Source organism: Mus musculus, chromosome 7 (genome assembly GCF_000001635.26).
Source record: "Mus musculus strain C57BL/6J chromosome 7, GRCm38.p6 C57BL/6J".
NCBI lineage: Eukaryota > Metazoa > Chordata > Mammalia > Rodentia > Muridae > Mus > Mus musculus.
Window position 1 is genome coordinate 10,954,987 of NC_000073.6, and position 72,089 is coordinate 11,027,075.

Below are 72,089 nucleotides of genomic sequence, written 5' to 3' on the forward strand. Positions count from 1 at the left end.
GTACCAATTGTATCCTTTGGAAAGTAATTATATTTTCACATGATGGGTTGGACACAATTTTTCAGTGCCTAGCAGTAAACATTTTCCAGTTTCTGTTAAAATCTTTTCAGGTCTCAATCCCAATTACAGCATCATGGTTAATTCCTCAATACCCAGGTGATTTTCACGTTTATAATTATCTATGACTTGACGGGAAAGTAATTATTACTTGTATATAGTGTCTTGCCACAAGAGCAAGTGCTGAGCTAACAAGCTGTATTTGTTCTGTGTTGATATGTCTTTGACGCCTTATGTGTAGTTTTATTATCCCCAGATCCCTTTTACTATTATAGGAGTGACTTTCAACTCAAATCTCGATCCACAAAACCATCTGCACAAGCACTGAGAAAACTTTTAATGACTTTCCAACAATTACATGTCAATTCAAAGGTTTCCATATCATAGGAGAAAATGCAATAAAACAATTAGGAACAATTAGGAAGATCCCACTGTGTTAAAAGGAGGAATTCAGAAGTCCCAAAGATCCCATGGTGAAAGCATAAAGTTCATGAATATAGAACAAGTTGAGACCAATTTTTAATGCCCAGACATACTTTGATTGTTGATGTTTTCTATGGCAATATCACTTTTTTTTTTCTTAAAAAATGACTTACTTGTATAAGTGGTTTTGCCTTCATCCGTGTACATCATGTGTGTACCTGGTACCTTCAAGGGCCAGAGAGGGCATTGGATGCCCTGGAATTGAAGCTCTACATGGTTGTGAACTGCCATGTTGCTGGGAATGGAACCCAGGACTTCGGAACAGCATCAAGTGCTCTTAACCACTATGGGTGCATCTTTCCAGCACCCACAATTTACCTTTTCGAAGTCAGATGACTAAGTCAAGGCCAAATGTTGAAAAGACTTTATGACTTGTGACATAGGATCAAAAACAAAATTTGGGTCATACCTTGCCAATAAAACACTAGCTTATAGATTTAAAATTTTTAGTGGCATTATTCATTTGAGTAATTTGAATTTGTGTCTTAAAAGTAAAATAACAACAAAAAAGTATATATGAGGTTTCAAAATATTCCAAATAAAATGGAATATGGAGCTGACATGAATGTTTCTACTACTCTGATGAAACACCATGACCAAAAGCAAATTGGGGAGGAAAGGGTGTATTTGGCTCTCATTTCCATATCCAAGAAGGTCAGGACAGGAACTCAAACAGGGCAGGAACCCGGAGGCAGGCCCTGATGCAGAGGCCATGGAGGGGTGCTGCTTACTGGCTTGCTACTAATTGGCTTGCTCCTCCTGGTTTGCTCAGCCTGCTTTCCTATAGAACCCAAGATCACTAGTCCAGGGATAGGACCACCCACAATGGGCTGGACTTTCTTCATCAAACTCTACTTTTAAAAATGCCTTATAGCCTGGTATTATGTCTTCTGCAGACATTTTTTGAATTGAGATTCACTCCTTTCAGATGACTTTAGCACATGTCAAGTTGACATAAAATAATCCTAGCCTGCACAAATTATTAATCAGGGAGTATTTGTCTCTGGAAATACATGGCCTATAAAAAAAATCTAGTAAAGAGACATGATCCAAATTCTCTACAAGTCAAATTGTAACTTACAAAGAATACATACACAGTATTCTCCTTGAAAATTGGCAAGTGATATTCATGTTAAGTGAAAATAGACACAAAGGTATCAACATATTCTTTTCCTGAGTTTTGTTTTCACAATCTTCTGTTAAATAAAGAAAGTAAGACCTCTCTCTCTCTCTCTTTCTCTCTCTCTCTCTGTGTGTGTGTGTGTGTGTGTGTGTGTGTGTGTGTGTGTGTGTGCGTGTGTGTGTGTGTGTGTTTGTGCATGTATGTGTGCGCATGTGTTTACAGGAGTGGGCTCAACAAATATGTCAAAGTGAATAAAGTTGTTTGCATTAATATGAGCTTGCCATGATTTTACTCTTCAGACCTGAGCATAATAAAGGGACAAGTCCCTGCCATATATCAATCTATGACATCAAAGACAAGTTGGATTCTTTTTTTTTTCCATTTTTTATTAGGTATTTAGCTCATTTACATTTCCAATGCTATACCAAAAGTCCCCCATATCCACCCACCCCCAATCCCCTGCCCACCCACTCCCCCATTTTGGCCCTGGTGTTCCCCTGTACTGGGGCATATAAAGTTTGCAAGTCCAATGGGCCTCTCTTTCCAGTGATGGCCGACTAGGCCATCTTTTGATATATATGCAGCTAGAGTCAAGAGCTCCGGGGTACTGGTTAGTTCATAATGTTGTTCCACCTATAGGGTTGCAGATCCCTTTAGCTCCTTGGCTACTTTCTCTAGCTCCTCCATTGGGAGCCCTATGATCCATCCATTAGCTGACTGTGAGCATCCACTTCTGTGTTTGCTAGGCCCCGGCATAGTCTCACAAGAGACAGCTACATCTGGGTCCTTTCAATAAAATCTTGCTAGTGTATGCAATGGTGTCAGCGTTTGGATGCTGATTATGGGGTGGATCCCTGGATATGGCAGTCTCTACATTGTCCATCCTTTCATCTCAGCTCCAAACTTTGTCTCTGTAACTCCTTCCATGGGTGTTTTGTTCCCAAATCTAAGGAGGGGCATAGTGTCCACACTGGGATTAAAGGAGTATATCAGCACTCCTGTCAAAAATTTTTAATTAAAAATAGATTGGTTGATTGCACATGGGTGTTTTCCTGCATTTTTGTATGTCTGTTCAGCACCTGCATGCCTGGCACATGTAGAGGATAGAAGAGAGCATGTGTCCCCTAAAACTGGAGTCAAAAATAATTGTGAGTTACTTTGAGTGCTGTAAGTTGAACAAAGGTCTTCTAGAAGAGCAGCCAATGCTTTAACTAATGAGTCATCTCTCCTGATCCAGATTTTATTTCATTTTTTATTATGCATATACTGTGGGAGCTTGTGTATGGATCTGTACACACAAATGCAGTGCTCTCATTAGCCAGAAGAGGGCACAAGAAACCCTAGAGCTCCAAGCTTAATGGCAGGATTGTAGAAAATATATAGATTAGTCTAATTTACACAATGAATTCCCATCCAGCCAGAGTTACATGGGTAGACCCTGTCTCAAACAAATAATTATGTATGCTGAACAACCTCCAAATTGACTAGAGTGAATACCTTAAATTGATTCAGTAGCTAAAAGGGTTTGTCAGGTCCATCTCTTTATTCTGCCCCAAAGGAAGAAACATAAGCAGTCCCGTTGACAATTTAGCTGGGCACTGGAGAGATGGATGGCTTTGTGGTTCAGAACATTGGCTGCTCTCTTCGAAGCACCTGGGTTCCATATCCTGTACTGACATCAGGTGGCTAAAACCATCTTTAACTCTACTTCAGAGAAACCAACATCCTCTTGATCATCTTGAAGCACCTGCATGCTGTAGTACACATACAAACACAAGCAAATACATACATGTATGCATAATATATACATGCAATATGCATACATGCACATGCACATGCACACATACATACATACATACATATTCTTTAAATTTAGCTCTAGGGCCTGGCATGGTGGGACATGCTGTTAATGCCACCTCTGTGAGACTGTGGCCAGGCAATTCTACATAGCAAGTTCCAGACTAGTCAGCTTCATAGTGATACCCTTTCTCAAAAACAAATCAATTAGCTTTTGCACATGCATGCACTTGAGAAATTGAAGTAGGAGGGTCAGGAGTTTGGGGTTCATCCAGGCCTACATGAGATCTCCACCAAAAAACAAAATCACTTTAGCCAAAATGATTAAATTGTGAGGTGTGCAACAGTATATATGACACACAAAGATGCATGAGCTTATGTACAGGAAGAGAGCAGAAAGGACACTGAGTGGCCTGCTCTATCATTCTCTGCTTTTTCCCCAGGCAGGATCTCTCACTGTACTTAGAATGGGGCCCCAGTGTTCTTCTGTTTCTGTTCAATAGCACTGGGGATATTGGGCAGCACATACTTTTTCATGTGGGTGTTGGGAAGCTGGACACAAGTCCCTAGCTTGTGCAACAAGTGCTCTTACCCACTGAGCCACCAGGAAATATGTAGTAGATTTTTTTTTAAATTTAATATCAAAGCGAAAAAGTCTGCATGATTAAAACTAAAGCCCTCGTAGCATGGTGGTATATATCTCAGCTGAAGACAGAAGAAAGACTGTAAAACTCGAGGCCAGCATGAGCTATCTAGTAAGTTCTAGACTACCCAGAACTACCTTGTAAAACTACATTGCAAAACACAAAGACAGTGAAATAATCCATTATCAAGTATTGCAGAGAAACCCAGCTTTCCAGCGTGGAAGTGGAAAGAGCCATCTGGGACAAAGTCTGCATAAAAAGACGACTGCACAAAACATGGGGAGCAGATTTTCTAGCTTGCTCTTGCTGCAGGGGGCCTTCCTAGAGGAAACCAATTGTTCCTTCTCCATGGAGAAACTCAGATCCATGAAAGTGGGGCAACGTGACTCTGTAATCTTATATTATCCATATTTCATGATACAGGAAGGACTATGTGCCTCATAGACCTAAATTAACACGAACAAAGAAGAGATTAGAAATTGCTTCTCCCTTGCTATGGAAAGAGACAGCATTTCACAGGGCCATTTATTGTCACAGTAACAAATGTTAACTTTGGAACTGGAGAGATAGCTCAGCGGTTAAGAGTACTGACTGCTCTTCCAGAGGTCCTGAGTTCAAATCCTAGCAACCAAATGGTGGCTCACAAACATCTGAAATGAGATCTGATGCACTTTTCTGGTGTGTCTGAAGACAGCTACAGATATGTATATTGTATATATATTGTGAGGTGTGCAACAGTATATATGACACACGCAGATGCATGAGCTTATGTACAGGAAGAGAGCAGAAAGGACACTGAGCGGCCTGCTCTATCATTCTCTGCTTTTTCCCCAGGCAGGATCTCTCACTGTACTTGGAACGGGGACCCAGTGTTATTCTGTTTCTGTTCAATAGCACTGGGGATATTGGGCAGCACATACTTTTTCATGTATGTAATACATGAAATACAGATATATTATTATACATAATAAATATATAAATCATTTACAAAACAAAAATATAAATAAATAAGCAAATGTTAACATTGAAAGTATTTGTAAGTTAAAACACTTGAATATTGCTGGGCATGGTGGTGCACACCGATAATCCCAGCACTCAGAAGGCAGAAGCAGGCAGATCTCTATGAGTTTGAGGCCAGCCTGATCTACAGAGTGAGTTCTAGGACAGCCAGGGCTGTTACACAGAGAAACACTGTCTTATAAACAAACAAACAAACAAAAAGCACTTGAAGATTTATCCATGTAGAGAAGGTATTGGGGCCAAGACAAGGTTCTTTCTCAAGTTTCTCTCTGTACTTTGTCATCACAAACCCTAGTTTATTTTAAATTGCTGTTTGACTTTCACTGTTTTTCTTTTTAACAAATACTATATAAATATACGGCTTCTCCTCAAAGCGGTGACATTTGTTGTAGGGGGTTGATGTATTAACAATCACTAGGGAAACTTGAGTCCCAGCTGAATGTGATGATGTGATCGGGCATACACATCCGTCTTCCCAACAATTACAAGATAGAAGCAGGATTATGAGTTTATGGTTAGCAATGGGTACATAGAGTTCATCCTGTAATATATGATGTCAGCCTAAGCTATGTGAGCTGTCAAACTATTATACTTAAAAATAAAATAAAACATGGGCTGGAGAGATGATTCAGTGGTCATGAGAATGGCTGTTCTTGCTGAAGACCTGAGTCTGTTTCTCAGCGCCCATATTACATGGCCCACAAACCCCACTCCAGCTCTGGGGGTGTTCAACATCCTCTTCCATGTACCCACACACACAATTAAAATGGAATTTAATAATAACCTTAAAAACAAACAAACAAATAAAAAAAAACAAAGCAACACCTCAGGCTTTTGTGAGAAAGAAACAACACAGCAAACTAGAGATTTCTTCTCCTTTCACCATCCAACTGTCACCCCTCTTTAAGAGTTTGACTTACATTTCAGGTGTCACACCAGCCTCAGAGGAAGTTGTGGGGTGGTGGGCTGTGCACTTGGTCCCCAGTCAAGCAGAGGTCTGGAAGCCTGGTGACCAGATGAGTGGTAACTTCTGCCTACATGGAATGGCAGATGTTCAGTCATGCCTCCTGGGTCCCTGGTTCCTGTCAGGTAGCTACAGCCTCCCACACCACCACCCCCTACCCTCAGCAGAGAGGGATGTGGCCATTAGTCACTAGGACCAGCACAAAGCCCTCCCACGTGCAAATAAGGTTTTCCCAAAGCTCAAAGACCAAACCAATGAGAAGTACCTGTTGTCAATCCCTAACCCACCCCAAAACTGTATTTAAGAATCCTATCCGGAAGGATCAGGGGTATGTAAAAACTACTCCATCATCTGAACCTTCTGTCTAAATAGCTGTAACACTTGGGAAGAGGTCTGCTCTGCCTGAAGCTCCAGCATACTTCAACAAAAGGTAGTAGACCAGAATGTGTTAGGGGATGAGTGCAGAGTTCACGAAAGGAAAAAGAGAGATGGCTCATGTGTCTATTAGCATTTATGAGGCAGAGGATTTTAAATTTCAGGCTGAAGAGTGAGTCTGGTTTCTCTCATTTGCTTGTGGTATGACCAGGACCAACTCTGAAATGGGAACAGAAGGTTTAAGGTAAATGAGCATTGTTTCCTCCATTGTAGCAGCATGACTGTGATTAGGAGAATAAAGGCCTGCCCTCTGGGAGCCAATAGAGTGCTTAAGGGCATAAACTGTGAAGGTAACCTATATGGCCGCCAGGTTCTAAACCCAAGTTTCAGAAATACACAACCTTGAGCAAATTCCTTAATTGCTTTGTAAAGTTGGGGAAATTAGCATTGTTTATGAAATAAAGATTATGTCATGCTTTTAAAAAGGTGATCACTGAAAAACATTCCAAGTACAGTAATACTACTTACTGGCTTACTCAGTCTCACTGTAACTCCAGTTCCAGCAGATTCAACATCCTGGTCACTCCTTGGCCACAGGGTGGCACCACACACCCTGCCACAGGATGTGTGAATACAAACAGACAAGGTAAAAGGAAGAGCAAGGAGCGGGCAAAATAAATACTGGCTGCAAAGAAACTTGACATTGACTTGGCACTGAAAGCAAACATCTTGAAAGAGAACAAACTCACCCCTGAGAAACAAGAAGGTACAAAACCCATGGCCTGAAAAACCCTGAGAATTATAACTGCTCCATTGGTGAAAGACATATTGCCTAAAGAAGAAAGACAGTCCTTGGCAAAAGTCAGAAAAAGACCTTTGAGTCTGAAAGGTTGTTGGCAAAATTTAAGTTTTGGGAGGTCAAAAGGAGTCTTTGTGAGATCTGCTTATGTCAGTGGTGGTGAGGTGCCTGTGGAATTAAAGGAATTTGTGAATGCACAGGGAATGTCAATACACACACCAGCTGCAAAGAGTGGATCTGTCAAAGAATAGGACAGGGAACAGCTAGAACTTGAGGGGCAAGCTGAATGGAAACAAACTGGAGATGAAACTAGAGATTTGGGCACAGCTAGAGATATCGGTGTTGTGTCTGGCCAGCAGACCACAACATGGGTTCTAGCCTGGAAAGGCATTTTGGAAACCTGTTAGAGAAGAGGGGCTAGGTGGCGAGAGAAAGAAATGTAGCCAAGACAGTTATTCTGATCAAAGCTCAAATTTTATTGTTGCGACACTAGTTATGAAGGAAGGGGGAGGGGACCCGATTCCAGCCGAATAATCTCTGGTCCAGTAGAAAGGTGCACGTGTGTGGCTCTGCAGGTTCCAGCAGTGGGCGTGGCAGAACAAATGAGCAGGAAGCTCCACCCCTGAGCAAGCAGGTTTCAGGCTGGGGGAGGGGAGACTACATTTCCTCCCTTTTATTAACAAAGCTTAAAAAAAGAAAAAGCTGGCCTGAGGGGGGAAAAATTATCTATGCGCAATAGTTCTGCCTGGAATCTAGGGCTAAAGAAAAAACTTGCTTTCGTGGGATTCCTTAACTATTCTTATGGTAAACTGTATCTGGCTAAGACTGTCCTTTCTTATCTTAGTAAACAACTAACTGAAAAGCCTGGAGCTGTAGGCTCTGACTTTATAATGCTAATTAGTACTTGGTAGGTAACTTTCTAGTTGAATTTTAAGTAGGGTGTTGGAACTCTGGCTAAGTTTGACTGAACAACTTTGAAATACACTATAATAAGAATAACACTAAGTTGATATTCCTTCGCATTTTTGGATGATAGGTGGGAAACAGGGAGAAGGGGTTTGACCGGCTCTGTAGTACAAGGCCAATTGGCTTTTTTATTTTGGGGTGGGAGGCAGTGAAGACAGTACGGTCTCCAATCTCTCTCCCCCCTATTAATTAAGTTAAATAAGGCAACGCTTAACTGAGGTGACCAAATGATTTTCTCATCCGTAGATGAGTGGGCTTTTAACCTTGGCTTGGGTGGACATTGACCCGATTCCTCCCGTGGGTACTGTTAAGACCCACACCTGTGGCTCTCGGTATCTTTTGAGGAGGGGAGGCAGAGCCGAAAAATATTTTTGATTTTTAGCCAAAATTTGATACCAACCTCTTTCAAACCGGGTTTATCTCACAGGAAACTCAGAAATGGTCAAGCTGGACCTTCCCCTGCAGTTGCTCTCTGCACCAAGCGATGCCCATACTGAATTTGTATGATCACAAACCAGTATGCACAGTTCTGAGTGCTGTGCAGCTCTTAAAGGAGAATTATCAACCTCAGATTTAGCAAGACCTAGGCAAGAATTATGTCATTAGTAACACCACGACTTGTGGCTAAAATAGGAGCTGGAAGTCGTTCCTCCTCATCCCTGTTTTTTCCACAGCCTAAGGAGCTAAGGACACCTTGCAGTAACAGCAAGGGTGAAAAGCCAGAGGTCAGCTAAGGGACTAAGCCTGTCTATCAAAATAAAAACCAATCTTTATTAATATAGAAATATCTACTTTTCTAGCCCTCTAGGAAAACCTAAATTTTAAATCAGACTGAAGGCCATGTGCTGGAATGTCCTGAGAATGGAGATAACAGCTGTCACATGTTATCTCAAGGGGGGCGGGGATGCACATCCACTGGTCCGGCTCAAGAATGTTGATTTACCTGCTTGAAAGACAAAATCTCGACAGTGAGAAAGTAGGAGAGCAGAACTTCTTTTGGGGAAGTCCAGGTACTTTATTAAAATGCAAATTGTAAAGCTGAGCCTAGTCTCTGGTCTCCTGTCGGGGAGCTGGCTCAGAGTAGCTTTTTCAGAGCCTGAGTCCTCAAGCTGACTTTTAAGCAAAAGAGGAATATTAGTCCTCAAGGTGATACTTTAGAAGATTTAGAATCTGTGTTCATCTGAGGAATTAATTTATCTAGCAGCCACCGTGCTCTATCTTCATCTCGTGAAAAAACACAAACTGAGCCCCTACCCCAAATTAGAACTGGATCTGGACCCTTCCATTTGTTAGTCAGGGGGTCCTTCTATTTTACAAATGTATTAAGTGACCAAATGCTCTTTAATAGCTTTTTCCACTAGCTGTAAGGCCAGCAATCCTTCTGAGGTTAGGGATCTAGGGGAAGTGGGGGATGTGCTCTGAATTAACTTTGCTAGGTAATTTAGAATATAGGAATCTCTAACATTGGACTGAATATTAGACCAGTGTAAGATTGAGTTAAAATGACTGGTCACACTGAAGAAAAGAGAAAAATCATTATGACTCTATTAAATGACTAATTTTACTAAGTCTGAATATACAGTCTCTGATGTACTATTGCCATAAAGTTAAAAGGATAGAAGCTAGTCTAAACTGGAAAAATGGCAAGTAAGGATGGATCTAAAATATAAATTTAATTTAGTTTTTTAGTCAATTCAATCAGGACATGAGTCAACTTACCTACCAGCTTGTCACACGAATTTACTAATATGCTTCTGCAGTGCTCTGTGGAGAAAACCTGTTTTTCCCTTTTCTAATAAGGTAGCTGTTTTAGGATCAATCTATAAGCCAATAAGTAGATCCCTTTAAGATACTATAAAGCATTTATTAAACTCTTTGACATTAAAATATTAAATTTTGAAAATAAAGGTAAGACTTAAATAGTGTGCATGGGAATGCACTAAATAGTATGCACAGGGATACAATTTCTCTCTTTTTTGTCTTTTAAGAAGTTAAAGTTTTAAAATTTTACAATACCTAAACTTTTGAATTAATAACTAGTTGACAAAACATTTTAAATACTTGGCTGTAAAGGGGCAGTGACTTATTGCACTTTCAATCAATTTTCTTAAGGAGTGGTTGTAACTAGAAGGCTTGCAAAGTTATTAAGAGTCACATGTGCATAATTTATTTATTAACTAGAAATATGCATAAGCAATTGTAAATTTGAGAATTAATAGTACCTGAGGGATGAACAATGTAAGCAATTGGGAGCTCAGAGATATGGCATTGACTATTTTTTTTCCATTTTTTATTAGGTATTTAGCTCATTTACATTTCCAATGCTATACTAAAAGTCCCCCATACCCACCCACCCCCACTCCCCTACCCACCCACTCCCCCTTTTTGGCCCTGGCGTTCCCCTGTACTGGGGCATACAAAGTTTACATGTCCAATGGGCCTCTCTTTCCAGTGATGGCCGATTAGGCCATCTTTTGTTACATATGCAGCTAGAGTCAAGAGCTCCGGGGTACTGGTTAGTTCATAATGTTGTTTCACCTATAGGGTTGCAGATCCCTTTAGCTCCTTGGGTTCTTTCTCTAGCTCCTCCATTGGGAGCCCTGTGATCCATCCATTAGCTGACTGTGAGCATCCACTTCTGTGTTTGCTAGGCCCCGGCATAGTCTCACAAGAGATAGCTACATCTGGGTCCTTTCAATAAAATCTTGCTAGGGTATGCAATGGTGTCAGCGTTTGGATGCTGATTATGGGGTGGATCCCTGGATATGGCAGTCTCTACATGGTCTATCCTTTCATCTCAGCTCCAAACTTTGTCTCTGTAACTCCTTCCATGAGTGTTTTGTTCCCAAATCTAAGGAGGGGCATAGTGTCCACACTTCAGTCTTCATTCTTCTTGAGTTTCATGTGTTTAGCAAATTGTACCTTATATCTTGGAAATCCTAGGTTTAGGGCTAATATCCACTTATCAGTGAGTACATATTGTGTGAGTTCCTTTGTGAATGTGTAACCTCACTCAGGATGATGCCCTCCAGGTCCATCCATTTGGCTAGGAATTTCATAAATTCATTCTTTTTAATAGCTGAGTAGTACTCCATTGTGTAGATGTACCACATTTTCTGTATCCATTCCTCTGTTGAGGGGCATCTGGGTTCCTTCCAGCTTCTGGCTATTATAAATAAGGCTGCTATGAACATAGTGGAGCATGTGTCCTTCTTACCAGTTGGGGCATCTTCTGGATAAATGCCCAGGAGAGGTATTGCTGGATCCTCCGGTAGTACTATGTCCAATTTTCTGAGGAACCACCAGACTGATTTCCAGAGTGGTTGTACAAGCCTGCAATCCCACCAACAATGGAGGAGTGTTCCTCTTTCTCCACATCCACGCCAGCATCTGCTGTCACCTGAATTTTTGATCTTAGCCATTCTGACTGGTGTGAGGTGGATTCTCAGGGTTGTTTTGATTTGCATTTCCCTGATGATTAAGGATGTTGAACATTTTTTCAGGTGCTTCTCTGCCATTCGGTATTCCTCAGGTGAGAATTCTTTGTTCAGTTCTGAGCCCCATTTTTTAATGGGGTTGTTCGATTTTCTGAAGTCCACCTTCTTGAGTTCTTTATATATGTTGGATATTAGCCCCCTATCTGATTTAGGATAGGTAAAGATCCTTTCCCAATCTGTTGGTGGTCTTTTTGTCTTATTGACGGTGTCTTTTGCCTTGCAGAAACTTTGGAGTTTCATTAGGTCCCATTTGTCAATTCTCGATCTTACAGCACATGCCATTGCTGTTCTGTTCAGGAATTTTTCCCCTGTGCCCATATCTTCAAGGCTTTTCCCCACTTTCTCCTCTATAAGTTTAGGTGTCTCTGGTTTTATGTGAAGTTCTTTGATCCACTTAGATTTGACCTTAGTACAAGGAGATAAGTATGGATCGATTCGCATTCTTCTACATGATAACAACCAGTTGTGCCAGCACCAATTGTTGAAAATGCTGTCTTTCTTCCACTGGATGGTTTTAGCTCCCTTGTCGAAGATCAAGTGACCATAGGTGTGTGGGTTCATTTCTGGGTCTTCAATTCTATTCCATTGGTCTACTTGTCTGTTTCTATACCAGTACCATGCAGTTTTTATCACAATTGCTCTGTAGTAAAGCTTTAGGTCAGGCATGGTGATTCCACCAGATGTTCTTTTATCCTTGAGAAGACTTTTTGCTATCCTAGGTTTTTTGTTATTCCAGATGAATTTGCAAATTGCTCCTTCTAATTCGTTGAAGAATTGAGTTGGAATTTTGATGGGGATTGCATTGAATCTGTAGATTGCTTTTGGCAGGATAGCCATTTTTACAACGTTGATCCTGCCAATCCATGAGCATGGGAGTTCTTTCCATCTTCTGAGATCTTCTTTAATTTCTTTCTTCAGAGATTTGAAGTTTTTATCATACAGATTTTTCACCTCCTTAGTTAGAGTTACGCCAAGATATTTTATACTATTTGTGACTATTGAGAAGGGTGTTGTTTCCCTAATTTCTTTCTCAGCCTGTTTATTCTTTGTATAGAGAAAGGCCATTGACTTGTTTGAGTTTATTTTATATCCAGCTACTTCACCGAAGCTGCTTATCAGGTTTAGGAGTTCTCTGGTAGAATTTTTAGGGTCACTTATATATACTATCATATCATCTGCAAAAAGTGATATTTTGACTTCCTCTTTCCCAATTTGTATCCTCTTGATCTCCTTTTGTTGTCGAATTGCTCTGGCTAATACTTCAAGTACTATGTTGAAAAGGTAGGGAGAAAGTGGGCAGCCTTGTCTAGTCCCTGATTTTAGTGGGATTGCTTCCAGCTTCTCTCCATTTACTTTGATGTTGGCTACTGGTTTGCTGTAGATTGCTTTTATCATGTTTAGGTATGGGCCTTGAATTCCTGATCTTTCCAAAACTTTTATCATGAATGGGTGTTGAATCTTGTCAAATGCTTTTTCTGCATCTAACGAGATGATCATGTGGTTTTTGTCTTTGAGTTTGCTTATATAATGGATTACATTGATGGATTTTCGTATATTAAACCATCCCTGCATTCCTGGAATAAAACCTACTTGGTCAGGATGGATGATTGCTTTAATATGTTCTTGGATTCGGTTAGCAAGAATTTTATTGAGGATTTTTGCATCGATATTCATAAGAGAAATTGGTCTGAAGTTCTCTATCTTTGTTGAATCTTTCTGTGGTTTAGGTATCAGAGTAATAGTGGCTTCATAAAATGAGTTGGGTAGAGTACCTTCTACTTCTATTTTGTGAAATAGTTTGTGCAGAACTGGAATTAGATCTTCTTTGAAGGTCTGATAGAACTCTGCACTAAACCCGTCTGGTCCTGGGATTTTTTTGGCTGGGAGACTATTAATAACTGCATCTATTTCTTTAGGTGATATGGGACTGTTTAGATGGTCAACTTGATCCTGATTCAACTTTGGTACCTGGTATCTGTCCAGAAATTTGTCCATTTCGTCCAGGTTTTCCAGTTTTGTTGAGTATAACCTTTTGTAGAAGGATCTGATGGTGTTTTGGATTTCTTCAGGATCTGTTGTTATGTCTCCCTTTTCATTTCTGATTTTGTTAATTAGGATTTTGTTCCTGTGCCCTTTAGTAAGTCTAGCTAAGGGTTTATCTATCTTGTTGATTTTCTCAAAGAACCAACTCCTCATTTGGTTAATTCTTTGAATAGTTCTTCTTGTTTCCACTTGGTTGATTTCACCCCTGAGTTTAATTATTTCCTGCCGTCTACTCCTCTTGGGTGAATTTGCTTCCTTTTTTTCCCAGAGCTTTTAGATGTGTTGTCAAGCTGGTAGTATGTGCTCTCTCCCTTTTCTTCTTGGAGGCACTCAGAGCTATGAGTTTCCCTCTTAGAAATGCTTTCATTGTGTCCCAAAGGTTTGGGTATGTTGTGGCTTCATTTTCATTAAACTCTAAAAAGTCTTTAATTTCTTTCTTTATTCCTTCCTTGATCAAGGTATCATTGAGAAGAGTGTTGTTCAGTTTCCACATGAATGTTGGCTTTCCATTATTTATATTGTTATTGAAGATCAGTCTTAGGCCATGGTGGTCTGATAGGATACATGGGACAATTTCAATATTTTTGTACCTGTTGAGGCCTGTTTTGTGACCAATTATATGATCAATTTTGGAGAAGGTCCCGTGAGGTGCTGAGAAGAAGGTATATCTTTTTGTTTTAGGATAAAATGTTCTGTAGATATCTGTTAGGTCCATTTGTTTCATAACTTCTGTTACTTTCACTGTGTCCCTGTTTAGTTTCTGTTTCCATGATCTGTCCCTTGATGAAAGTGGTGTGTTGAAGTCTCCCACTATTATTGTGTGAGGTGCAATGTGTGCTTAGAGCTTTACTAAAATGTCTTTAATGAATGTGGCTGCCCTTGCATTTGGAGCGTAGATATTCAGAATTGAGAGTTCCTCTTGGAGGATTTTACCTTTGATGAGTATGAAGTGTCCCTCCTTGTCTTTTTTGATAACTTTGGGTTGGAAGTCGATTTTATCCGATATTAGAATGGCTACTCCAGCTTGTTTCTTCAGACCATTTGCTTGGAAAATTGTTTTCCAGCCTTTCACTCTGAGGTAGTGTCTGTCTTTTTCCCTGAGATGGGTTTCCTGTAAGCAGCAGAATGTTGGGTCCTGTTTGTGTAACCAGTCTGTTAGTCTATGTCTTTTTATTGGGGAATTGAGTCCATTAATATTAAGAGATATTAAGAAAAAGTAATTGTTGCTTCCTTTTATTTTTGTTGTTAGAGTTGGCATTCTGTTCTTGTGGCTGTCTTCTTTTTGGTTTGTTGAGGGATTACTTTCTTGTTTGTTCTAGGGCGTGATTTCCGTCCTTGTATTGCTTCTTTTCTGTTATTATCCTTTGAAGGGCTGGATTCGTGGAAAGATATTGTGTGAATTTGGTTTTGTCGTGGAATACTTTGGTTTCTCCATCTATGGTAATTGAGAGTTTGGCCGGTTATAGTAGCCTGGGCTGGCATTTGTGTTCTCTTAGTGTCTGTATAACATCTGTCCAGGCTCTTCTGGCTTTCATAGTCTCTGGTGAAAAGTCTGGTGTAATTCTGATAGGCCTTCCTGTATATGTTACTTGACCTTTCTCCCTTACTGCTTTTAATATTCTATCTTTATTTAGTGCATTTGTTGTTCTGATTATTATGTGTCGGGAGGAATTTCTTTTCTGATCCAGTCTATTTGGAGTTCTGTAGGCTTCTTGTATGATCATGGGCATCTCTTTCTTTATGTTTGGGAAGTTTTCTTCAATTATTTTGTTGAAGATGTTTGCTGGTCCTTTGAGTTGAAAATCTTCATTCTCATCCACTCCTATTATACGTAGGTTTGGTCTTCTCATTGTGTCCTGGATTTCCTGGATGTTTTGAGTTAGGATCCTTTTGCATTTTGTATTTTCTTTGACTGTTGTGTCGATGTTCTCTATGGAATCTTCTGCACCTGAGATTCTCTCTTCCATTTCTTGTATTCTGTTGCTGATGCTCGCATCTATGGTTCCAGATCTCTTTCCTAGGGTTTCTATCTCCAGTGTTGCCTGGCTTTGGGTTTTCTTTACTGTGTCTACTTCCCTTTTTAGTTCTAGTATGGTTTTGTTCATTTCCATTACCTGTTTGGATGTGTTTTCCTGTTTTTCTTTAAGGACTTCTACCTGTTTGGCTGTGTTTTCCTGCTTTTCTTTAAGGGCCTGTAACTCTTTAGCAGTGCTCTCCTGTAATTCTTTAAGTGACTTATGAAAGTCCTTCTTGATGTCCTCTATCATCATCATGAAAAATGCTTTTAAATCTGGGTCTAGATTTTCGGTTGTGTTGGGGTGCCCAGGACCAGGTGGGGTGGGAGTGCTGCGTTCTGATGATGGTGAGTGGTCTTGATTTCTGTTAGTAGGATTCTTACGTTTGCCTTTCGCCATCTGGTAATCTCTGAAGCTAGCTCTTATAGTTGTCTCTGTTAAGAGCTTGTACTTCAGGTGACTCTGTTAGCCTCTATAAGCAGACCTGGGAGGGTAGCACTCTCCTTGGTTTCAGTGGGTAGAGTATTCTCTGCAGGAAAGCTCTCTTCTTGCAGGGAAGGTACCCAGATATCTGGTGTTCGAACCGGACTCCTGGCAGAAGTTGTGTTCCACTCACTAGAGGTCTTAGGATCACGTGTGGAATCCTGTGTGGGCCCTTGCGGGTGTCAGGCGACTCTGCTGGCAAGGAAACCCGGGGCTCGAGTGGAGCAGAAGGGGCTTTTGCCCCGGGTCAGGCACGGGTAGTCTGCTTCCCTATGTACCGCAGTCTCAGGTTCCACGCGATTGGATTGGGGCCGGCGCTGTGTTCCACTCACCAGAGGTCTTAGGATCCCGTGGGGAATCCTGTGTGGGCCCTTGCGGGTGTCAGGCAACTCCGATGGCCAGGAAGCCCTGGGCTGGAGTGGAGCGAAAGGGGCTTTTTTGGCATTGACTATTAATATACAAATTAAGGTTTGATTGTTCAGCATTTTAAAACACCATCTACAGCACACAACTAGATCATCTGTGCTGAAACAGGGGAAACTGTGTGTCTTAAGACTTCGCCCCACAGAAGCTAGTTGGGCCCACGTGGGCCAATGATCGGCTGGGAGGATGAGAAAAATGACTTTACAATAATGTTCTTCTTTTTGGCCAAAGAATTGTTTTGGGCACAACCAATTTTTAATTACCAATTAATAACAATTATAAAAGCTTTCTTTATTTTTTGTAAAATCTTTTGTAGTAAACTAAAACCCTAAGTAATAAAAGGATATTGTCTCTGAATCTTTTGGGTGAGAGCAAGGATTTAAGGTAAACTTTAAGAAGCATTAGTTAATAAAATACTTTTCACTTAGGAAACAATATACACTGAAAGATTAAAACTCTTGGCTTTTTGTATAGAAGCAGAAACAATAAAATTTTTTTTTTACATAATGTAAAGCTATATTAGCCATACCGAGAGGCAAAATTTTCTAGTGATTACAGTTCACTAGAAGCAAAACTCTGAATTTAAGCATTATTTTAAACATCTGAATAGATCTGCAACACTGTTAAAAAGAAATTCTCTTGAACACAGGAAAAAAACTTTCTCAGGCACTGTTTGCAAAACAAAAGAAAAGCCTCGAGCTGCTCTGGGGCTGCCCAGAGCCAAGTATTGACTCAAACGTAAAATACTTTTTAATCTAAGCATCTTGGCCCTCCTGTAATAAGGACCGATTCTAGAGAAACAATATAACTGTCTACGCCTCTAAATTTTGATACTCTTTTTTAAGATGACTTACAGTTAAAATGTTCTTCACAACTTTAGTGTTGTGAAAAAATTGCCCGTACTGCAGTTACCTGCCAGGCAGCAACTATAACCAAACTGTTTGTCTAATCTATTCACAAAGACAAACATAACTAGATAACTCTGTCACAGTTTTGTATGAAGTGAGCTGTATGAGCGCTCTCATGATTACTCTTGTAACTATCTTAATTACAGTATACAGGTGAATTAAAGATCTTAAATTTGAAATCAAACTGCAAGCTGCAGTCAATGGAACAATGGCAGTTTTAACCATAATTTTTAAGTTTTTTGTGCAAGATTAGGATAATACCTATAACCTTGGGAAAGCAAAACCCAAGTTTAAAACAATTTATTATTTTTAAAATCAATATTAGAAGCATTACTATCATATTACGAAGTTTGGCTGCCAAACAATACCTATGAATACCTATTAAAGCAAGCTTTAATGCTTTAATAAAGAGGCATTGCTTTAAATCTTATCTTAAGTTTTACTATTTAGGATACGAACCACATTAATTATTACCTAAACTAGAAATATCTTTAGAGACCCAGCCTCTTGGCCTGCTTTATGCCACGTGTCGGAAGGACTCTAAACTTGAATTATCAAATTTAACACTAACCATCTGTAGCAATGTAACAATTATTATTCTTAACCAACAACTTATGAGCTGTTTGTGAAAACACTCAGAGCACATTACCAATAAAAAGGAACCAAATGAAGCAGTTACATTTAGACCAATCAGAGAATAATAATTTTTGTAGCTACAATCATAGAATAAAAAGCACTTTACCATTGTCAAACACATTAATCATGAACCATTTATTAGCTTTTTTTTTACTCCGAAACTAAGAGGCTGTGCACTCGCCCTTATTTCTTAAAACGAACAGTTTTTCCAGCAGGGGCCCTCCTGCCATGTGTCTGATTCCTGGCTGAAACACGTGGCAGCTCTCGGCTTTGCAGATAAAGTTTTTTATACCATCTTTATTATCTAACATAAAACATAGAACATTCATTCATACAGACTGGACACGAACATACATGAATTGAACACGAGAACAGATTGGTGCACCAGACATTAGACAAGACACAAAAGGGAACAGAGTACTCCTGCTATAAGGCCCAGAGAGAAATTTCTCTCTGCTTTTTGGGACATTTTCCTCCCTTATGATGCATTTTTTATTAACTGGGGCAATCTGCCTATTCCTTTTAATAAACCCTTTCTTTTCTCATGCCTCATGTAGCTTCAGAGAGCTACGGCCTACCGCCTATTACCCAGCTCCTCACTGCTGAACCTAAGTGAACCAGCGCTCGGGTTTAACGCTGTCTCAGCTTAGCCCATACCTTCTCCGGTATGAATTTCCTTTATTCTTTATTTTATGGAGCTCCAAACCAGCAGTGTCTCTTCCAAAAATCCTTTGCCGTTTCTCAGTCCCGCGTTGGTTCGCCAATTGTTGTGTCTGGCCAGCAGACCACAACCTGGGTTCTAGCCTGGAAAGGCATTTTGGAAACCTGGAAGAGAAGAGGGGCTAGGTGGCGAGAGAAAGAAATGTAGCCAAGACAGTTATTCTGATCAAAGCTCAAATTTTATTGTTGCGACACTAGTTATGAAGGAAGGGGGAGGGGACCCGATTCCAGCCGAATAATCTCTGGTCCAGTAGAAAGGTGCACATGTGTGGCTCCGCAGGTTCCAGCAGTGGGCGTGGCAGAACGAATGAGCAGGAAGCTCCACCCCTGAGCAAGCAGGTTTCAGGCTGGGGAGGGGAGACTACATATCCGGAAGGGAGGGTGGTAAATTTACTAAGCAGTGACAATATGAAAGATGGAGAAGTGAGTCAAACAGGAGTGTGTGTTCAGGAACAGAGGGAGAGAGACCTGGGGAGATACCACTTTCCTTGAAAACACAACATTCAGGGACATAGGGAGATGAGAAGTTTTAGGTACAATCCTTCCCTAAAGAATACATCTGTTATAGTGCTTGGTGGCACACGCCTTTAATCCCAGCACTTGGGAGGCAGAGGCAGGCAGATTTCTGACTTTGAGGTCAGCCTGGTCTACAAAGTGAGTTCCAGGACAGCCAGGGCTATACAGAAAAACCCTGTCTCGATAAATAAATAAATAAATAAATAAATAAATAAATAAATAAATAAAACAAAACAAAAAACCGAATACAGCTGTGAACAATATGCTAATCTCTAGTTAGGTCAGTTCACTGCAGACTTCTATGCTTGCAGGTAACGTTCAATTCAAATATTGAGAAAAACAAAATACCAGAAAACCATCATGACTTTGAGTATACATCTATCACCCGCCCCTGCCCCCCACCCCAATCCTTCTTTGGTACTGTAAACTTAACATGGGAATGAACGGTGTAAAAATCAATCTGTGGGGCAAATAAGGAGTTCAAAGTCATCAGGAAAGGAAGACAGGATGGCATATGTAAGGCTGTCTCAAAACTAAACAGAAAGAAAAACCAGCCAAATGCAAAGTAAGACACTGATAACAGACTGGAGAGATGGCTCAGCGGTTCAGGGCACTTGCTGTTTTTCCAGAAGTTCCGGGTTCTTTTCCCAGCAACCACATGGTGGCTCACTACCATAGATAATGAGATCGGGTGCCCTTTCCTGGTATGTCCATCACACTGTACTCATGTACAAAAAGAAAAATAAATAAAGACACTAAAAAGTATAGAAACAGTGAGGTGGTTATCGCCTGTGGGGTGTGTGGGTGTGCACGCTCACTGCTCTGCTTGTTTGTTGTCAATGACTTCCTGCTTCCCTCCACACCTCCCCTCTCTGGCCACTGCTGCAGTGGCCACTCCCTGGGCCTTAGGAAGTCAGTGATTACGATGACATCAAGGTAGAGAGCAAAGCTGACAAGAAGGCTCATCATAATGCAATGGAACGAAAACTTTGGGACCACATCAAAGACAGCTTTAACCGTTTGCGGAGCTCAGTCACATTACTCCAAGGAGAGAATGGCATCCCGGGCTCAAATCCTAGGCAAAGCAACAGAGTATATCCAATATATGCAAAGGAAAAACCATATGCACCAGCAAGACATTGATGACATCAAGAGGCAGGATGCTCTTCTGGAGCAACAAGTCTGTGCACTGGAGAAAGCAAGATCAAGTGCCCAACTGCAGACCAACTACCCCTCCTCAGACAACATGGTGGCACCATCTCCGTCTTCGATGGGGGTTCAGACTCCAGCTCAGAGTCCAAGCCTGAAGAGCCCCAGCAGGAAGAAACTCCCTATGGAGGTCAGCTAAGCCATGCAGGGCAGGGCAGCAATAAAACTGCCCATCACTTCCTCCTTCATTTCATCATTAGAACCCTCAGCACCATTGAGAAGACTTTTTTTTTTTCTTTTTCTCTTTATTGTTATTTTTGCATAGAAGCTCTTAGACAACAGCTCTCATCCCCTTCCCTGTGTCCACTATTTTTAAATGTATTCCCTTCGAGGTTTCCTGTCCCCACCAGACATTTTAAACCAAAACACCCTAACTTGGAGTAATGAGAATTAACCCACTCTACTTTGTAAGGATTATTTTTTGGAAAATCTGTCTCTCCTGTTGAAAGACAGGATTCTTGAGGAAGGTTGTGTGGTAGAAAAGGAGAGCGGGGACAGATTTGCAGCACCCTTGGCAAGGTCATTCTTCAGCTGTTTCAGCCTGCAGACTCAGCCTTCCAGAAGGCCACAGGATGCTGGCATGTATGTATAGAAGGCAGCAGCAGTGAAACAAAGGCTCTCAGTGGAGTAGGGGTGGCTTCGTAGGTGGGGCAGGGAGGGAGTTTTAGGTGGGGTAGAGGTTTTGTATTAAGGGCCAGTAATGATGTTTTGATATTTATTTCCTGCTACTGAAATTTGAATCTGAATGGAATGCCCCTATTTCTGATGATGTTGATATTGTAAAGCGACAGATTCATAAAGTAATGATCAAATCTTCATTTCTTTCTGTGCGTATTTCTAAGAAATAGAGCCATCCATTTTGTTTGTATACTCTATGGCTAGTCCCAGAATGCAAGTCTGGCCCAGTATTCAAAGCTTAATGTGAAGCAGCACATCAACAGACTACAAATCACCATCACATTGATTAATGCAACTGATGGATTCCAACACTGAGTAAGAAAAATACCTCAGGGAGTAGCAGGAAGTCCCCTACTCTTAATACACATACATTCTCACATACCACCTACCTGCTACATTTAAGGACATGCCTCATCTCCTTAAAATATAAGAGGAGCTCGCAAGGCCAACAGCCCTGACCACTGTGCTTACCTGAACAGATGCTTGGGGAAAGGTGCTGCTTCCCTGGCCACAGCTCCTGCCCATGCTCCAGTTGATATATCAGCTCGAGTTTAGTAACAGGATACCCTTCAAGAAGAGCGTGTAGACACATGGACTTTTTTTTTTTTAAATAAAGACCCTCAATATCATCTGGGATTTCAAGACCAGAATTTGATCTTGGAATGAAGCTGCTCTAAGCAATACACACAAAATTAACATGTGAGACTTGGAAACTTTTCCTTAAGAGTATGTCAAAAACTGTAAAAGGTGTGCCTAGTGAGACAAGACTATAATCTAGCTACGAGAGGCTGAGCAAGGCCAAGGCTGTCTGAGAGATGTAGTAAGACCTTGGTTTGAATAAAAGAGAGGGACTGGGGTCTAGTGAGACGGCTCAGCAGGTAAGAGCACTGACTGCTCTTTTGAAGGTCCTGAGTTCGAATCCCAGCAACCACATGGTGATTCACAATATCCATAATGAGATCGGACATGCTCTTCTGGTGCTTCTGAGATCCGCTATAGTGTACTTATATATAATAATAAAGAAATCTTTAGGCTGGAGAGGGAGCAGGGCCCGTCGTAGGGAGCAGAGGTCCTAAAAATTCCATTTCCTACAACCACAAGAGGGCTCACAACCATCTGTACAGCTACAGTGTACTCAAATACATACATACATACATACATACATACATACATACATACATCTTAAAAAAAAAAAAAAGAGGGACTGGGACACACAGCTCAGGGCTGGAGTGTTTGCTTACCCTTGCACTGGAGTGGGGTGGGAAACAGTATTTTAATGCTTCTTAATTTTTGTCAACTTGACACGGACCTAGACATATTTTGGAAGAGGAACCTCAATAGAGGAAAGAAAAAACCCTAGCAAGTTGACTTGCAGTGAGTAAGCTTTATTTATGTTTTATTGAGACATAATTTCTCTGTGTGCCTGTCCAGGAACTAACTCTCTATAGACCAGGCTGACATTGAACTCAGAGATCCACCTGCCCCTGCCTCCCTGGGGTTAAAAGCATGCTTCACCTCCACCCCAGTGGGGTATTTTTTAACTAGTGATGAGGTTCCAGCCCACTCTGGGTGGTGCTGCCTCCACCTCTGAGCAGGTGGTTCTGTGTTGTATAAGCAGGTTGAGCAAGCCATAAGGAACAACAACTTTCCTTCATGGCCTCTGCTTCAGTTCCTGCTTCCAGATTCCTGTCTTGAGTTCCCACCTTGGCTTCCTCTGATGACAGTCAGTTACCTACCTAGAAGACGAATGCTTTCCTGCCCACATTGATTTTGGTCATGGTGTTTTATCACAGTAATAGAAACCCTAACTAAGACACTTTTATAACCTGTATTTATAGGACATCTAAGGGGGAAAAAAGTAATCTGTATTTTAGGTCACATTATGGCTGAAGAATGTTTAAGGAAGAATTTAGGAGTAAAACTTGCATATTTAAAACATCAAAGATTTCCATTCAAACAAGGAATGAGTATTACTTCATGTTCCTGTGCTATGAAGAAAGACTTAAGGCTGGGTAATATAGTAATAATAAAAATTCAGAGTGTGGCTTATTGACACACACTTTTGATCCCAGCACTCAGGAGGCAGAGACAGGTAGATATCTATCAGATCCAGGCCAGTCTGGTCTGCATAGTGAGTTCTAGGCTAGCCAAAGTTACATAGTGTCACAAAACCAAACATAGAAAAGAAACAGGACAGCTAGCCCCTATAACAGCAGTGTGCTGGCTAGTTTATATCAACTTGACACAAGCTAGAGCAGTGGCTCTCAACCTCTAATCTTGTCACCCTTTAATACAGTTCCTCATGTTTGGTGACCACACCCCAGCCATAAAATTATTTTTATTGCTACTTCCTAACTGTAATTTTGCTACTCTTATAAATCATAATTAAGTATCTGTGTTTTCTGATGGTCTTCGACAACCCTTGTCAAAGGGTTGTTCAACCCCCTGAAAGGGCCTGACCCACAGCTTGAGAACTCCTTTGAGCTAGAACCTTTGAACTGAAGGGAATCTTAACTGAGAAAATGCCTCCATAAGACTGGGCTGAAGGCAAACAAGCCTATAGGGCATTTTCCTAATTAGTGTCTAATGGATGATTAGTGATTATGGGTGGTGCCAACCCTGGTACTGATTCTATAAGAAATAGGCTGAGCAAGCCAAGAGGTGGAAACCAGTAAGCAGCGCCCTTCATGGCCTCGGCTCCTGCCTCTAGATTCCTGCCCTGTTTGGGTTCCTATCCTGACAGCTTTCGATGATGAACTATGATGTGGAAGTGTAAGCCAAATAAACCCTTTCTTCCCCATGTTGTTTTGGTCATGGTGTTCCATCATAGCAATAGAAACCATAACTAAGACACCTGGTATCTGGGAGGCTGAGGCAAATAGGCTGCATTGCCTCAAGTCTGAAGCCAAGGTGGGTTACATCATAAGTTCAAAGCCAGCCTGGGCTATAATGTTAGACCTTGTGTTAAATAAATAAATAAATAAATAAATAAATAAATAAATAAAAACAAAATGCACAATAACAAACTATACTTGGTGTAGTGGAACACTCCTTTATTTCCAGAACTCAGGAACATACGAAAGTGGATCTCTGAGTTCAAAGTCATTGTAGTCAATACTGTGGCTCTATTTCAAAACAAACAATAACATACCCCTCAAAAAAATAAAAAAAAATAAAAAAATAAAAGCAGGGCATGTATACAAGCCAGCCTTGCCTCCAAGCCAGCCCTTGATCCCCAGGATAAGTGGTAGGGAAAAGTGACTCTTGCAAGCTGTCCTCTGAGCTCTATGCATCCCAGCACAAATGGGCACACTCACACACAAACATAGCTATAGGACTGGCGAAATGGCTCAACTGGTAAGAGCACTGACTAAGTTCAAATCCCAGCAACCACATGGTGGCTCACAACTACCCATAATGAGATCTGATGCCCTCCCTCTTCTGGTGCATTTGAAGTCAGCTACAGTGTACTTATGTATAATAATAAAGAAATCTTTGCGCCAGAGCAGTCAGGGACTGAACAAGCAGGGCCAACCAGAGCAAGCAGTGTTGACCAGAGGGAGCAGAGGTCCTAAAAATTCAATTCCCAACAACCACATGAAGGCTCACAACCATCTGTACAGCTACAGTGTACTCACATACATAAAATAAATAAATATATATTTAAAAAAAAACCAGCCATACACTACAATCCTAGCACTTGGAAGATGGGAGCAAGATAATAAAGAACTGAAGGTCACCCTCAACTGTTCAAGGATAGCCATGAGATAGAAAATCAAGTCTTTGCAAAAAAATAGAAGTCAAGTCTATTTAGCTCACTTTCAAGGCAAGGCTTTCCTGCACTCACTCCCCTATACTGACCTCCCCAAGACACACACACACACACACACACACACACACACACACACACACACACACACACACTTTCCTATCCTCTGTTCCCACTCTCTTCCTTAATTTACTAGGATGGCCTCAAGGTTATAGACAGGTGTGAATCAGCACACTCAGTCAGTACTGATTTTCTGTAACCCACTGTAACTAAGGCTATGCTAGAACTATGCTGTTGAGTACTTTAACCCCTGGAAAGGACAGCACTTTGAATAACTTTTTCTTCTCTCCTTCCACATACACATGGGTCCAACCTAGAGTTAGCACTCAGGTTACTATTAGTTTGTAAGGCTCTATAAGTTTTAAAAAGATTTATTATTTTATTTTATGTATATGGCTGTTTTGCCTGCATGTATGTCTGTTCCCTTTTTGTGTGCCTGTTGCCCTCAGAGGCTACAAGAGGGCATCAGATCCCAGGGAACTAGAGCCACAGACGGTTGTTGGCTTCCATGTTGGTATTTGGATTTGGACCTGGGTCCTCTGAAAGAACAGCCAATGCTTTTAACAACTAAGCCATCTCTCCAAACTCCTAGGAAAATGGTAAGCAGGCCTGCCAGCCCTAAGCCTTCAGTACCACCCTGCTGTGCAATAAGTTTCCAACACACAACCACTATCCAAATCAGGGGACCATGCATTTTCATCAGCCCAAGTGTTTGTTTACATGCTCAGCAACGTTTAGTAGTGTCCTTGCAAGTCACAGTCTAAATGTGGATGCTATTCAGAATGTTCTCACACCATCCCCAGGTCACCTCCACACAAGCATAGAGCATAGAGTGCGAAAACATAGAGTTCGAAGTAAAAGGCCTTAGCACATAGACCCTACCTAACCCTGACTGTGGATTTCTCAGCATCTAGACCCGTGAGAAGTAGCTACCTGTTAAAAGAATTAGATAAACTAGGAAACAAACTTCAGAGAGACCAAGCTCATAGATGGAATTTGCTGCTCAAAAGTTCCCCAGAGGGCCAGCAAGATAGCTCAGCAAGTAAATAGACTGGCTCCACACAGTAGGCAGAGAAAACAGACTCATATACACATGCCATAGCACAAATGCCACCCTCCTTGGCATAAAATATAAATATAATCATGTTTATCCCAAAACAGTTTAAAAAGGAGAGAAAACCCCCACATAAGCCTCTTTAGAAAAACAAACTTGCAAAAAAGCAGAGACCACTGACAGTAAGGGCTGAACTCATTTTTACTACTACAAATGTGATAAAAACAGAAAACAAACAAAATAAGATCTCTCTTAACTGAAACTGGCCTTCCATTCACAATCCTCCTCCCTCGGCCTGTCAAGGACTAACACAAAAGTATCACTACATCTGGCAAAAAAATAAATGTGGGGGACGGAGCAAAGTGAGGGCTTAATAGGTAAAAGCGCTACTCACTACAGGAGAGATGGCTCTGTGGTGAAGAGTATGGACTGCTCTTCCAAAGGACCTGAGTTTGATCCTTAGCACCATGTCAGGAGGCTCACAATCTCCAGCAATTTCAACTGCAGGGGATGTGGCACATCTGGCCTTCTCAATCACCTGTACTCACACACATACTGATGCACAGACACACTCACAGATGTAAGAGATGGGAGATCCTCATGATACAGGTAAGCCTTCGGGGAAACCAGAAATGTTAAACAAGCAGGGTTAACTCTTCAGAGGAAGGGTTCCAGAACATATTTTCTACCCAGAAGCCTGGGAGTGCAGCTGGTTAAATGGCAGGTGCCATTTGTATGGTCACACCTGACTCCCCAGACTCTGAGCATTTATCTCCCTCTATAGTGCCACCCTCACTCAAACCCTTATAGTTAGTTGTTTGGGCTGAGCCTGCTGTCCCAATTAATCTATAGAACTTATCTTTAAGGAAGAGGTCACTTGTACTTTACAAAGAGTTTCAATGGAGTCATGCCTTAGGCTTTATTGTGCATACAGAATTAAGTATCACCAAAAATTTTTTTTCTGAACTCTTCGGGCCATGGAGTTTGCACATAATCCTGCACACATAGACATGACTAAAAGAATAAAAACATATTGGGGGCAGGGCTGGGCAAAGGGGAAGACTAGCTAAAGAATCTGGAAATCTTACCTCTGGGTTCTACAAAACACCCTTCTTCATCCATGGTCGTCTTCTCTACATTATCCTGGGAGCCTAAAAATAAATAACACAGGAAGAGATGGGTCTAGAAAGTGCTTGAAGCAGTGGGAAGAAAAGAAGATAAGCTCAGAGGACCTCTTAAGCATCAAGGCCTGGACAAGAGGGTGAAATGAGAGCAGCCAATGACCCATTCCCTGAACTGGGGAGCTAGCAAGACTATCCAGAGAGACCAGAAGCCCAAGGGTTTCCAGTATCACCTCCCAGTACAGGGTCCCCTGAGCTAGAGCCAGCTGCCTGGATTCCTTTTGGGTAAGAGCCACATCCTCAAAGGTGAAAGCCACCTGAAAAGTCACTAAACATATTAGCACTGGCCTCAGGTTTTGCCTAAAAATACAGAGATTAATGCCCAAACTACACAGCACATCCTGAAGGCTATGCTGTTTCATGGGCCACAAGGGAAGAGACAGGTTGTTTGGAGCATGTAATGGCTAGTTTTAATTGACAACTTGAAACAATCCAGAATCACCTAGGAAGATAGTCCCGGTAAGGGACTACCTAGAACAGGTTGACCTGTGGGCACATCAGTGAGATTATGTTGATAATCTTGGTTATGTTAAGGTGGAAGACCCAACCTAAAAGCAGTTGATACCATTCCTGGGTGTGAGTACCAGAATGTATAAAAAAGGAAAAGTGGAGTCATTGAGTTGGCTCAGAGGGCAAAGGCACTTGGGACCAAGCTTTACAACTTGAATTCTATTAGGGGACCTTACCAAGGAAAAGGCAAGAACTCAACTCCCAAAGTTGTCTTTGGGACTCCAAATGCAAACCCATACTTACAGTCACTAATTAGATGAATATGTGTAACCTTAGAATGAATGAAAGTCCTGGGTGTGGCAGCTTACACCTTTAACCCCTGCACTTCCAGAAGCAGAGCTAGATTGGTCTCTGTGAGTTTCAGGCCTGAGAGGGCTACTTGGTGAGACCCTGCCTCAAACCAAACAAGCAAACAGAAAACTAGGGAAGCATAAGCATGCATGCATGCAACTATTGTTCTTGGTGGTTCTGACCCCAAACATGCTGTAACCAGCTCTCATGGGCTCTGCTACAATGACTTCCCTGCTGTGATGAATCTGGATTTGTGAGACAAGCAAACCCCTTTTTCCCCTCAATGCTTCTGTCAGGGAATCTTATCACATAGGAAACAAAGCTAAGGCAGGGCATAATATATCAGTGTGAAGGGCAGATGCCTCCTAAACAGGAGCTCTTAGAAAGTAACTAACAGCAAAGTCAAAACGTGGGCTGTGAGAGAGGATCTATCGCAGGTGTCATAGGCATGACAAAATAATGATGATGGGACCAAAACCTTAAAAACATCATTTCTTGAGCTTCACTGGTCCAGTTAGTTTCCTGCCCTTGCTGAATGCTGCCAAATGCCTGGGTCTGAAGTCAAAAAGCCTAGAGTTTCAATCCAAGCTCCTGAAACTACCACTCAACAGCTGTGCAACATTAGGTACCTCACTTCATCTCTGAGCCTCCATTTCCAGAGAAACACAGTAATTCTCACGCTATGGGCAACAGCTATGAGGAAGGAAAACAAAACAAAACAAAACAAAACAAAACAAATAGAAAAAGGTAACAATGGGTATAAAAATACCCATGGAATAGAGATGAGCTTTCTGAAAGATGAATCATATAACGTTTAACTTGTCTGGCTTCTGTTAATTAATACAGTCTATAGTAAATATGCCTGATACCTATGTACAGGTCAGTGACTTGAGGCTAGAAGATGTCTGCAAGTTGCTCATTTTTGTTAAGGTCATAAGTAGTCCAAGCTGGTCTCAAACTTGCTATGTAGCCAGGGCTGACCTTTAACTCTGATCTTCCTGCCTCTGCCTCTCCAGTACTGGGATTACAGAAATAAATAAAAGGAGTGCTACTTGGGCAAGTAAGATGGTTCAGAGAGTAAAAGAACTTCCCTCAAGCCAGACCACCTGAGTTTGATCCCCAGAAACCATATGAAAGTAGGAGGGGGGCTGGTGAGATGGCTCAGTGGGTAAGACTGCTCTTCCAAAGGTCCTGAGTTCAAATCCCAGCAATCACATGGTGGCTCACAACCATCCGTAATGAGATCTGATGGCCTTTTCTGGTGTGTCTAAAGACAGCTACAGTCTACTTACATATAATAATAAATAAATCTTTAATAAACAAACAAAAGGTATGACAGGACCAATTCCTGAAAGCTGTCCCACGACTTCAACACTTGAGCCATTGCTTGCATGTGAATAGACCCACAAACACTTAACACACATAAATTGTTAAGTTTTTAATATTTTAAATTCTTTCATTTTATGTGCATTGGTGTGTTGTCTGCATGTGTGTCTGTGTGAGGGTGTCAGATCTCTTGAAACTGGATTTCCAGTTGTCAGCTTCCCTATGGGTGTTGGGAATTGAAACAAGTGCTTCTGACCACTGAGCATCGCTCCAGCCCCAAACTTAAAACAGCGTTTTTAAAAGTGGCATCTGAGTAGAAGTGTGACATAGAATGGTCTTGCAGAGATCTGAAGACTGAGGCAGAGTAAACCTCAAAGATCAAAGCTGGAAAAGCAAAGGAAATGTTGGGTCAGATTGGTACACCTGAATAGTAGTGAACCAGACAGGGAATCAAGAGCCTAAGAAGTCAGCCAGGAAGAATTCGATACTTAACAGATCCTGTCTGATATGAATTGATGAAAGTCCTTAGCCTGGAGCTTTATTTCAGTCTTCAATCTCTTAAATACCTACCAGAGGCCTGACTTTCTGGCCTGAGGAAGCTGTAGGAGGGCTAACTAGCAGAGTGGCAATGCTGGACAGTGAGGGCTATGTGAGTCCTTTATTAGAAGCAGAAATGGCAACAAACAGGACCCAGTTATTAAACCAAATCCTAGATGATTGTTGCCCATTGTCACAGAAGTTATCTTTGGGCTTCTAGATTATTTCTAGGAAAGAGTCACCTGGGTTCCTTTAGATCGACTTAGAGCAGACACAATTCCAAAATGTTAGTTATAGAAAAGGAGGCAGGTTGGTACATATTAGGGAGTGGGCTCCTACTTTCTTAGGTATGGCCTCCAGTGCATTAAGGACCCTCTCAGGTACAAACTGAAGGGGAAAAGTAAGAAATAAAGGGAAAGGACATGACTGCTTGTAGGTATGGTGGAAGAGAAAGTTTACCATAGATAAGTGGGAGAGCACAGCTAGAGACAGAAACACCTGGGAGAGTCCAGAGTGGACATGACCCTGAGCCATGTGAGAAGAGGAGCAGAAGAAGAGAGAGCGAGGAGGGGGAGGGGAAAGGTGCAGCAGCCAAGAGGCCCAAAACAGCTGAGATAACCAAACTGGTTAGATTGTAAAGGGAACAGCTCGGGGCAGAGCAACCCCTTTCCAGAGCTGGGGGAGTTTAAGGTAGGGGGGGGCTAAGTATACCAGCCAAGAACTCTTGGTGACCTATATAAGGTTGCTTAAACGCCCCAGCGGTGGGTCTACTTTGTTCTGTTTAGTAGACACTTAAGCTTTTTGTCCCAGCTTTGAAACCTAAGACTAAAACAAGGGATAAGCAGGGCATGGTGGCACATGCCTTTAATCCCAGCACCCCAGAGGCAGACGCAGGTGGATTTCTGAGTTCAAGGCCAGCCTGGTCTACAAAGTGAGTTCCAGGACAGCCAGGGCTACACAGAGAAACCCTGTCTCGAAAAACAAAACAAAACAAACAAACAAACAAACAAAAAGACTCGGGATGAACTGGGTGGCCAGGCAGATCCACTTTTCCTAAGCAAACACAATTATAAAGACTAACCTAGAGGCGCTCTTGATTGGCAGGCTCTCCAAAACTTAAGGAAGCATCAAAAGTCTCCGAAAACCCACAAGCCTGGTGCCCACTAGGGAGGACGCCATCCTGCTACCATGCAGGCAGCAGAGCCAGGAATTCTGTGAGTTCCTTAGAAACCCATATCTCCTTGCCCGGGGCAGGTGACTTTGCAGCTGGCTGTCATGCCCAGGTCACAGAGCACAGCTCAGTTCACTGCAGTGTTTAGGTTTTGCTTGTGCACCCTTCCTGCTCACTGCAGGATAAACAGATATGCAGTTAAGATTCCCAAACTGGATGTGAACTGAAGAGTAGCACAAGGATGACATCACAGCATGGAGCCAGTAGAGCCACAGGCATTAGCATTTCATTTGCAGAGCAAGCCACAAGACTCTTGTGCTCTATACATTCTGGGTAACATAGTTCTTTCTCTGCTTACAAACGGATCACTCCCTTCCCATAGAGAAGAGGTTTTCTTACTCTTTATCTAAAATAAGGTCCCAGACCTAGCATCATGGCTTAGACATACCTATTACTATTTATTATTATCATTGTTGTTGTTATTTCTCTTTTGTTTTATTGGATTTTTTTTTTACATTTCAAATGTTATCCCCTTTCCTTGTTTCACCTCTGAAAACCATCTATCCTCTTCCCCCTCCCCCTGCTCACCAACCCATCCACTCCCACTTCCTGGCCCTGGCATTCCCCTACACTGGGGCATAGAGCCTTATCAGGACCAAGGACCTCTCCTCCCACTGATGACCGACAAGGCCATCCTCTGCTACATATGCAGCAGGAGCCATGAGTGACACCATATGTACTCTTTGGTTGGTGGTTTACACCCTGGGAGCTCTGGGGGTACTGGTTGGTTCATATTGTTCTTCCTCCTATGGGGCTTCAGACTCCTTGGGTCCTTTCTCTAGCTCCTCCATTGGGGACCCTGTGCTCAGTCCAATGGTTGGCTGAGAGCCTCCAGTTCTGTAGTTGTCAGGCACTGGTAGAGTCTCTCAGGAGACAGCTATAACAGGCTTCTGTCAGCAAGCACTTCTTGGCATCCACAATAGTGGCTGGGTTTATGGATCCCCAGGTGGGGCAGTCTCTGGTTGGTCATTCCTTCAGTCTCTACTCCACACTTTGTAATTCCTCCCATGGGTATTTTGCTCCCCCTTCTAAGAAGGATGGAAATATCCACACTTTGGTCTTCCTTCTTTGTTGCGTTTCATGTGGTTTGTGAATTGTACCTTGGGTATTCTGAGCTTCTGGGCTAATATCCACATATCAGTGAGTACATACCATGTGTGTTTTTTTCTGATTGGGTTACCTCACACAGGATACTTTCTAGTTTTATCCATTTGCCTAAAATTCTCACAAATTCATCATTTTTAATAGCTGAGTAGTAGTGTGTATATGTACCACACTTTCCGTATCCATGCTTCCATTGAGGGACATCTGGGTTCTTTCCAGCTTCTGGCTATTATAAATAAGGCTGCTATGAACATAGTGTAGCATGTGTCCTTATTATATGTTGGAGCATCTTCTGGGTATATGCCCAGGAGTGGTGTTGTTATTACTTGAAATTGTTTTAATTTGAGACAATCTCGCTAAATTGGCCAGGTTGGCCTTGAACTGAACTTCTCCTGCTTGAGCCTCCTGAATACTTAAGATTGTAGGCATGGGTGACCAGGCCTGGCTTCAGATCCATCAAATAACAATGCACACAGCGCAGGAGGGTTCAGGCCTGGGTGAGACTGACATTCTTTCTGTATAGAATGTAGATTGGAGTGTTATATGTCTGGAAGGTTGGCCCAAAACCAGGGCAAATGTAAAGCTGGTAAACTGAGTGCTCTAGAGAGGACCCCCTGTTCTACACATACAACATCTCTCCTTATGTACCAACTTCCTTTTCATTTAGTGGTTATTTTATGTGTGTGTAAGCATGGGTGTGCCTCTATCCATGTGCAGAAGCACGGGGACTGAGTTTGATCCCCAGCAACCAGGTACAAGCTGGGCATACTTTAGTGCTTCTGTGATCTTGGCACTGGGGAGCTGGACATAGGAGGATCACTGTGTTTTATTTACCAGCCAGTCAAGCCAACTTGGTGATTTCATGTTCAGTTCACAGATCTATCCTCTCAGAATATGAGATGCAGAGCACTAGAGGAAGCCACCTGATATGGGATTCTGGCCTCCACCTCTATCACTCATGTAAGACAAACTTTTCAATTCAATCTACACACTAACTCACTCAAGCAAGAAGATTGATGCTAAAGTAATCAGTTTTAATTAACATCACTTCATAAAAGAGAAAACAAGCAAGCCACATGCACTAACAAACAGAGCCTGGAGAGCTTCCTGAAGAAATACATAGGGATAGAGATGGACAGGGCTCAGGAAGCCCCATGAACACAGGGAGGCAGCACCCTTCGAGAGTGTTCCCTGACCCAGGGGTGCTTCAGGACCTGGGCCGGGCTCAGCTGCTCTGAAGAATGGTGACTAAGAAGCTTGGAGATCATGTCCTGGGCTCCTGCAGGCACTGATGAAGGAAACTTAAAATCCACCTAATGAGCCAGGGGAAGAAGAATAGAATCTAGTTATTCTCTTTGGGTAATCTTCTCCCTGTGCTATAAGTCTCCTCATGGCACCCTTTTGGCTACTAGCAGATACTCTTTTGTATACACTCCAATCCCCAAAGCCCCACCCAGGAGCCATCACTGTCTGGCTTCCTGGTGAATGTTATGCATGTGTGTGTGTGTGTGTGTGTGTGTGTGTGTGTGTGTTTGTGTGTGTGTGTGTGTGTACACACACGCATGCGTGCACACCATACCTGGCAGATATGTCTATATGTCTCACTGGAGGTGCTGCTCTCAAAGGGTGGCTTCCCCACCAGCAGCTCAAAGCAGAGCACCCCAATGCACCACAGATCAACCATCTCATTGTACGGTTTCTGCTCTATCATTCCAGGGGCAAGTAGTCCAGAGTCCCACACATTGTCTTTCTCCTAGAACAGAACACAGAAGGTTGGGCTGTGCATAGGCTCAGAAGAAGGGAAATCACACACACACACACACACACACACACACACACAAAAGAAAAAACAACGACAAAAAACAGGCAGTGGTGGTCCATGCCTTTAATACCGGTACTTGGGAGGCAGAGGCAGGCAGATTTCTGAGATCAAGGCCAGCCTGGTCTACAAATTGAGTTCCAGGACAGCCAGAGCCACACAGAGAAACCCTGTCTCAAAAAGAAAAAAAAAAAAAAACAGAAGAAGCGAAATCTTCCCTGTTCAGCTTCCAAGGAAATGGGAGACACAGGGACATCCTGAAGGGTCCACTCCTGTGCATGCCTGAGGCAAGGGGAACTGTTCATAAACACCAACTGTTAATATGGTTCAAGATTCAGAGGGGCTATAGGAGGTGAGTCAGCGGGCAAAGCACTTGCAAAGGGAATTCCTGAGGACCTGAGTTCTATCCCCCAGAACCCACATAAAACTGAGTCCCTGACTATAGTCCTAGAACTTCTATAGTGAGATGGGAAGCAGGGGAGAATCATAGAAAGTCTTTAGACCAGCTAGGCAACTATGAAAGACCAAACAAAAGACCTTGTCTCAAATAAGGTGGAAGGTGAGGGACTTTCTTGAATGTGTCCTCTTACACGCCCACCCTCCTCATGGCACATGTGTGCCTGCACACACACATGAGAATAAACACAGGTTTGCTTTTTAACATTCATGGAAAGCAGATGGATATAGTAATAGCTCACATCTCTTAATTCTGGCATTTGGGAAGGTTGCAACAGGTAGAGCATTGTGTTTGACACTAGAATGAATCCACAACCAGTCAGACAAGGCAGGGCTAGAGAGATGACTCAGTGGTTAAGAGCACTGGCTGTTCTTCTACAAGACCCTGGATAGATTTTAAGCAACCATGTGGCTGCTTACAACCAACTGATGCCCTCTTCTGGCTTCCAAGAGAACAGGCATGAAAAATGGTGCACAAGTCCTAGATGCAGGCAAAACATCCACATATAGAAGATAAAAATTAAAAAAAACTAAACCAACTCAGAAAAAGTAAATACTATAAGGGAAGATACAGTAATCTCATGTTTTAAAACATGGTGTAGCATATCACCTGTAGCATAACATCACAGGATTGCTGTAAGTCTGAAGACAGCCTGGTGGACTGCAGAGTCAGTGACTGAGGAAGATTTTTTTCATATTTATTTTTTTAATTAGGTATTTTCTTCATTTACATTTCAGATGCTATCCCAAAAGTCCCCCATACACTCCCCCCTTCCCCCCCTACCCACTCCCATTTCTTGGCCTTGGCGTTCCCCTGTACTGAGGCATATAAAGTTTGCAAGATCAAGGGGCCTCTCTTCCCAATAATGGCCGACTAGGCCATCTTCTAATATATATGCAGCTAGAGACACGAGCTCTGGAGGTACTGGTTAGTTCATATTGTTGTTCCACCTATAGGGTTGCAGATCCCTTTAGCTCCTTGTGTACTTTCTCTAGCTCCTCCATTATGGGCCCTGTGATCCATCCAACAGCTGACTGCGAGCCTCCACTTCAGTGTTTACCAGGCCCCGGAATAGCCTCACAAGAGACAGCTATATCAGAGTCCTTTCAGCAAAATCTTGCTGGTGTATGCAATGGTGTCAGCGTTTGGAGGATGATTATGGGGTGGATCCGTGGGTATGGCAGTCTCTAGATGGTCTATCCTTTCGTCTGAGGAAGATTTATGATGTACATAAAGATGGTGTGTGTCTGAAGAAGAACCAAGGAAATGTAGCTCATCGACATGGAGAAATTCATTCCTAGGATGGTTGCTAATTTTACATGGAATCTTACTGGCAAAGGCAAACACCTATAAAGACTAGGAAAGCAAAGCTCTATTTGTGGTGTGTGTGTGTGTGTGTGTGTGTACATGCCTACAGACACACACTAACAAAGACAGAGGACTACATTCAGTGTCTTTATTAAGCTCCCCACTATATTCCTTTAAGGCAAGGTCTCTCAATGGACATAACCCAGTCATTTCTGCCAGAGGCTGGCCAGCTTTTAGGATCTGCCTGTCTCCATCACTCAAGGCAGGGGTTAAATTAATCCAGAGTCATGGCCAGGTATTTGCAGGTTCTTTTCATTTAAATTCAGGTTTTCTGATCACAAAGGACCTGTTCTTATCTACTGAGTTCATCACCCCACCCACCCAATTCTTTTAATTTGCAAGTGCATTTTAAAAGTGTATATTTGGAAATGGTGCTTTTTACCCCCAAGGCCCAGTTTGTATCTTGGCCTTCCATGTGAGATGAATTCACTTGGGAAATGCCTCACTAGTGTGAGTGTCCCACCTCCACCCCATCCAACCTACCTGAGAGAAGGGGAATGCACAGACCACCCAAAGTCTGAGATCTTCACCTCACCATTGAGGCCCAGCAGGAGATTCTCTGGCTTGATGTCCATGTGAATCACCTTCTTCTCATGGCAGTAGGTCAGGGCATCTGACAACTCCTGTATTATCTGTGAGAACAAAAGCAGTCTGGTGGGGGGAAGACTTTCATGGCTTCCCTGTGAGGTAGAACAGACATTATGAATTTTATCATTGCAATTGAATCTCATTTTTTCAACAATAATTCTATTGTCTCTTTGTGTGTGTACACACAGCAATGGGGAGCATAGAGGACAATTTTAGAGTGATGCCTTACTGTCTATCGACCTTGTTTTTCTTGTTTTCAGGCAGGGTTTCTCTCTGTAGCTCTTACTACCCTGGAACTCTCTCTGTAGCTCAGGGAGTAAAGGCCTCAGTCACCACCACTTGCCTCTTTGTTCTTTTTAAAAGAGGGCCTTCACTATCTGGCTCAGGTCAGCCTTAAACTCATGAGATCTGCCTGTCCTTACATAGCAGATTCCCCCCCATAGACTTTCAGAACAGGAGCCAGACACAGAAGCTGTGCTGAGTGTATCCTCCCCCAGCCTTGAGTAGGCTGTCACAGAACTTGCTGCCACTGTGAATGAGACCACCTGGAGTGGTGCCTTCTGACCCTGTAACCCCTGTGGCCACACTAGCTGAGTTCCTGAGTGGGAGGCCAGAGCTGTATAGGAGAGAACATGAAATAAGTAAAGAGACCAAGGCAGGTTTCTGATCAAGGCCCAATGTTTACTAAGAGTCCGTGCTTATAAAGGGGAGTGGCCCATCCTCTGCTATGCCAGGCTTCTTAATGCTTTGTTGCTAAGTTGTTAACACTAGTCTGTCAGAGCTATTAGCATTAGGTTGCCAAGTTCACAGGTTGTCAGCTCTCTCAGGAAGACAGGTTCAGCCTCCCAGCTGTAGCTGCTTCTTGAAAAAGAGCAGCTGTAGGTGACAGAACAATAGAGCTATCTAGATGGGAAGGCTCCACCCCAGGTGGTCTCGTTCACAGTTGCAGCAAGGTCAGAGCCAGCCTACTCAAGGCTGGGGGAGGCTACAGCTGAGCCAGTCAGAACATTCCCCCTAAAGGATCAGAGGGAAGGCTACAGGAGTCAGAGATTTTATTGTCCAGCAAAGCCAACTGATGCTGCAGGGATAGTGAGTGCTAGGGCTTTTCTTAAAGTGCCCTACAATTATTAGGTACCTTTTTTTTTTTTTACTTTTATGAGATAAGGTTGCACTATGTAACCTTATGGCCTGAAACTTGATATGTAGACCAAGCTAACCTTGAACTCCTGAGCCTTCTGCCCCAGCCTTCAAAGTTCTGGAATTACAGGCCAGCAATGCTATGCCCAGCTAGCTTTCCAATGTATGTTTATGGTTTCATTTTCTATCTAGTAGAGTTGGACTTTTTATATACTATTTTCATTGCATTTATTTGTTTTTCTGTGCCTATATATGTGAATAAGTGCATGGATAGGTACAAGGACAACCTTCTGGGTTTTATCTCTCCTTCAACCATGTGGGTCCCAGGATGCTGGTGTTCAGCCTGGGCAGCAAGCATCCTTACCCAATGAGCTGTTTCTCCAGCCCCAGTTAGAATCTAATGCTTGATAAGAAAGACTCCAGGTGTGGTAGCCAGCACTGGGGAAGCAGAGGCAAGAGTATTTCTGTGAATTTGAGGCCAGCCTGTGTATATATATTGTTCCAGGTGAGACAAGAAGTGAAAGAACCTGTCTCTAAAAAAAAAAAAATCTATCAATAATAATATTCTGTGGCTACACTGGGATCAACCCAAGGCCATAAATACACTAGAGAATAACTAGACCAAAAAGTTCCATCTAAGCACACCTAAAAACCAAAACCATACAAACAAACAAACAAACAACCCTCATGGAAACAAACAGTCCAAAGCTGGGTAACCTGTCTTCGAAGGAGTTACAAGGCTGCAATTTCAAGTTCAACCTGGGCTATACACGAATTCCAAGTCACTCTGAGCTGTTTAGAAAAGACTCTGCCTCAGGAAGGAAAATACAGCACCATGAGCCAGGCATCATCCTGGAGATTTCAGGGAAGCCTGGGCCAGCCTGGGCTATCTAGCAAGATTTCCTGCAACTCAGAACAAAAAGAGATGAAGGCTAGCAAGATGTCTCAGTGGGTAAGAGAGCTTGCTGTACATGCCTGGTGACCTGAGTTTCATCCCTGGAAGCAACATAAAGGTGAAAGGAGAAAACAGACTCTTCTCCAAGTTGTCTCATGACTTCTATATGTGCCCACTATGGCCTGTATGCTCCCCCATCTCACATCCCACACTACTACACAAAAGAGTAAGTTAAAAAGAGTTGGGAAGGGGATATTGGCAGCTACAATCAGTCACTGTCAACACTGCATGCATCCTTGGTCCCAGAACTCCATCACCGTGGCTGTATGCTGCTGGGCCAACTTCTGATATCTCTGAAGCTCCTTATAGAGCTTGCCTCCTGGAGCATACTCCAGAATTAAGTATATCCAAGTGTCATCGTAGAAGTAGTTGTACAGGCGAAGGATGTTCGGGTGTCTGAAGGAGGAAGGAGGGAAGAGTCAAGGCAGGCAAGATAGCACAGCAAACAGAGACATTTGTTGCCAAGTTTGCTAACCCGAGTACCACTCCCAGAATCTGTATGTGGAAGAGAGGAAATAATTCCTGCAAGTTGTCCTCCACATGTGTCCTGTGACTGAAATGTAGCCCATGTGCCATTACTCCCCGTAACTTAAAATAAATAAATAAATAAATAAATAAATAAATAAATAAATAAATTGCTGAGCAGTGCAAGACTTTAATCTCAGCACTCCAAAGGCAGACGCAGGCAAATCTGGGAGTTCAAGAGCAGCCTACTAGAACTACAGAGCAAATTCCAAGATAGCCATGGCTACACAGAGAAACCCTGTCTCCAAATAACCAAAACCCAAAACTAAAATAAACAAAAAATAAGTAGGTATAAGATAAAACCAATTACTTCGGGGCATAATTTCACTGTGTAACTCTGGTTGACCTGGAACTCCATGGGAACCATCAGGCTGGCCTCACACCCAGTGATCCACATGCCTTTGCTTCTCAGGGGCTCCGGACAAAGGAATACCTTTTTAAAAAAGATGTGCATCACCTGAGGAGCAACACTGGAGGTTGACCTCTGACCTGCACATGTGTGTACACTTGAAACTGGTGTGTCCAATACCAGGAGAAAATTGTCCTAACTGGAATAAGTTACAGAGAAGAGTCTTCAGGTGGAAAACAAAATGCTTATTTGGGAGTCATGAAGACTGAGTTCGGAGGTCAAGGGCAGCAAGAGGGAAGCAGGCGCTGGAGAAGTCCAGCTCTGAGTTCCACATAGGTCAGGCTTACTGTAGGTGTGCCTGGATCTCCACTTCCGTGGAGTTGGTGCTCCAATCCCTCCTTCTCTATCTCAGACTTGAAGAGGTACTTCAGGGCCACAATGAAATGATTTTCCTTGAGCGGAGCCAAGTACACACGCCCAAATTTCCCCCTGCCCAGAGGATGCCCAATTTCAAAGTCATTGCTGGTGAAATGCTTCCTGAATAGATGGAAGAGATGGCCTCGTCTCAGAGACTAGGAAGAGTTAGGGGTCCACAACAGCTCCCCTTCCTCATTCACTGAGCTCACAACCTCAGCTGTGGTCTTCCATAGGGAAAATAGCATTTTAGATCCATGAGCCAATGCTCCTCTTGCCCTGCTTACTAGTCACCTGAGTCCCATTTTCTTTCTTCTGGAAACTTTGGCAAAGCACTCACCTGGTTGAGGTGCTGGGCTCCATCTGGCCAGTAGCTAAGGAAAGAGAGAGGAAAAACGGGTCTGGTGATGCTCAATAGCAACCCTAGTCTGTGGGAGGTAGACAAGGAGGCCGGAGTTCAAAGTCACCCTCCACTCCATAGCAACTTTGAGGCCCACTTAGTACACAAGAGAATCACCCTATCAGAGACTGGGGGAGGGTGGCAGAGTAAGGGTATATAACAGAGGGGAAAGGGCATCAAGAAAGTTGTGGGGGGGCATGGAAGGGAAAGGAAAAAGGGAGACGGAGAAAAAGAAGGACTGCAGGAGAAGGAGAGGTGGAGAGTAAGCCCAGGAAAGGAGGGGAGAGAGTTAAATAGAGGGAGGAGAGGGGGAAAGGAGAGGGAGAGAGCAAGAGGGAGTGAGGGAAAGGGAGGGTGAGGCAGAGAGAGAAGGTTGAAGCCTTCACTGCCAATGCACACACACACATACCGCACCCCTGGCTGCGGATCCCAGTGACCTGTAACTGTCCCCATCCTGCTGCCTTGTCCTCCTGCTTTCAGGGATCTTTCATATATGTGCCACCACTTTGGAGTCAGTCCAGGTTCTCCTACCTCTTACTTGAGTGTGAAGCCCAGCCCGAAAGAGGTGACTCTTCCCTGAACTCTAAAGGGGTGAGTGCAAGTTGAAGTCCTGCTAGTTGCTTAGATCCTGGAAAAAGGTAGGCGGGTAACACTCTGACTCCAGCCTCCAACCGCCTGGAATGTCTCACCCACCCAGGGACACAGGGGACACACACACTGGTAATCCACTAGCACAGCAGCACTCAAGAGGTTTCCAGATCGCGCTTTGGCAGAGTCTAGTAGATCCCAGCTGATAACCATTGGTTATCTTTCTGAAGTCATAGGCATGCCCAATAGGTGGGCCTGAGAAGCCAGGCTGCTTGCCCTATAGGATGGTGGGGGCGGGTCCAGAAGGTGCCTAAAATCACTAGCAAGGAAAGTACCATTTGCTGAGGTCAGCAGGAGGGTTGCTAAGTGTTTGTTTAGGTACAGAGGCCCATCAATCAACCACGAGGACCCCGTAGTAAGAAACAGTAAATATGTGTCTCCTCTGTCAAACACGATGAAATTTATGTTTATTAGAATAGGGAATTAAAATCTTTACAAATCCTGAAACACCTTTAATCCCAGCACTCAGGACGCACAGGGCATCTCTGAGTTTGAGGACAGCCTGATGTAAAAGAGCAAGTTCCAGGACAGCCAAAGCTACACAGACAAATCCTGCCTTGAAAATCAAAGTATTGGGGGCTGAACATTCAAAACAACCCAAGCAAAGCAAGATAAAAAGCAAGATATTGAATTAGGCAGCAGATACTTACCAGTAGGGGATAGCAACACAGACTTGGGAGCTGACCTCTTCTTGGGACGTCCATCCACAAGTAGATGACGAAAGTCTATTGTACTCAGGCTGCTACTGCTCAGGCCACAGAACTTGGGAGCTGAAAAGCGACTCCAAGCCAGAATATCACAGAAAAATTTTAAGCCTGAAACAATCAACATCTGCGCCAAGTTACAGTTACATATTCCCACCCATCAGGATTTGCCAGATCCAGCATGACAGGCATTGTTCCTGCCTCTGGGACAGGACTAGCAGGCGTGGGCCTCCACAAGTGTCAGTAATGCTTGTTTGTATAACACTGTACATATTTTTTCATTCCTATTTCGAGGAATGTCCTCCTCTTAACTTAACGTTAATGACTCCATGATAATCAAAGACAACATGAGTCCAGGAGGGGAGGAGAAGGTGTAGCTAATGTCTCAGCAAAATGGCAAACTCGTCTGAAGGTGGGCAACTGTCTGTCCTGCAGAATGTGTCCCCACCTGCAGGTCTGTTCCCACCCTGTGGTCTGAGAAATGTTAGCCTCTCCCTTCCAAGAGGAGCAAGTGTTCCAAGACCTTCCCAAAGTTCCTGACCTTTGCAGTACCCAGGGAGGTCTTTAGGAACTTAAACTTTATTTGACCCCTATTCAAAATGGAAGCTCTATTCAAAAGGCTTCAGTTTGGTTCCTTCTTACAAAACAAATGTTTAAACCCGCCAACTAATTTGTGAGACTTTTTTGCAAGTGTCCTTTTTTGTTTGTCATCCCTTGCCCTCTGCCACCTCCCTACCCCACAGGGTTCCATTTTTAGCACTGGGTATTTTGATAATCCTTATGTTGACCAGGCTGACCTGGAATTCACACAGATCTGTCTGCCTCTGGCTCCAGAGAGCTGGGATCAAAGGCCTGTGTTTCCACAACACAAGGCCAATCCAAGAATTATGACCCTCCCTATGCAGTAAAGTTTTTGTTTCCACAAAGGCTCACGACTTTCTTTTTTTGTTTTGTTTTGTTTTTGTTTTGTTTTGTTTTGTTTTGTTTTCGAGACAGTTCTTGAACTCACTCTGTTCAAGCCCAGTCTGGCCTTGAACTCAGAAATCTGCCTGCCTCTGCCTCCCAAGTGCTGAGATTAAAGGCGGGCTCAACCAGTGCCCAGCTGGCTCACTGCTTTTAAAGGAAATTGACTGCCTGGAACAGTAAGCCTTTTCTGTTCTTTTCAGAGTAGGCAATGTGAGTAAAATTGTAAAGACCAACTCCAGCTAAGGGGAAAAAAACAAACCACCACCTGAAAAACAAGCAAACACACTGATCTCCCATTGTATTCCCTTCTGGATAGTTTTGAACTCACAGAGACACACTCCTCCCCTCCTCCCTGCACTCCCAGTATGCACACACCTCTGCCACCCAGGTGCTGTCATTATATGTGTGCCCTAAAGCCAGCCAGCTAGGAGATATATTTTAAGAGTAGTCAATATGCCAAAAACAAAAATCCATAGCCTTCTAGTTTTTTTTTTTTATTGCTTGAGGTTTGATTTTTATTTAGTTGTTGTTGTTATTCTTTGTTTTTTTTTTTTTGTTTGTTTTGTTTTGTTTTTGTTTTTTGAGATCACATCTCACTGTAGCCTAGGTTGGTCTGGAATTCACTATGAAGCCCATGTCTTGTCATGTACCCAATGGACACCCTGGGCTGTGCAAAGTAGAAAGGCCTCAAGCAGTACATCTTTGTGGGATAGTTTTACATAATGTGCATTCAAATACTGATTTCTGTGCAAGGACACCTAATTGCTATTGGCTGTTGGCAGTGTCATAATTGTTGAAGCATCTCCTGTCTCAAGGTTGTGTAAAAATTGTTCTTCATCACCTCTGATTGGCTAAATGCGGAGAGCTTTTGAGGTTGCTTCTAGGAAGGTCAACCTGATCAACCCCTAGACACGGTGAGAATGGGACTTTGTTTATTGCCTGTTTGATTACTTTTATTATTGTCTAGTTTGTTCCTTATTTATGCTTTGTTTTTTCTTAACTATTTTGTTTATGCCTTAGGACTGGCCATATACTTTGTGTGTACCTAGAATGGTATAAAAGCAGAATGGAAAAAAATAAACAGGCCTTCAGCTTCAGAACTGGCTAGGGTCATGTTACAGTGTTGTCCAGTTGTCTTTTTCTTATCAATCCTTGCTCCCTTCCTGAAGAACCCATTGACTGACTGAGCTGGCTGGGTCAGTTAATAAAGATCTAAATAGACAATAGCTGGGCAGGAGAGATAAAATAGGATTTTCCATCCCAGTGAGGGGGTTAAAGGTGGGGGGCAGAGATCAAGAAGGGTGTCATGAGTGAGGCTTCATGAGGAGATGTTGGAGCAGGAGGAGCCAGGGAAAGACTAAGATGGCAGGTAACAAGACATGGGACTGGAAAATAATCCAGGCCATGATAGTCGGGTCAGAATAGATACATTTCTGTCCAGCTGTAATTCTTGAAGCTTCTGTATGAATATAATCTCTGTGTCATTATGTGGGAGGATACAGAAGAAAGACCACAGTTACACTTTTACATGACACAGTCCTCCTGCCTCAGCCACTTGTAGGCACACCCCACTACACTTGGTGTTTTCTTTTTCTTCTTCTTTTTCTCTGGAGAAAGGATCTTACCATCTAGCCATAGCTGAACTCAAAGACGCACCTGTTTCTGTCCCCTGAGTGTTAGTAAAGGCTTGTACCACCATGCCCAGATATACATTTGGTTTCTTTTAGTAAATATTGTGTGTATGTGCATGTGTGTGAATATTTTGACTGCATGTTTGTATGTATACTCCCTGCACACCAAGAGCCCAAAGAAGTCAGTTGCAAATGGAGTTATGGATTGGCTGTATGCCACCATGTAGATGCTTGGAACCAGCCTCAGTACTCTGCAAGAGCAATCACTGCTCTTAATACTGTGCTACCTCAGCTATATGGTTATATAGACAACTCTAGTCTTGTCTCAGAAAGGAGAAAAAAAAAGAAAGAAAGAAAATGATTTGTAGTAGAACCATATAGCTATACCTAGCAGAGACATTATTCTCTACTTTAATAGGCTTGGAAAATATTAATTTTTTAATTGTGTCTCTGTGTGTCTATGCACACTGAAAAATGCCTGTGGCAGTTTGTGGTAGGAAGAGGGTATAGGATCCCATGAAGCTAGAATTACAGGCAATTGTTAACTGCTCGGCATGGGTGCAGGTAACTGAATTCAGGTCTTCTAGAAGAAGTTATGCTCTGGACCACTGAGTTATCCAATCAGAGTTTACCACCCCCACTGACTCTGAATTCTAATCTGAGGTGCCTGCTAAAGAAGGAGTCCACCACCCAGCTCCACTATATTTGTTTTTTAACCTGAAAATTTTTTGAAACAGTAGAAAACACAAGCTTTATTATTTTCACCCTACAAAGACAGGCAAAATTTTCAGCTGTATATTGTGAAGAAAGGTGTATATTTATATGATTAGAGAGGTGGAGAAATGGCTCAGCAGTTAAGAGAGTTTACACACACACACACACACACACACACACACACACACACACACGCACACAGAGAGAGAGAGAGAGAGAGAGAGACTGAGAGACTGAGAGAGACAGAGAGAGAAAGAGAGAAAGGTACATCTTGATAAAGGAAAACAAAAAGGCTGTTGGAATTTGCAAGAATACAGATATTTAGGAAAAATGTGGATCCTTATTGCCTAACATATGAAGTATTTCATGGCTCAAGTGTCCCTCGTTCATCACAAAGGTTATTGGTCTCAAGAATAATATCTTAGGACACAAAAATATGCAATACATGTTTACAGGATTGGTCTCAGCTCACTCCCCAACACCATGTGAATACACAAGGCACAAGAAAGGGCCAAAGGCTTTGACTACTAAAACACCCACCTCACTCCAATAAGCTGAGGAGTTGATATCACAGTGCCATAGGTTTGTCTGGGAGGTCTGAAGAGATCTGTGATTTTATTTTTGTCTACATCTGCTTTGTAAAACAATCCCTGAGATAACATGAGATTGTAAATTTCGAGTGAGATGTGGCTGAAATTTTCCTATATGAATTTAAAACAAGATCCCACCCCTACCACAACCCACCCCAAACCCTGGAGTTCTTCCTGGGTGAATTTTCAGAGGGGAAATAAGGCTGGGTCTGCTGCTGCTGTTGCTCTTCAGATGACAGGGTGTTCTGTAATAGGAAGGGGTTTGCTTGTTTGTTTGTTTGTTTGTTTTATAGTCAAGACACTTGAGCAGCTTCCCTTTGCTGTAGAGGATCAGATCCTGAAGAATACATTTCTTGTGACAAAAGATTTCCCTTTCCCCAGAAGGAGTTCACCGAGGATAACTGAGATCTGTGTGGCTGTGAATGGTCTTCCCTTCTCTGCCACACTGGTAGGGCTTCTGTCACTGCAGCTTTTGATGCTGATTGAGGGCTGAGCTGAGACTGATGACCTTTCCACGCTCACTGCACTTACACGGCTTCTCCCCAGTGTGGATGATGGCATGGTCTTCCCACACTCAATACTTCAAATGCGTTCCCCACTATGAACTCGCTGGTGCCTTGTAAGACCTGACAGGCACGGAAAGGCCTTCCCACACACCACACACTCATAGGGCTTCTCTCCAGTGTGGATGCTGAAGTGCTGGATGAGATCTTTCTGACTGGTGAAGGCTTTCCCACACTCTTTGCACTCAAAGGCATCTCCCCAGTGTGAATGCTCTGGTATGTCTTGAGGTACGACCAGTGGTTGAAGGTTTTGCCACACTGGAGGCACTGAAATGGCTTCTCCCCAGTGTGGACACATAGTGGTGGATCAGGGCAGCACTCTCAAGGAGGACCTTCCCACACTCACTGCACTCATAGGGCTTCTCTCCTGTGTGTGTCTGCTGGTGCCACAGGAGATATAACCTGTGTTGGAAGATCTGTCCACACTCAAAGCACTCATATTGGGTTCTGCCTGCTGTAGATGATGTAGTGTCAGATGAAACCTGGCCTATCTTGAAAAGCTTTCCCACATTCTTTACAAACAAAAAGTTTTTCAAGAGTGTGACTCCTGTTATGTAAAATGAACATAGAGCAGTGGGTGAAAGCTGTGCTGCACTCCTCACATTTATAAGGCTTCTCCCCACTGTGGATCCCCTGGTGCTGGGTAAGGTAGTGTTTGCAGTTGAAGGCCTGCTCACACTCCATATACTTGTATGGCTGGATCTGGTATCTCTGGTCTCCATGCAGTTCCAGGGAAGCCTGAGCCAACTTGTGAAATTCCAGGGGAACTCAGACTGCACTTTTCCACCCCTGGGGCAGGTTCCAGTGACTTCTCCTAGCCTGATGCCCACCCAAAGCAGGAGCCCTTGAGGGGAAAGCACAGTCAAAACTACCCAGTGCTCCCAGGGACTAAACCACCAATCAAAGAGTACACATGCAGGGACCCATGGCTCCAGCTTCATATGTAGCAGAGGGTAGCCTTGTTGGACATCAATATGAGGAGAGGCCCTTGGTACTGTGAAGGATTAATGCCCCACTGTAGGGGAATGCCAGGACCAGAAAGAAGGAGTGAGTGGGATGGTGAACAGGGAGAGTGGGGAGGGGATAAGGGGCTTTTGAGGGGAAACCAGGAAAGGTGTTAACATTTGAAATAGAAATAAATAATCAAGAAAACCAGAACAACAGCAACAACAAAACTCCAGGATCCTACCTCACTGAGTAGCCCCAGCCCTGAGAGGACTCAGGATCCTGCCATTTAACCCACATAATACTATGTATACTAATTTAAAGCCCGGCGTGGTGGGCACGCCTTTAATCCCAGCACTCCGGAGGCAGAGCCCTGTGGATTTCTGATTTTGAGGCCAGCCTGGTCTACAAAGTGAGTTCCAGGACAGCCAGGGCTATACAGAGAAAACCTGTCTCGAAAAACCAAATATATATATATATATATATATATATATATATATATATATATATATATATATAATTTAAAATTTAAAATACAAGCCAAAATTTTCTTAAAGACTATGGTTTTATAGTTAATTTTACTGTATATTCACTGTAGTTCTAACAGTCAGTGAAACTCACTCTAAATATTTGCCATTGTCAATGTTATTCTTGTCTTATCAGACCTGGAGTTTGAAACCAGAGTCTCATACATGAAAAATGAGTATTCTGCCTCTGAACTACATTATTTCATTTTTTTATGAATTATATATCATTTTGACAAACTGCAGGAGAATGATATGTGTAGCCATATTACTTTGTAACATACATACTGTCCTGCTATTCTGTGCATTGAAACATGTCATGTCTGTGTCCCTGATGTTTTACTTGAAGAATATGGCATACAAGTTCCTTCTTCTTTGCTTTATAGAATATATTTTAAATTATAATAATTTCCTCTCTAAAATAATGTTTTTGTTAAGACCTATTAATTTGTTATAAATTTTGTTGGGATTACAAATACTTTTCTGAGAAAAGTTTGCATGTTGTACAAACTCTATTCATATAAAATACCTTTTCATACAAAAGAAGAATTGCTGTTTTATCCCCATTCTAACTCTTAGTATAAATAAAATAATGCAGTGGGTTGTTCTGATGCTGCTTATATTATCATGCTAAATATTGGCTTCTTAATCTGTGGTCGTCCACAAAGTACAGAGCCACACATCCACCAAATGATGTTATTTGAATATTGTCCCGAAATACAACTGGTTAAAAAAAAAAAAAAAAAAAAAAAGCAACTTGCTATGACTGGTCATCTAAGGGAGAAAGGTGGAATTTGAGGATTAAGTGAAGAGATTGCTGGTAGAGGAAGAGAAAGAAGAAAGAAGACTTAAGTGGAGATGGTTGCCATGGGAAGAGATGAAATATAAATTCTTGGAACAGAGAAATAGCAAGTATAAGGGACTTGATCGTTGGGGAATAAGCTGAAATAGCTGTAAATCTGCCTTATTTAGGCTTGAGTTTGTAAATAAAATAGCTAGATTGTGTTTTTTTTTTATATGGACAAGCTAGCATTATGGATCCCTTCCAACAGCAACAACCAATAAATGATTTAAAAGCATGGCTTCTACCTTCCTAGTAGTAGCGGTTCCAGGACAACCTTACTTCTATCATCTTTTTCTTCTTCTTCTTCTTGATGCTTTTGTGCTTTTTTTTTTTTTTTTTTTTTTTTTTTTTTTTTTTTTTTTTTTGGTGACACCTTCTGTTCATGCAAGCCTGGCTATGTTTGAGCTCTATTTGAAATCCAGACTTGCCTCAAAGTGATAGAGATGCTTCTGCATCTGTTTTCTGATCTAGGATTAAGTGTGTAGCAGGGATTAAAGGCACTAACCTCCTTCAAGTAATCTAATTGCTAAATTGAATTGTGCCCTTGAAATTCACTTTCAGGAAGAAAATAGTGAACAACAGTAAAGTGTTTATTGTTCTCATGAAAAAACACTTTCATCTGAATGTTTCTTCTTGTTAGTATTGCATTAATTCATTAATATACTGAACATCATCAATAGCAAAAAAAAAACAAATGATACATTTTTACATGGTGAGTCAATCATTGTTGTAACAAATGGCTAATTCATTTGAAGAATTTGTAGTGCTTTCTTTGTCATGTGGCATTTTTTTTTCCATAAAGGGAAGGGCAGCTTTAGGTTTAAGCATTCAAAATTTATGGTTTTGTGAATGTAAAAAATTTTAGAAGTTGTAAATCACTGATTTTCCATCCTATTTGGGGTAAGGGAAAATAAGGTTCTATGTTTTGGACTGAAGTTTAGCACAATCTCAGTGTTTGAAGATAAAACATCAACATGTGAATTTAGGGGTCACAATTGAACCTATCAATTAGCATGATTGGACAAAGCAATTCACAAAGGCAACCACGTTTAAATCCACCACTCTGGAATTAATGGCAAGGATGTGTCAACCTGATCCACACTGTAGGGCTATTATGTCTAGGCATACAAGGGAAAAAAATTGTCTCTAGATGAAGTAAAAGAAAACAGAGACAGAAAAACAAAAAGGATGTGTGAAGTAGTGAGGTCACTCTGGGATGTCAGCACTGAGGAGTTAAAAGTTATATGATTGTAGTGCAAGATCATTCTGAACAAGTTAGTGAGATTGTGAGCAGACTAGGATACCATATAGACACTTGTAAAAAAACAAACAAAACAAAAAACAAATGAACAAACCAAACATGAGAGAGAGATGGAAAGATAGAGAAAACAAGAGAGAACAACAAAGACCACCACATTTTGCCACAAATTTTAATCTCTCCCTAGAATACAGTCCTCATATGATGTCCATGTTTTCGCAATAGGCAATGCACATTCCTCTCTACCAAAAGATACAAGTTCCCTTCAGCCTCCATCTTTACTATATTGTGCTACAGACACCTTATGGATTCTTCCTGCCCTATCTGATCCCACTATCAAGGATTCTACAGAGTTCACTGAAGCACTTAGGATCCAATCTCTCTAGAAACCAGGAAATTTTAACAAGTTTTCATTGACTACTATGTGAGAACACAGGATCAGAGGTCATAGAAGATAAATGCCAATCTTGGAATTCCTCTTCAGTGTGGTACTATTTCCATTCACTACAGTGACTTACAACACTTGACTAGGAGATGATCTTCTTCCAAAGAAGAGTCAATCATTGCATTAGAGATGCAAAACTAGAGCTGAGTTAGGATTCCTTATGTGATTCAATCAGCAGGAAAAAATGTCTTTCCTTATTTTGTTTGCTTGCTTGTATTTGATTCCCCCTTTTGGCATTATCTGTTCCTCTGGGTCAGACTGACCTTGGATCTCTGGGCTTAATAGGCAGTGCTGGGGACTACTGACTCTCCTGATTCAATTTCTATTACTTTGAGTACTATGGATAAAATGGTAATCTGCCCCACCCAGGAACAGGAGTTTTGATAGAATCACTGTGTGAATTTAATCGTCATCAGTAACTGACTAACGGAAGCCAGGCGCTATAAAAGGGAACCAATCCTAATAGAACCTCAGATGAAGCAGAGCCAAGGCAGAGACACACAGTGCCTCCCTGGGCTTCTTGGCATCACCCTTGAAGTTCACCGGAGAAAGCAGTGAGGTGGAGGAATAGGTAAACTTTCCTTCCTAGTGGTCTTGAATGTGTAAGTATATGTGTATTTATGTGTGTGTATGTGTGTTTATTTGTGGACTTGTGAGAAGATTCATCACAATTATGGGGAGATCTCAGTAGTTCAATATTGCCTTTTGGAAGCTTTCCTGATCAAGAGGTTGATTTTTCTAAACTCTAAAGAAAACTCTGAGTTGGTAATCATTCAGGTATGTGTGTGGATATTTGTTTGCCTCTCTGTGAATTTAATATTCCTGATTATTCATTTTAAATATTTTCTTATGAAAGTATTATTCTCTGGTGCTTTAGAATGAGACAGAAGGGTGAAACTTAAAATTTGAGGAACAGCAGAATAACTCCCATCTTTTCCAAAGGGGGAACAGACAACATTGCTGTGTTCTTAAGATCTCATGACAGATCTAAGCACCCTAGATACAGGACTTTCTGGTTATTGAGTCAATTTTTTTTCTACTTTTCAGTTGTTTTGCCCATTTCCAATTCCATGCAAGCAGATTGAAAGGACTATAGTGAAACATTTACTGTCAGGAACCCATAAAACCATCTGTGACACAAATCTCATTTGGTTTTGTGTTTGTTTTGTTAACATTAATTATGTGTTTCTTCCTTTTTTAAATTCACAGCTTTTACAGTACATCCATCAACTGTTAGCATTTTCGTAAAGTCACAAAACAGATATTAAACTACTATAGTTGAATCTTTCACACCATTGTCACCACAATGGCTTCACAGCAGGCACCAGCAAAAGACCTTCAGACCAACAATTTAGAGTTTACTCCAACTGATAGTTCTGGTGTGCAGTGGGCAGAAGACATCTCTAACTCACCAAGTGCTCAGCTAAACTTTTCCCCAAGTAACAATGGCTGCTGGGCAACTCAGGAGCTGCAAAGTCTCTGGAAGATGTTCAACTCCTGGTTGCAGCCAGAAAAGCAGACTAAGGAGCAGATGATTTCTCAACTGGTCTTGGAGCAGTTTCTCCTCACTGGGCACTGCAAGGACAAGTATGCTTTGACAGAGAAGTGGAAAGCCAGTGGTAGCGATATGAGGAGATTCATGGAGAGTCTGACTGATGAGTGCTTGAAGCCTCCTGTCATGGTGAGTTCCTCTGGGGCTTAGTAGAAGGAAAGGCAGAAACATTTGGGGTTTGGAAAAAGTAGGGGGTTTTGTATTGTTTTGTTTTGTTTTTTCTTTGATTGCTTGTCTATGTTGTATTTTACAAAGGAGATTATATTCTGTAACAAAAATATTTATACTGAAGAAAAATGATTGCCTCAAATTATCATGAATATAGCAGAAAGGAGCCTATCAATTAGGTTTGATATGCACAACTAAGTCTAGTTTATTTACATGTTAGTAGAGAGAATGAAGAATTGTCCTGGGGAGGACTTTAAGGATGTAGAAGAGATAACTTGTGTGTGAGACCCAGCTTGTTCCTGGAGATGCTTACTGAGTATTCATGAGGACTATGTTAGATCCTGCCATGAACACTTATACACAGGGTTCACAGTGCTAGCCTGTGATCTGTGGAAGTGTGGGGCAAAAATTTGGGATTAAATTGACTAGATGGATTCTCAAATTGGCTATTACATATCATTGAATCTCTGTCTAGAAAACTGAGGTGTCAGAATGGTAAAGTTCTGATATTGAAATATGGTTGGTGCTGTATACAAAACAGCACCATACCCATAAGAATTTCTGTGATGCATAATGGTGCTTCAGTCCAAACATTCAAATTTGGATAGACCTAATAAAGATTTAATTATGTTGGATGTTTTCTCAAAGCCGTGATTTGCAAAATTCTTAGTTATTTACAGAAATTGTGAAAAGTTGAAAATATTCTACCACCCCATACATGCATTCCTACATACCAATTAAAAATGCTTCCTATTTCAGATATTTTGTTTAGATTTTTATTGGTTTAGTTTTGTGGTTCATTTCCTGGTTGCTTGCTTGCTTGTATTTGTGATTTACAACATGGTTTGTTTGTTTGTTTGCTTGTTTGTTTATTTTTGGAGACAGGGTTTCTCTGTATAGCCCTGGCTGTCTTGGAACTCACTTTGTAGACCATGCTGTCCTAGAACTCAGAAATCTGCCTGCCTCTGCCTCCTAAGTGCTGGGATTAAAGGCGTATGCCACCACTGCCCTGCTGCAGCATTGTTTCTTTATGTAGTCTTCCTTGGCCTTGTAAGCAGAGGAATTACCCTCCCTCTGCTTCTCAAGTGTTAGGTTAAATGGTTTTTGGGTTTTAGGTTTTGTTTTAGGGATTGTTTTTGTTTTGTTTTGTTTTGTTGAGACAGGATTTCTCTGTGGAGCCCTGGCTGTCCTGGAATTCACTCTGTAGATAGACCTGGCCTCAAACTCAGAAATCCTCTTTCTTCAGCCTTCCAAATTCTGGGATTAAAGGCACGTGCCACACAGCCCAGCTAAATTAAATCTTTTGACCACACCTTACAAGTTAAGAATTATACTGCATATTCTCTTTGAGTTTTATTTTAAGTTTAAAATTTCATACTAAGTACACTGCTCCCCTAATATCTAGTCATGTTCCTGAGAACAGGCCTTGTGATTCTTTGAGACACTACATTCAAAACAAAGATCAGATAAAGTTAAGACAATCTGAAAACATGGGCTAGCCAGTTTAAGGAAGGCTTATCCTCCTTCAATGTGTTGACCAGTTAAAGAAACTATGGTTGGCAGAGCTCACAGGAACACAACTTTGTGTGTCTCTAGGGACAATGACTCGACATTTGGAAACACATTATCTATAGTGACTTTAGAATTCAGAATTTGTGAGTGCCAGGAATGATCATTAGACTTAAGGCCTAGACGAATGAGCTAGTCAATATTCCAGTGTCCCTGTGCTTGCAGGTTGAGGTTAGGTGTCTGCAATCCACGTGCTCGTGCATAAGAAGAACATGTCTTCCCTTACAGGTCCATGTTTCAATGCAAGGACAAGAAGCCCTCTTTTCTGAAAACATGCCATTAAAAGAAGTCATCAAGCTTTTGAAACAACAGCAATCTGCAACAAGGCCAACACCAGATAATGAGCAGATGCCAGTAGACACCACACAAGATAGATTATTGGCCACAGGTTAGTTGGTAACCTAGATAAAAGAGTCATGTTTTGAGGGGGTCCATTTTGGATACATTTTCATAGATTGTCTTCTTTCCAAAGGACAAGAAAACAGTGAAAATGAATGCAACAACTCTTGTAATGCTACTGAAGCAAATGTTGGTGAAAGCTGTAGTGGAAATGAAATGGACTCCCTTCTTATTATCCAGAAAGAACAGCACCCTGAGCATGAAGAGGGGAATGTTGTTTGTCAATTCCCTCATGGTGCCAGAAGAGCAAGTCAAGGCACCCCCAGTCATCATGTAGACTTCCCGAGTGCTCCGACTACTGCCGATGTCCCCATGGAGGAACAACCAAAGGATTTATCCAGAGAAAACATCTCTGAGGACAAGAACAATTGCTATAACACTTCCAGAAATGCAGCTACTCAAGTATATAGTGGTGATAATATTCCCAGGAACAAGTCAGACTCCCTTTTCATTAACAAGAGAATATATCATCCTGAGCCTGAGGTGGGAGATATTCCTTATGGAGTTCCTCAGGATTCTACAAGAGCAAGTCAAGGAACATCTACATGCCTGCAAGAGTCACTTGGGGAATGTTTTTCTGAAAACGACCCAAGGGAGGTACCAGGGTTGCAGTCTAGGCAAGAGCAGCCTATCTCTGATCCTGTCCTTCTTGGTAAGAATCATGAGGCAAACTTACCATGTGAAAGTCATCAAAAGAGATTCTGTAGAGATGCCAAACTATACAAGTGTGAAGAATGTTCTAGGATGTTCAAACATGCCAGGAGCCTTTCATCCCACCAGAGAACTCACCTGAATAAGAAGAGTGAATTGCTTTGTGTCACCTGTCAGAAAATGTTCAAACGAGTCTCTGACCGCCGCACCCATGAGATCATACACATGCCAGAAAAGCCTTTCAAGTGCAGCACATGTGAAAAGTCCTTCAGCCACAAGACCAACCTGAAGTCTCATGAGATGATTCACACAGGAGAAATGCCTTATGTCTGTTCCCTATGTAGCCGTCGCTTTCGCCAATCATCCACTTACCATCGTCACCTGAGGAATTACCACAGATCTGACTGAACTATCTAACATCCTCAGCAGAGACTGGTAGGGCTTCAGCCTCAGTATGTCATCTTCAAAGAGAGAAGAATGTTGCAAGTAAATTGTACTGTCCCAATAATGATATAACATGCTTGTGGATTGCCACTTTTATGTTTTGTTTTGTTTTTTATTTTGTGTGTGTGTGTATGTAATTTTTTGTCTGTATTTCCATATTTCCACAGCATAAGTTATTAGAATACTTTGCTGTTAATTCTTGAGTTGCTTCTTGCTTTTAGACAGTGTCTTTCTGGTTGGCAGCTTTATAAACCTGTCTTTCTGGCACTAGAGTTTCCAAACATTTTCTGATCTCCACTTTTATTCTCTACAGTGTTCTTGACAGAAGCCTGGCATTCCCTCTGACATTTTCTACATGTTGGGGTTTTCATCCCAAGTCTTAGGGTTGCAAGTTAAATGCATTGCCTCTTCAGACATCTCATGCCATGTCTACTGCTTACAGTTCAAGAATATTTCTCTACATTACTAGAACGACGTTCAAAGTGGAATAATAAATAAATAAATAATCAACAATTGCTCAGAGTAGTTTGGAGGATCCTCCCCTACCTGTTCAATTATCATTCTCCCGACATTCTGCGTAGCTCTGGTTTCAGAACACCTATGCACTTGGTTCAAGGAGCAGGATTTATGGATACTTGTCTCACATGATGAAAAATAGCTGACAAAAGCAAGTCTTTTTCCATGAATAACTTTCAAAAAACTAATGTTAAGAATGTGAAGTGGCATAAGAGTCATGTTGAGAAACAGGATTCTGTGCAGAGTTGAAGACAACAGGCACAGGCTAATTGAGTTGTTGGGGTCTGTGTGTGTGTGCTTGCGATTCCCATGAGTTATGTAAGTTTCCATATCAGGTAGAAACATTGAGGATGCATTATGACTTTGCCATTATGTTCCTGGTGATACCTTTCAGCACGCAATCAGAAGGCTTCAGTTTTAAAAGTACACAATGATCAGTACCCATAATCAGCTTCCAAACACTGACACCACTGCATACACTAGCAAGATTTTGCCGAAAGGACCCAGATATAGCTGTCTCTTGTGAGACTATGCTTGGGCCTAGCAAACACAGAAGTGGATGCTCACAGTCAACTAGTGGATGGATCACAGGGCTCCCAAGGGAGGAGCAAGAGAAAGAACCCAAGGAGCTAAAGGGATCTGCAACCCTATAGGTGGAACAACATTATGAACTAACCAGTACCCCGGAGCTCTTGACTCTAGCTGCATATGTATTTAAAGATGGCCTAGTCGGCCAGCACTGGAAAGAGAGGCCCATTGGACATGCAAACTTTATATGCCCCAGTACAGGGGAATGCCAGGGCCAAAAAAAAAAGGGAATGGGTGGGTAGGGAAGTGGGAGGGGGAAGGGTATGGGGGACTTTTGGGATAGCAATGGAAATGTAGTTGAGGAAAATATGTCATTATATATATATATATATATATATATATATATATATATATATAAAGTACACAATGGCCTTAGCTGACATGAATACCAACACAAGTTATACATTTATTGCTGGCATTGCTTGTTCTGGACCGAGTCGCCAGCATTTGGTTCTCTAACCCTTTTAATTTTGGCTTGTTCTTTGATCTTTATTTTTCTAGTGAAGTTGGATAATTTTGTTCCTCATTGTTTCAACATTAACGTTTAATGGATTTGAGTTTTTGGTTTAGTTTAGCTTTCTATATTTGAGATTATAGCCTTTGCAGGATTTCAGAGGTTTGGATTAGCTTCAGTGCCATATTCAAATAAGGTTGCATCCTAAGGTTAGGCATTAAGCCTTGTACAGGTAAGCATCATAGGTAGAATTCAGATGATAATACTGTGTTATCCAGATATGGAGAATCCCTGCAATCCTATTACCTGGCATCTGTCAGCAGAAACACTAGAATCCAATCATTCTCTGTTAAAAGACTCACAACATATCTTTCCTAAAAACAAAATGATAAAATAAATAAGTAGCCTACCATCACCACCACCACATAAACCAAGAAAAACAAACAAACAAACAACGCAAATACCAAAAACAAAAAAACCAACCAAACAAAAAAACCCCTAAAAACACCATCTCACACAAACCTGAGAAAATGGAGTTACAATACTTTAATTCCAGCAGTGTATAAAGGCAGAGGCAGGTACTTAGGCCTGGGCAGGGCAGGTGCCTATGCAGAGGCATAAGCAGGGGCAGTGGCATATCTCTGATTCTGTGGCCAACTTTCAATAACAGGTTTATGAACCTATGTGAGGAAACCTCATTGTGGCTAGATGACATGCTCATAAGGTTTAATGTCAGATATTTACATTACATTTCATAAAATTTGCACGATTATAGTTATCAAGTAGCAACAAACATGTCTTTGTGGTTGGGATCCACCCCAGCATGAGGAACTGCATTACAGGGGTGCAGAATTTAGAATGTTGAGAACCACTCTTCAAGAAGTTGAGAAAGAAGATCCAAATGGCTGAAATGTAAATAACTAAATAAAAAAATAAAATAATTAAAAAAAAAGAATAACAAGTTTTAACCAGACTGTGCTGGTGAATGTCTTTAATTCCAGCAGAAGAGGGTGAGGCAGGCCGATCTCTGAGCTGAGGTCAGCATTATATAGAAAATTCCAGGACATGCAGAGCTACACATGGAAACCATGTCTTTTAGGGAAGGTGAAGGTTAAGAATACCAGTTTTTAAATATGAATACTTACTTTTCTCTTTTGGAAAGATCCATGAGAGAAATCTCTTACATCAGACTCATTGAATTTTTTCCTTCTATTTGCCATGATGTTATCTGAAACCTTGATAAAAAGAATGATACAGCTATTACATTTGTGATTGAGCATAACAGAGTCATTCATTCTCTACAGTTTGCTTAGTTTTATAACCCCTTCACAGCACAAACACATTTTTCTGATGATTTGTTAGTGTCACTCCTATCTATGGGTATAGATGGAATAGTGTAAAGAGTGCTATACCACTGCTAAGCATATACCCCCTCCCCCCAAAAAAAACATAAAATAAGGGCACATGCTCCACTATGTTCAGAGCAGCCTTATTCATAATAGCCAGAAACTGGAAACAACTCATATGTCCCTCAACAGAAGAATGGATACAGAAATTGTGGGATATTTACATACTGGAGTACTACTCAGCTATTAAAAACAATGGCTTCATGAAATTCACAGGGAAATGGATGGAAGTAGACTAAATCATCATGAGTGTTGTAACCCAGACACAAAAGAGCACACATGGTATATACTTACTGAGAAATAGGCTTTAGCCTGAGAACTCAGAATAATCACATTACAACCCACATACCTTATGTAGATTAAGAAGAAAGACTAAAGTGTAGATTCTTCAATCCTACATAGAAAGGAGAACACAGAAATCACAGTACCAAGAGGGAAGGAGGGACCTGGGATGGAGAGAGAAGGGAGAGGGAAAAAGGGGGACAGGAACAGGTATTGGAAGGAACAGGAGAGAAGTGCAGAGGATCAGGAAAGTGAATGGAAACATGTAGGAGAGGGGTAAGGGGAACTGCAGGTAGCCACTAGAAAGTCCTAGACTCCAGGGATATGTGAGGCTCCAAGAAGACAATAACAATTATTTAGCCAAAAACCCAAGAAAGAGGAGATACAACCTGTAGAGACAACCAACAGTATATAGGCACAACCCCTATAGAGAGATGGGGCCACCCAATCATCTAAATTTTTAACCCAGAAATGTTCATGTCCATAGGAAAAACAGGTGCTACCTCCCTCTGAGGGCTCTGACATATTAAAACACCTTGCATGGAAAAAATGCCAATACTCTCTGCTCTAATTTTTGTTATTTTAAGGGAATACCCCCCAATGGGTTGCCTTCCCGTTAGTTATAGAACTTTTCTTTCTGAACCTCCAGATAGATCAGTTCCAGATACAAAGCCCCCACATCTTAGAAAGTTAATGTGGGAGCTTTCTTTCTTTCTTTTAAAAATTACATAAATAATGCATTTGCTTTATTATTCTTTTATATAATTAGTTAATTTATTTTTTACACTCCATTATTTATTTGCCCCTTCCACCCTCCTATCCCATACCCCCTTCTCACGCCCCTGTCTCCACATGGATGTCCCCACTCTCCGCACCCCACCTGACCTCTTAACTCACTGGGGCCACCAGTCTCTTGAGGATTAGTTGCATCATGTCTGAATGAAAATAGACCCAGCAGTCCTCTACTGTTTGTGTGTTGGGGGCCTCATATCAACTGGAGTATGCTGCCTTTTTGGTGGCCCAGGGTTTGAGAGGTCTCCGGGTTCCACGCCAATTGAGATGTGTGGTTCTCCTACAGGGTCATCCTTCTCCTGGGCCTCTTTGTCCTTAACTAATTCAACAACGGGATCACCTGCTTCTGCCCATCGCTCTGGGTGCAAATATCAGCATCTGACCCTTCCAGCTGCTTGTTGGGTTTTTCAGAGGGCAGTAATGATAGATCCCTTTTTGTGAGCACTCCACCAGCCTCAATAATAGTGTCAGGCCTTGGGACCTCCTATTGACCTGGATCCCACTTTGGACCTGTCACTGGACCTTCTTTTCCTCAGTCCCCTCTCCATTTCCATCCCTGTAATCCTATCAAACTGAAACAATTATAAATCAGAGTTGTGACTGTAGGATGGCTCTCCTCTCCCTCATTTGAAGCCCTGTCTTCCTGTTGGAGGTGGGCTCTATAAGTTCCCTTTCACTGCTGATGACATGTCATCTAAGATCCCTCCCTTTGAGTCCTGAGAGACTGTCACCTCCCAGGCCTCTGGTGCATTTTGGAGGGTTTCCCCTGCCCCACCTCATATCTCCTGAGGCTACCTGTTTCCATTCTTTCTGCTGGCCCTCATGGCTTCCTTCAGTCTTTTCCCCTGAATCAGTACCAGATCAGGTTCTCCTCTCCTCCCTATTTCCCCCCACTTTTTCTCTCAGATGCCTTCCTCCCTCCTAACTTGTGATTGCTTTCTTCTTCCTCTAAAGTGGGACTGAAGTGTCTTCATTTGGGCACTTCAGGTTCTTGATCTTTGTGAGGTCTGTGGAATGTACCTTGGGTGCTCTGCTATTTTGTTTGTTTGTTTCTTTGTTTGTTCTGTTTTGCTTTCTCCTGCTGACATCTACTTATTAGTGAGTACATGCCATGCATGTCCTTTTGGGTCTGAGTTACCTCACTCAGGATGATATTTACTAGTTCCATACATTTACCTTCGAAATTCAGGATGTCTTCATTCTTAATAGCTGCTGAGTACTATACCATTGTTTAAATGAACCACATTTTCTTTATCAATTTTTTTGTTTTGGGGCATCCAGGTTGTTTCCAGCTTCTGGCTATCACAAATAAGGCTCCTATGAACATAGTGGAACACATGCCTCTGTGGCATGGTGGATCATCTTTTGGGTATATTCCCAAAAGTGGTATAGCTGAGACTTCAGGTAGATCCATTTTCTTTTTCTTTTTTAAAAGAGATATTTATTATTATAAATAAGTTCACTGTAGCTGACTTCAGACACACCAGAAGAGGGCATCAGATCTCATTTTGGGTGGTTGTGAGCCACCATGTGGTTGTTGGGGATTTGAACTTAGGACCTTCATAGGAGCAATCAGTGTCCTTACCCACAGAGCCATCTCACCAGCCCTAGATTTTTTTATAGAGTAGTTGGACCAGTTTGTGATCCTACCCTCAATGGAGGACTGTTTCTCTTTCTCCATATCCTCTGCAACACATGTTGTCACCTGTGGTTTTGATCTGAACCATTTGGATTGGTGTAAGGTGGAATCTCAGGGTTGTTTTAATTTGCATTTCTCTGACCACTAAGGACTTTGAACATTTCATTAGGTGCCATTCGAGATTCCTCAGTGCTGAAATCTCCATTTATTTCTTTACCCCATTGTTGGATTGGGTTGTTTGGTGTTTTGGTGATTAGCTTCTTGAGTTCTTTATATATTTTATATATTGGCCCGCTAGAGAACTTCTCCAGCTGATAAACAATTTCAGCAAAGTGGTCAGATATAAAATCAACTCAAATACATCAATAGCCTTTCATTATTAAATGGATAAACAGGCTGATACAGGAATTAGGGAAACAAATCTCTTCACAATTGTCATAAATAATACAAAAATAGGGGTAAGTCTAATCAAACAAGTGAAAGACCCGTATGACAATAACTTCAAGTCTCTCAAGAACAAAATCAATGAAAATGGAGAGATCCCCCATGATCATGGATTGGCAGAATTAGCATAGTAAAATTGGCCTTCTTACCAATGGTAATCTATAAATTCTATGCAATCCCCATCAAATTCCCGAAACAATTCTTTAAAGACATAGAAAGAACAATTCTCAAATTCATCTGAAAAGGTGAAACAAAATAACAACAGCAACAAAAAACCAAAAATCAAAAAAAAAAAAAAAAACACCAAAAAACGAAAAAACACACACCACCACCAAGAATTAAAAAACCAGAATAGTGAAAACCATTTTTAACAATAAAAGAATGGCTGCAGGAAACCACCATCTCTGACCTGAAGCTTTAGTACAGAGCAATAGTGATTAAAAAAAACTGCATAGTATTGGTACAGAAACATATACATTGATCAGTGGAATAGAATTGAAGACTGGAAAATAAAACTTACGGATAGTTGATCTTTGACAAAGAAGCCAAAAAGATAAAATGGAAAAAAGAAAGCATCTTCAATAAATGATTCTGGTCTAACTGGCTGTTTGTATCTAGAAGAATGAAAATAGACCCATATTTGTCACCTTGTTCAAAGCTCAAGTACAAGTGGATCAAAAACGTCAACATGAAACAAGATACACTGAATGTAACAGAATAGAAAGTGAGAAAGAGCCTTGAACTAATTGGCACAGGGGGGAATTTCCTAAAGAGAACTCCAATGGCTCATGCTCTAAGATCAAGAATTGGCAAATGGGACCTCATAAAACTAGAAAACTTCTGTAAGACAAAGAACATATTCAGTAAGATAAATTGGCAACCTACAGATTGAGAAAAAAATGTGGGAGCTTTTAATAATGATGTCAGGGTATTATAACTGTAATGAAAGTTTTATAAGGCCAAGAGAGACTATGCCTCCAAAGAATGTCTACAAGAATATCAGGATAATGATAAATTGTGGGTATCCTTGCTTCAAGATGTCTTAATTGTGGATCTAGTTCTTGGGATTCAGTATAAGATCCTTGGAAAAACCAATAAATAATTTATAACTATTCTATAAGCTCACCATTTTATGAATATAAAAAACATTTAAGCCAGGCAGTGGTTGATGCATACGTTTAATCCCAGCACTTGGGAGGTAGAGACAGGCAGATTTCAGAGTTCCAGGACAGCCTGGCCTAGAGAGTAAGTTCCAGGACAGCCAGGGCTACATAGAGAAACCCCAGTCTTGAAAAAACAACAAAACAAAACAAAACAAAACAAAACAAAACAAAACAAAACACAAACAAAATACCAAAACAAAAACAAACAAACAAACAAAAACAACCCACAAAAACGAAAACCAAAACCATTTAATCAATGAGTTACAGCTTTTTCATTGATATAGTCCTCATACATTTACAAATGAGTCTGTAAATAGATGATTTGCTGCAGGATGGGTGGAATCTGTTTATGCCAGTCACTCTCCTTTACATAATATTACTAATATTCTTCCAGGATTATTTAGGCATTTTGCTGCAACTAACATGGTCCTTTTAAAAAGCCTAAGGAAGCTAAGAGCATTCCTTTGGCAAGTAGATCTTACCTAAGCTTTTGGTATACTAGCTGGACAATCCTCAGATTTGAAAATTACTAAGGTAGAAGGATCTTATCAGGTAAGCTGTTCCAAATGTATTTTAATTAATTGTGTTGATCCTATATCAATTAAAAATTATTGTTATTTTGTTATTACAAATACTTACTTATATTATACTTCTTGTAGATTTAAAAGATGATGTTTGGTTTGACAAAGTAGGCTTACAAATGCTTAAAAGAGTTAATGCACTAATTAAACCAGAGCATTTTGTTGTGGCTCTGATTTTAGGCATTAGTGCTTTAATAGCCATCCTTACTTCACTTTCAGTCTCAACAGTCACCTTAGTCTCAGATATGAAGTCTGCACAGTTTGTTAATGATGTAAATAAAAATGTCTCTTTAACACTTGCAAGACAATGAGTTACAGATAAAATATTAGAAGTAAAAAGTGGTGCTGTAGAGGATGTAATTTTATCACAGGACAAGAAGTGGAAAATATTAAAGTTAGCTTTTTACCAAGTGCCATGCCAGCTTTCAGTAATGTGTGTAGCGCCATTACCTTATAATGAAAGTCATAATTGGAATTTTACTAAAAATTTGTTGAGAATTTGGAAAGACAATGATATTACTCATGACATGGCTCAATTACAAGCCCAGATCTCTGCTGTAAGCAAAGCACATGTTGAATCTATTAGCATAGAGGATTTGACTCAGTCTATTAGCTCTGGTTCATGGTCATTAAACCCTGTTAGTTGGTTACATTGAATTATTCTTGTCATAGGAATAAGTCTTATTATTATTTTTTTCCAGTCATCTTCTGTCTACAGCTCTACAGTCAAAAGAGATAGTTGTGAGTTCTACAGACTGAGAATAAAACTTCAACAGAAGGAGGCCTTCTAGAATCTGTTGTGGAACTCTTGCCCAGAACAGCATACTGAGCCATAGTTCTCATGGCAATGTATCTGTTTTGTTTCCTTTTATTCCTTTTCTTATTTATGACATGTTCCTGGTAGCCTAGTCCAAGATCTTAAGGGAGAATAATAGGTAAGAAACCATCTCTTGATATGGGGTAACTAACATGACCTTATCCCCAGGAAATCCAACACTTTTCTTTATAAATCATTTACAAAATTATATAATTGTACTATGATAGATAAATCTTTTCCAACAATAAAATTTCATATGGCTACACATTTATCATCAGAAGAGGGTTTTGTTATATGCTTAAGAAAGACTAAAATAAAAGAAGTAAAATAATTTAACTTTAAACATTGAAGATTTATAAAAAAAAAGTCAGGCACTAGATGTTAAAAAATAATTGACCATAAAGACATATTAATCTGCTCTTGGAAATATGCCACTAGCCTTGGATGACTGAATATTGCTTTTAGAGTTGTAACACTTGGATGATTTCTATAAATAGTAATACTACCCGTTCTCTTTGTAATTCACTGAATACATCTTTTCAGAGTTGTAATGTTTGCTTGATTTTTGTGCTTTACTGTGCCAAATGATAATGATGGTATTTGAGATTGCTTCACTGAACATGTCTTTTAAGAGTTGTAATATATATGTTTTTAATGTATAAAAACCCTAGCTTGAGAGCTGCAAAATAGACTCAGATTAAACCTGCCTCTATGTTTGTTTCTGTTTGTCATTGGTGAATCCTTACCCACCTAGCCTTCAAGGACCCACATTCCAGGGACCCCATACTTGATCGGGGTGATCCATGACAGAGAGGGACAAAAATTAGAACAGAGACTGAAGGAAAGGCCATCCGGAGACAATCCCACTTTGGGACCTTTCCCACCTCCAGTTGCTAAACAGCCATACTTCCTGATGCCAAGAAGTGCTTGATGAAAGAAGCCTGATATAGCTGTTTCCTGAGCGGTTCTACCAGCACTTGACCAATACAGATGCAGACACTTACAGCCAACCATCAGACTGAGCCTGAAAATACCAATGGAAGAGTTAGGGGAAGGACTGAAGGAGCTTACAGCCCCATAAGAAGAACAATATCTACTACTTAGAACACCCAGAGCTCCCACGGAGGGAGCCAGGACTCCATATACATATGAAGCAGAGGATGGCCTTATTTGACATCATTGTGAAGGGAGGGACTAGAGTAGGGAGATGCTAGAGTGATGAGGTGGGAGTGGTTGAATGGGTGAAGATGTGACCTTATAGAGGTAAGGTGAGGTGACTGAGGGGGGATGGGATGGGTATTTCTGGAGGAGTAAACTGGAAAGGGGATATAATTTGAAATGTAAGTGAATAAAATGATGTTTTAATAAAAGTACATTCCATCTATGACCATTTAGAAAAAAATTAAGGCCTTTATTATTGATGGGGACTTTGAGGAACACTACCATTGATTCCTGGCCTGAACTGTAGGGCAAGGCTTCCTGTAAAGCAATGCTTCTCAAAGAGTGTGTCATAACAACTGTAGAACACATATTTCCTCTGGTCTTAAAATTTGCAACCTTTGCGGAACAAGAGAGGGAGACCAACTTTGAGAGAACAGGGAAGAAGGAGAGAAAATGGCTTCCATAGATTACAGTGCCTAAAGCTAACCTGCAAACCAACGGGGCTACAGGGCCTACCCAGCCCAGCCAACTCAAAGATATACACAGACCACCCAGGCATATGGGCAACAAAGCCAGGGAACCTATAGACAGCCTACTGATGTCTGCTATACCCACTGGCACCTATGGGCAGATTGCATAGGGAACTTCTTATGGATAGCCGCCTACTGGTTATATCACTCCAACTTCCCCCAGGCATATGGTCAGCCTGCCCAAGGATATGGCACTGATGCTTATGACACTAACAATTCTACACTCATCCAAACACAGGCCTTTTACACAGCTCAGTCTGCATATGTCACCCAGGCTGCCTGCTGAGCTTATGATGAGCAGCTAGTAGCCAGCACCAAGAATCCATGCTACCTAAAAGACCACAGAATGGTACCAAGCACTCTTAGACTAGTCAAACTCAATCTATCACAGGGGGTTTATAACCAGCCTAGCCTCAGATACAGATGACCATTATTGCCAAGGACTCAGGAGATATACTAGGCAGCCAGTTATAACACCTCCATCATATCTTATCTTGTATATGGTCACCTTTATAAGACTTGCCTTGGTCAGTCATAGTGTCTGTTCTCAGCAGTACAAGTTTAACTAAGACAGAAGTTGGCACCAGGAGAGGGATATTGCTAATATAGGCCTGACCTTATTTATTTATTTATTTAGTTAGTTAGTTAGTTATTGGAAGAATGTGGATATGGGGACTTTGGATTTGGAATGCATTGGAATGATTTAAATGGGGCAAAAGGAACTACAATATTAAGAATATGGAATAATTTGTTACTGAGAAATGGTTTGAATTGTGCAGACCTGGCCTAAGTGGTTTCAGGGGAGATTTTCAATATGTGTCCTAAAGAGTACTTTTGTGATATTTTGGGGAAGAATGTGGTCCAATTTTGCTCTTCTTTTAAGAGCCTGCGTGAGGCTAAAGTGAAGAAAGTCAGATTAATTAAATTGAGAAAGAAAGTGTCAGAATTGCCAATCATAGATTTTTTTTTCCTCAGTTTAAAGAAGCCTGGTAAGCTGAAAAAGGAAAAATTAGAAAATATATAATCTGAGTATTAAAGGGCACAAGGAAGTGAAATGGAGCTGAAATCTGTGTTCATGATTGTAGTGGCTATTCCTGGTTGTCAACTTGACAATATTTGGAATAAACTACAATCCGGAATTGGAAGGCTCACCAGTGACCCTTATCTGGAGGCTTGGAGATCCTTATCTGGATCTTGGTTTGAAGATCTTGAGCCATAGTGGCTATGGATTCCAGAAGATTGAATCTCCGAGTTTAAGGAACACACCTTTAATCTGGGCTACGCCTTTCATCTGGGATTAAAGGTGTGGTGGAACACACCTTTAATCTGGGCTCCACCTTCTGCTGGAGACAATATAAGGACATTGGAAGAACGGAGTCTAGCTCTTGCTCTTGCTCCTGCTCCTTCGCCTGCTTGCTACGTGAGACTGAGTAACTGCTAGATCCTTGGACTTCCATTCACAGCTGCGACTGAACAATTGTTGGGAATTGGGCTGCCGACTGTAAGTAATCAATAAATTCCTTTACTATCTAGAGACTATCCATAAGTTCTGTGACTCTAGAGAACCCTGACTAATACAGAAGTTGGTACCAGGAGTGGTTCTAGAGTAACAGAAGTACAAGGATGAATCTTTTAAAATACTGGAATTGGCTTGTTGATCCACCAGCACTTTCAACTATTGAAACCTCTCCAGATTCTCTCCCTCCTGGGAGCTCAGAGAATTTTGAAGACCCATGGTTGAAACTATATTCCGAACTTAAAGAAGCTAATGACCTTGATTTTCTTAATGAATTAGGTGATTCAGTGCACAAAGCTTTCTACAAGATGGGGAAAAAATCGGAAAATGATTTTACTGGCTGGCTGCTCTTAGTATCTGTGGAAAAAATGATGAATGAAAGGAAGGAGTTGTGTGATAAAATCGAAAGGCTCCAGACACAAGTAAACGATCTAAAAGTTGCTAAGTGTGTCCTTGAGGAGAATCTTCTCTCTTGTAGCAATAGAGCTCAAGTTGCAGAAAATCAAACAGAAACTCTCATTGTAAGGTTGGCTGAACTACAGCGAAAATTCAAGTCTCAGCCTCAGAGTGTGTCGACAGTTAAAGTAAGGGCTCTAATTGGCAAAGAATGGGATCCTACAACATGGGACGGGGATGTGTGGGAAGACCATGTTGAAGCTGAGAATTTTGAATCTTCAGATTCTCAAGGGTTTGCCCCACCTGAGGAAGTAGTACCCTCAGCCCCACCCCTTGAAATAATGCCTTCCCCACATGAGGAAATTAATTTTGCAGAGTCTGATAAACCAGCAATGACTTTCACTACTGATGTTTCTCAAGGCCCACCAATAGTTTCTTCTAGACCTGTAACCAGACTCAAAGCAAAACAGGCTCCTAGAGGGGAGGTAGAAAGTGTAGTCCATGAGGAAATTCGCTACACTACTAAGGAGCTTAATGAGTTTGCTAATTCATTCAAGCAGAAACCTGGTGAATATGTGTGGGAATGGATTTTAAGGGTGTGGGACAAGGGTGGAAGGAACATAAAACTAGAGCAGGCTGAGTTTATTGACATGGGTCCTCTGAGTAGGGATTCTAGGTTTAATATGGAAGCTCGCATAGTTAAAAAAGGTGTCAAAAGTTTGAATGGTTGGCTGAGGTGTTTATCAAAAGATGGCCTACTGGAAATGACTTGGAGATGCCTGATATTCCGTGGCTTAGTGTTGATGAAGGGATTTTAAGACTTAGGGAAATTGCAATGCTAGAGTGGATATATTGTGTAAAGCATAATTGTCCACAATGGGAAGGTCCAGAAGATATGCCTTTCACCAGCTCTATAAGACGCAAATTGGTGAGAGGGGCACCAGCACATTTGAAGGGTTTTGTTCTTTCCCTTTTCCTTGTGCCAGATCTTAGCATTGGAGATGCTTCTGCTCAATTAGATGAATTAAATTCACTGGGTTTAGTTGGATTCTGAGGTAACAAGGGCCAGGTGGCAGCATTGAATCGCCGGAGACAAGGTGATTCTAGTTATTATAATGGACAGCGTAGACAAAAGAATGTTTATAATAACATACCCAGTAATGGTCAGCACAGGAGAGGTGAAATTTATAATGGCATGACTCGGTTGGACCTTTGGTACTGGCTAACCAATCATGGTGTTTCCAGGAATGAAATACATAGGAAGCCTACTGCATATTTGTTTGATCTGTATAAGCAGAAAAATTCTCAAACAAATGAAAGAAAGGCTACATTAGATCGTGGTAAACAGCCAAATGAAAGAAAGGCTACATTAGATCGTGGTAAGCAGCAATCTCGGCCAGTGAATCAATTTCCAGACTTGAGACAGTTTGCAGATCCAGAACCCCTTGAATGAAGGGGTGGCCAGGTTCCGCTGAGGAAGGATCTTGATAAGACACTCAAAGGTTTTGCTGTTACCCTTTCTCCAGTTCTTCCCCAGAGGGACCTAAGGCCTTTTACAAGGGTAACTGTACACTGGGGAAAAGGAAATAATCAGACTTTTCGGGGGCTGCTGGATACTGGTTCTGAGTTGACACTGATCCCAGGGGATCCCAAGAAACTTTGTGGCCCTCCAGTTAAAGTGGGGGCTTATGGAGGGCAGGTGATTAATGGAGTTTTGACTGATGTCCGACTCACAGTAGGTCCAGTAGGTCCCCGGACACATCCTGTGGTGATTTCCCCAGTTCCAGAATGTATAATTGGGATAGATATACTCAGAAATTGGCAGAATTCTCATATTGGTTCCCTGAACTGTAGAGTGAGGGCTATTATGGTTGGAAAGGCCAAATGGAAGCCTTTAGAGTTGCCTCTGCCAAAGAAAATAGTGAATCAAAAACAGTATCGTATTCCTGGAGGCATTGCAGAAATTACTGCCACTATCAAGGACTTGAAAGATGCAGGGGTGGTGGTTCCCACTACATCTCCGTTTAACTCTCCTATCTGGCCAGTGCAGAAAACAGATGGATCATGGAGAATGACAGTTGATTATCGAAAACTAAATCAGGTGGTAACTCCAATTGCAGCTGCTGTACCAGATGTAGTTTCGTTACTTGAGCAAATTAACACATCTCCTGGCACCTGGTATGCGGCTATTGATCTGGCAAATGCCTTCTTCTCAGTACCTGTCCATAAGGACCACCAGAAGCAATTTGCTTTCAGTTGGCAAGGCCAACAGTATACCTTCACAGTTTTGCCTCAAGGATATATTAACTCTCCTGCCCTGTGTCATAATTTAGTTAGAAGGGATCTTGATCGTTTGGATCTTCCACAAAATATCACATTGGTGCACTATATTGATGACATTATGCTGATTGGAACAAGTGAGCAGGAAGTAGCAACCACTTTGGACTCATTGGTAACACATATGCGTATCAGAGGATGGGAAATAAATCCAACCAAAATTCAAGGACCATCTACCTCAGTGAAATTCTTAGGAGTCCAGTGGTGTGGGGCATGCAGAGATATTCCTTCTAAGGTGAAAGATAAGTTATTGCACCTGGCCCCTCCTACAACCAAGAAAGAAGCACAACGTTTAGTGGGTCTATTTGGATTCTGGAGACAACACATCCCTCACTTGGGTGTGTTACTTAGGCCTATTTACCAAGTGACTCGGAAAGCTGCTAGCTTTGTGTGGGGCCTGGAACAGGAGAAGGCCCTTCAACAGGTCCAGGCTGCTGTGCAGGCTGCTCTACCACTTGGACCATATGACCCAGCAGATCCGATGGTACTTGAGGTGTCTGTGGCTGATAGAGATGCTGTTTGGAGCCTCTGGCAGGCCCCTGTAGGTGAATCACAGAAAAGGCCTTTGGGATTTTGGAGCAAAGCTCTACCATCATCTGCAGACAACTATTCTCCCTTTGAAAAACAGCTCTTGGCCTGCTATTGGGCCTTAGTGGAAACTGAACGTCTGACAATAGGACACCAAGTCACTATGCGACCTGAACTACCCATCATGAGCTGGGTACTATCAGACCCTGCAAGTCATAAAGTGGGACGTGCACAGCAGCAGTCTATTATCAAATGGAAGTGGTATATACGTGATCGGGCCAGAGCAGGTCCTGAAGGCACAAGCAAGTTACATGAAGAAGTTGCTCAAATGCCTATGGTTTCTACTCCTGTTACAATGCCATCTGCTGCCAAGCATGCGCCTATAGCCTCATGGGGTGTTCCCTATGATCGACTGACCGAAGAGGAGAAGACTAGAGCCTGGTTTACTGATGGCTCTGCACGTTATGCAGGCACCACCCAGAAGTGGACAGCTGCAGCATTACAACCCCTTTCTGGGACAACCTTGAAAGACACAGGTGAAGGGTAATCTTCACAGTGGGCAGAACTTCGGGCAGTACACATGGTATTACAGTTTGTTTGCAAGAAGAAATTGCCAGATGTACGATTATTCACCGACTCATGGGCTGTAGCCAATGGATTGGCTGGATGGTCAGGGACTTGGAAAGATCACAATTGGAAAATTAGTGAGAAAGACATCTGGGGAAGAAGTATGTGGATAGATCTCTCCAAATGGGCAAAGGATGTGAAGATATTTGTGTCTCATGTAAATGCTCACCAAAAGGTGACTTCAGCCGAGGAGGAGTTCAATAATCAAGTGGATAAGATGACCCGTTCTGTGGACAGTCAGCCTCTCTCCCCAGCCATCCCTGTCATTGCTCAATGGGCACATGAACAAAGTGGTCATGGTGGTCGAGATGGAGGTTATGCTTGGGCTCAGCAACACGGGCTTCCACTCACCAAAGCTGACCTGGCTACTGCTGCTGCTGTTTGCCAGATCTGCCAACAGCAGAAACCAACACTGAGCCCCAGATATGGCACCATTCCTCGAGGTGACCAGCCAGCAACCTGGTGGCAGGTTGACTACATTGGACCACTTCCTTCATGGAAAGGACAGCGTTTTGTTCTTACTGGAGTAGATACTTATTCTGGTTATGGATTTGCCTTTCCTGCACGTAAAGCCTCTGCTAAAACCACCATTCAGGGACTGACAGAATGCCTCATCTATCGTCATGGTATTCCACACAGTATTGCTTCTGACCAAGGAACTCATTTCACAGCCAGAGAAGTACGACAGTGGGCCCACGATCATGGAATACACTGGTCTTACCACATTCCCCATCATCCTGAAGCAGCTGGGCTGATAGAAAGATGGAATGGCCTTTTGAAGATGCAGTTACAGCGTCAATTAGGTGGTAACAGCTTGGAAGGCTGGGGCAGAGTTCTTCAGAAGGCAGTATATGCTTTGAATCAGCGCTCGATATATGGTACAGTTTCACCTATAGCCAGGATTCATGGGTCCAGGAATCAAGGGGTGGAAAACGGAATAGTTCCACTTACTATCACTCCTAGTGACCCTCTAGGAAAATTTTTGCTTCCTGTCCCCATAACTCTAGGTTCTGCTGGCCTAGAAGTTTTGGCTCCAGAGAGGGGAATGCTTCTACCAGGAGCTACAACAAACATTCCATTGAACTGGAAGCTCAGACTTCCCCCTGGTCATTTTGGGCTTCTAATGCCCTTAAACCAACAGGCTAAAAAAGGAATAACAGTGTTAGGAGGGGTGATAGATCCAGATTACCATGGGGAAATTGGATTACCTCTTCACAATGGTGGTAAGCAAGATTATGTCTGGAGTGTAGGAGATCCCTTAGGGCG

General features: G+C 41.8%; 1 protein-coding gene, 2 non-coding genes and 2 pseudogenes across 3 annotated transcripts; 2 read left to right on the forward strand and 3 right to left on the reverse strand.

Annotated features, from left to right (window-relative positions):
- Nucleotides 1–3,450: 3,450 nt before the first annotated feature.
- On the reverse strand, nt 3,451–3,526 carry Mir297-1 (microRNA 297-1). The gene has a single exon (NR_029647.1). It is a non-coding gene; the product is annotated as a microRNA 297-1 (primary transcript).
- Nucleotides 3,527–19,361: 15,835 nt separating this feature from the next.
- On the forward strand, nt 19,362–20,817 carry Gm7786 (annotated as a pseudogene).
- A 12,703-nt stretch (nt 20,818–33,520) lies between these two features.
- Nucleotides 33,521–40,996, reverse strand: Gm7789. Its single transcript, XR_001778331.1, has 7 exons — nt 40,963–40,996; nt 40,372–40,405; nt 39,965–40,154; nt 39,001–39,139; nt 36,547–36,695; nt 33,999–34,172; nt 33,521–33,732 (listed from the first exon to the last, which is right to left on the reverse strand). It is a non-coding gene; the product is annotated as a predicted pseudogene 7789 (transcript).
- On the reverse strand, nt 46,115–46,955 carry Gm18122 (predicted gene, 18122; annotated as a pseudogene).
- Zscan4c (zinc finger and SCAN domain containing 4C) lies at nt 50,759–55,561 on the forward strand. Its single transcript, NM_001013765.2, has 4 exons — nt 50,759–50,865; nt 51,473–51,944; nt 53,781–53,940; nt 54,025–55,561. The coding sequence occupies exons 2-4, from the start codon at nt 51,570–51,572 to the stop codon at nt 55,008–55,010; spliced, it is 1,521 nt and encodes a 506-aa protein (NP_001013787.1). The 5' UTR covers nt 50,759–50,865; nt 51,473–51,569; the 3' UTR covers nt 55,011–55,561.
- Nucleotides 55,562–72,089: the final 16,528 nt, after the last annotated feature.

Coding starts and splice junctions, on each gene's coding strand:
- Zscan4c (NM_001013765.2), top strand. CDS start 51,570: ATGGCTTCACAGCAGGCACCAGCAAAAGACCTTCAGACCAACAATTTA. Junction 51,945..53,780: donor GCTTGAAGCCTCCTGTCATG/GTGAGTTCCTCT, acceptor CTTCCCTTACAG/GTCCATGTTTCAATGCAAGG. Junction 53,941..54,024: donor AGATAGATTATTGGCCACAG/GTTAGTTGGTAA, acceptor TTCTTTCCAAAG/GACAAGAAAACAGTGAAAAT.